This window comes from Tasmannia lanceolata, unplaced genomic scaffold, assembly GCF_043159265.1.
Source record: "Tasmannia lanceolata isolate RefF3 unplaced genomic scaffold, GAP_Taslan_0.1 ptg000013l, whole genome shotgun sequence".
In the NCBI taxonomy this organism is placed as follows: domain Eukaryota; kingdom Viridiplantae; phylum Streptophyta; class Magnoliopsida; order Canellales; family Winteraceae; genus Tasmannia; species Tasmannia lanceolata.
Genome location: NW_027518690.1, coordinates 10,817,341 through 10,888,854, shown reverse-complemented (window position 1 = coordinate 10,888,854; position 71,514 = coordinate 10,817,341). Strand labels below are relative to the sequence as shown.

At 38.4% G+C, this 71,514-nt stretch overlaps 5 protein-coding genes across 7 annotated transcripts in view; 3 read left to right on the top strand and 2 right to left on the bottom strand.

Annotated features, from left to right (window-relative positions):
- LOC143889768 (thioredoxin F-type, chloroplastic-like) overlaps nucleotides 1-5,738 on the top strand; it is a 6,876-nt gene extending 1,138 nt beyond the window's left edge. The window contains exons 2-3 of the mRNA XM_077394106.1: nucleotides 5,092-5,191; nucleotides 5,275-5,738. Of these exons, the coding sequence (XP_077250221.1) occupies nucleotides 5,092-5,191; nucleotides 5,275-5,409 (235 nt within the window). The 3' untranslated portion in view covers nucleotides 5,410-5,738. The remainder of the gene's footprint in view (nucleotides 1-5,091; nucleotides 5,192-5,274) is intronic.
- Nucleotides 5,739-12,013: 6,275 nt separating this feature from the next.
- On the top strand, nucleotides 12,014-20,720 carry LOC143889766 (putative aldo-keto reductase 2). The gene is made up of 5 exons (XM_077394105.1): nucleotides 12,014-12,382; nucleotides 12,826-13,023; nucleotides 17,654-17,826; nucleotides 17,920-18,022; nucleotides 20,190-20,720. The coding sequence occupies exons 1-5, from the start codon at nucleotides 12,161-12,163 to the stop codon at nucleotides 20,529-20,531; spliced, it is 1,038 nt and encodes a 345-aa protein (XP_077250220.1). The 5' UTR covers nucleotides 12,014-12,160; the 3' UTR covers nucleotides 20,532-20,720.
- A 1,228-nt stretch (nucleotides 20,721-21,948) lies between these two features.
- On the bottom strand, nucleotides 21,949-31,778 carry LOC143889765 (Phototropic-responsive NPH3 family protein). 3 transcript variants are annotated; one of them, XM_077394103.1, is made up of 5 exons: nucleotides 31,200-31,778; nucleotides 26,016-26,082; nucleotides 23,172-24,347; nucleotides 22,107-22,627; nucleotides 21,949-21,989 (listed from the first exon to the last, which is right to left on the bottom strand). In XM_077394103.1, exons 1-4 carry the CDS (start codon nucleotides 31,259-31,261, stop codon nucleotides 22,112-22,114), a joined length of 1,821 nt encoding a protein of 606 aa, XP_077250218.1. In that variant the 5' UTR covers nucleotides 31,262-31,778; the 3' UTR covers nucleotides 21,949-21,989; nucleotides 22,107-22,111. The 3 variants fall into 3 exon arrangements, with proteins under 3 accessions (XP_077250218.1, XP_077250219.1, XP_077250217.1); XM_077394104.1 differs by having other exon boundaries at nucleotides 21,949-22,443; nucleotides 22,549-22,627; XM_077394102.1 differs by having other exon boundaries at nucleotides 21,949-22,627.
- A 4,925-nt stretch (nucleotides 31,779-36,703) lies between these two features.
- LOC143889764 (putative protein phosphatase 2C 33) lies at nucleotides 36,704-46,314 on the bottom strand. The gene is made up of 5 exons (XM_077394101.1): nucleotides 44,743-46,314; nucleotides 41,968-42,357; nucleotides 41,678-41,795; nucleotides 38,281-38,504; nucleotides 36,704-37,476 (listed from the first exon to the last, which is right to left on the bottom strand). The coding sequence occupies exons 1-5, from the start codon at nucleotides 44,974-44,976 to the stop codon at nucleotides 37,000-37,002; spliced, it is 1,443 nt and encodes a 480-aa protein (XP_077250216.1). The 5' UTR covers nucleotides 44,977-46,314; the 3' UTR covers nucleotides 36,704-36,999.
- A 7,618-nt stretch (nucleotides 46,315-53,932) lies between these two features.
- On the top strand, nucleotides 53,933-56,178 carry LOC143890799 (EPIDERMAL PATTERNING FACTOR-like protein 9). The gene is made up of 3 exons (XM_077395480.1): nucleotides 53,933-54,284; nucleotides 55,246-55,298; nucleotides 55,409-56,178. The coding sequence occupies exons 1-3, from the start codon at nucleotides 54,218-54,220 to the stop codon at nucleotides 55,589-55,591; spliced, it is 303 nt and encodes a 100-aa protein (XP_077251595.1). The 5' UTR covers nucleotides 53,933-54,217; the 3' UTR covers nucleotides 55,592-56,178.
- Nucleotides 56,179-71,514: the final 15,336 nt, after the last annotated feature.

The window sequence follows — 71,514 nt, the reverse complement described above, 5'->3', positions numbered from 1 at the left end:
CCGGAGAGAATAACGTCATTAACATACACAACCGGTAGCAATACTTCAGATGCCTGTGTGCAAATAAAAACCGAGTGATCTGCAATTCTGCATGATTCCTACAGAAGCCAAATGCCATGATCACCTGATTCACCTGAATAAACTTATCAAAACATGCACGTGGATTTCATTTGTGTTTATAAATCGCTTTCTTCAATTTGCAGACTTTACCAATCTCCCCATGAGCAACAAACTCTAGTGGTTGCTCTATAAACACATTCTCACCAAGATCCCCATACAAAAATGCATTTTTAATGTCGAGCTGATATGACGGCCAATGGTTATTGACTGCAACTTATAGAAGCACTCAGATTGAGTTTAAGGGAGCAACTATGGGTAAGGTCTCTAAGTAATCCACACCCTAGATTTCGGTTTACTCCTTCGCAACCAAATGACCAATTGTGCCTTTGGCCGCTCTATAGTGCCACCAGGTTGATAGTTGATTGCAAACACACACTGACAATCAGCAACCTTTGACCCCTTAGGTGGCGTAATAAACTCCCAAGTATGAGAAGAGCACAATTCATCAATCTCTTCTTCCATTTCCTTCTTACATGTTTGATGCGACGAAGCTTATTGATAGGTGACAAAAGAGACAAGGCAAACTGGCGATACGATGAGCAAAGATGGTCAAACGAAACAAACTGAGCGATTGGGTGCTGCATACAAGAACGCTTACCTTTCCGAACAACAATAGACAAATCTAATACCGGACGAATAGAATGGGAAGTCGAATCTCCTTTAGAATTTGAAAATTGGATAGAGGGATGAACTGCTAGATTTTGTACCTCACTGGCTGTATTTATACGCATATACACTTTAAGAGGCTTTTCAGAACTAGGAGTAACAAAAGAGTTGCCATGAAAAAAAGGAGTAACAAAAGAGTCATCAATGGAAACTGGGAGTGGAATAGGATAAGAGATTATAGATGAGGAAGAAAATGACTCAGCATTGAGGACATCATCTTCATCAACACGGATATGCAGTTTGCGAAAATTGGATCAAAGCATTCTTATTCCTCTTTTGTAAGTGAATACCCAAGGAAAACACATTTTATAGCAGGAGACAATTTATCCAAATATGGACTCAAAAACTTTTGTTTCTTTCAACAAGTATGCCATGTCATTCCAGAATAATCATCCACAAAAGTAATAAAATACTTAAAGCCAACAATAAAGAAGGCTAACTGGAAATTTAGCAACACAAAGACAGATGATTGGCATATAAACGATGTGGCAGGAACAATGCCATCTCCCATAAAGGTAGAAGTTGAACCATCATAAAGCACAATAGAAGAATGACTTACAAACTTAGGTAAGGAAGAGAAAAATCGTAGAATTGCCTGTAATATGAGGAGATGCACTTGGATTTATAATCCAAGAGGAGGAGGATTGTGAGGCAACTAAGGCAGTTGTACATGAAGAATGTGCAAGAGTAGCAGGAGAAGTGGAAGACTGTTGGGTAGACAAATTGTTTAACTTGCCTCAATAACTTGTTGTACACTTCACGGGAGACTTCAAACTGTATCACCACTATGTGCAAGTCTCGTAGGCTGCTGGCCATCCACAACAACCTGATCATTATCCTCAGACACGGCTGAGGCCTGTTAGCCTATGCAACTTTCTCAAACTTGTTCCCATACTTATTAGCACTATGGTTGGTACGACCAACATGTGTGCACTATCTCCTCTACCACGTGCTTCACCTGAATCGCGACCACAACCATGGGTGGGAGTACCACAACCTTGACCTCACCAAGATAGGAAGGCATGCAATCTTATCGTTGAAGATGGAAACAGTATGAACATGGTTTCCCATCCATTGTTGACTCTGTGCAAGTTGAGGCCGAGCCTCTTGCACAACCTTATAAAATCGTGTGGGCCGACAACACCACACCCCTGGTAATGCACCATGCCCTTTTTAATATATATCTTTTAGTGCTTACCGTGTCTCGATTTGGTGTGACACAGTACCCATGAACATCACGCATATACTATTGGGACGTCCATGGATCTACGACCTAGATGTGTCCCATAGCAGGCGAACCAACATGTACCAAGAAAAGTGGATTATTATGAAGCCCATGTCCATTGAAAATATTAAGTCATTTCAAAGTGAAACCAACAATTCCGGCAATTAATACACTGAATCTGATCATTGCGCCAAATGAGGATTCACATACCAACAACTCCATGCTAGAGCCATCCGTGCAGATCCATCCATGGAGAATATGAAACTAGAACAGCAAAACAAAGCCTTTATTGCCATACAACGCTTGTTATGACGATACTTAGCCTGTGCACTATCTACGAAGATAAAGATGATGACAATATTTATTCAACACGCTTGAAAAAAGAGCTCGACAAAGTCTGTGAAAGCTTTTGTTAGTACCAAAAGCTGCAGACAATGTTGCAGGAACACCCATGGAGCCATTATCCTATCATTGGTATAAATTCTGAAGCCTACATTGAGATTGTATTCAACATCCAGATTGTACTCTACAGTGGATACAAGCACCCGGCGTACTTACTGTGATTGGAGTACTAGTACGATGGAAATATCATCCTTTATCCAGATATATATGGACTGCCGACGAGGAAGGTCCGCATCTCCATCCTAACCTCTATGCACATTCAGACTGTTTTAACTCGCCAGAGTCGGTTTTTCCTCGGCGGGGAGAGATGATAGGGATCGAGTCTGCTGAACACGTACCGAAGAAGGCATGGGGAATGGGGGAGAATATATTAAATGGGAGACGCCTTGAAGGGTGTCAATATCATTTTGGGGACATATTATTGTCAGGATGCCAATATCACGAAAGAGTGTCATTACCATTTGATGTCGTCATTATTGACGGAGTGTCATTATCATTATCAACCCCAACCCTTTTGACACTTATGACTACTTAAGTTATAAAGGTCCCACATCTTTGTTAAGAAGAATCCTATTGATTAGAAGGATTTTATTTTAATTGTTATTTATCAACGTTATTAGGTTATTAGGTTTTAACTTTTAACCACGTCTAGTTTAGGTTCCCCTTAACTATCAACCATCTCAACCTTCACCAAGCACTGATCACCTTCCCTTATCTATTCCTTTTACTCACAGCCTTAAACTGCAACATCTACAACCTAATAACCCTACGGTTACCCAAAAACCCACAAGGCTACTCCTTTTCCATAACCTACGACCAACATGGTTTAAAATTTTCACTGAAAACTGTCACTGAACAAAATGCTTCCCTTTCCATCCCCACCGAAATGCATACTGAAACCAAAATCGTAAGTAAATTAGTGGTATATTATACTAATATGTGTTATATAATTATATTTATATGTATCACATGTGAAATGTGGTGTATGTTTTATGCATAAATATTTGTATGAATTACTTGTGAAGTGTGATATGTACTGAATTATGAGACATACATGACAACACATGTTACTAGGTTTTCAAGGTTGTTAAACCATTTTGGGTGGTTTTTTGCTCATGTTATTGTTCTTTTGGTTGTATTTTTACTTACTTCAGTACTTCATGAATTTTCATTTATACGTCCTTTTGCTTGTGTTTCCATACTTTTCTATTATTTTACAGGTCTTCACCATAATTTTCATTTGAAATCTATATGTTTCCATGTCCATCACGACCAAAACACATACCGAAACCGAAACATGAAACCTTGCAATCAGCTGTCCCTTTCCTAGACCAGTTCTCCCATCTCCCATCCCTTTATTCTATAACCATTTGCCATGACTTCCAACTTTGCGGTTTCATTGAACCTAATCCTAAACCCTATTGAGTACCCTTTTCCTTCGTGGATTACTTTTCTGGTACAAAATTTCTTCAACAATCTATAAACCTCTAAACCCCATTTCCATATCCTTATCCAGCCAATTACCCTATCCACCTAAAAATGCCCAGAAATTTAACCCAGATCCTAGAGTAGTTTTTACTTATTCCAGACTTTGCTGCAAATTTTTATTACCTACTTTTCGTCAGTTTCTAAACCTTTACCAACCTGCTACAAAACCTTTATAAAATTTCTGGATACCCGTTCCTAATCAGACCTGCCACAAACCATTGCAGATCTGGACCAGTCCTATAACCCACATGAAACCTCATTACTGTCAACCTAGTTAAACCCATAACCTTTTAAATTGTCTACAGTTTTACAGTGCAGTTACAGTTCACCTTCTTGGACTGTTCAACTTGAAAACGCCAGACCAGATCCATATTCTCTTTCTCAACCCTTTAACCATAACCTTGCCCATCAACTGTCATACGGTTCCATCGCCCAAAGACCTATCACAGTCTCGTTTAGAGCCTGCAACAGTTCCTTTAATCTTTCGTATTAACTGCCTGTAATCTGCATTGAGTCCTATTTCCCACTATCCTAGAAATTTACTTCAGATCTACCATCCAGTACTGAAGTTCCCTCAACCCTTACTGTTCCTTATTGAGATCGATCTTTCTCCCAAAGATACTCTAGTGTGTTTGTACCTGTGGGTTCAGGTCATATGTCTAATCTCTTTAAAATGGGAAATCTTGCTCTAGTACTTGCTCGTACAGCTAGCAATTAGAAACCAGATTTCTTGGACCCGTGCAGGGTTTTTGAGCTATAATTTAGCCCTACATTTAGTAGTTGTGTTTCATGGCACAAATCAAGAATGGCTACTGATATTGGCACTACCATGTTTTGATAATGGGCCGAGCTCACCTTTCGTTTCTTATTTAACCAGCTGTCAAAGGCTATTACAATTCCCCAAAAGCTCTCAGTAGTCTCCCTGATGCAGCCATCATTAGCTCAAAGGAGCTCTTCTTTTTATAGAAATGCTTGGCCTTGCATCCGGCATATTGTTATTCCATTGTTATTTTTATTTATGCTTCCACTTATTTTTATCTCAATACCTCATTGTTCAAAAAGTTCTGTAGTTATTTCATCCCACTGGTTTGAATAAAAAAGCAATGCATTGCATATTATATCATACTATGGACCTGTTTTTGCATCTGCCTACATTTCCTGATCTCAGTGTTCTCAACTTCCTCTTGAAGGTGTGGCCCTTGTAAGATCATAGCACCAAAATTTCAACAATTGTCTGAGCAGCATCTTGATGTCGTCTTTCTAAAGCTTGACTGCAATCAAGAAAACAAGGTGTGTGGTGATCTTGGTTTATAAACCATCAAATCTTCTCTCTTGTTCTAGTCTTTGTTCATTGAACCATTTTTTGTTTGCAGCCATTGGCAAAAGAATTGGGGATAAGGGTGGTTCCCACCTTCAAGATTCTCAAGGATAGCAAGGTCGTAAAAGAAGTAACAGGGGCCAAATGGGATGACCTGGTTCTTGCAATTGAGACTGTTAAATCCAGTTGACTACCTTCACTCTTTGCCATTTTCAAATAATCTGGTGAAGTGTTCATAACAATTATGTAAATGTTAAATCCAGTACCTCCTTGAGCTTGATCCTTGTGGTTTGTTGGGGCTGCCAAGAAATTGGTATTACATACCATAATACCCCAAATAAAGAAGGTAGAATCTCTGCTGTATTTTTCAACTCTTCTTTCATGTTGGTCTGTCTATTTGTTCTGTACTTTGTATGCAGAGGGAACCATTTCTGTTTCTGATACATATAAGTAGTAAAAAAGCCATAAAAAGAAAAGGGTAGTTCCTTAAGTTAATAAAAATTGGACTTAATTAAAGAATACCTCATGAGATATGTGGTCTTTTCCTTATTAAAATCATTGGTTGGGATGAAATAAAGATTAAAAAAGTGAGCCACCAAATGGCCTTCCACCAAATCCCAATATTATAGTTTTCCTTATTAAAATCATTGGTTGGGATGAAATAAAGATTAAAAAAGTGAGCCACCAAATGGCCTTCCACCAAATCCCAATATTATAGTTTATGATGAGAGTGACTTGACTACTTCATATTTTGTAATGCAATATTATATATTCAAAGATAAAAAAAAAAAATGTTAGGTGTTTACCATCATGTATTTCCTCTCACCCTACTTGTTTGTTTTTTCTTATAAAGCTTTTTCCACCTCTTTTTTGTTTTTAACTACCAAAGCCTTGACAAATATGGAGAAAAAAGTGGAAATGCTGAGAAAAGAGGGTGTAAATGCTGAGTTTTTTTTTTTTTTTTTTTTTTTTTTTTTTTTTTTTTATACGGTGGAAGCCCGTATCTCCAGTATTTTTCAAAATGTACTGTGCGGCTTACAACATAAGATGATCCAAACTGTCCATTTGATGGGCCAAAATGTAAATAGGTTGTGCCCAAAAAATAATTTCCATAGGATACTCCTAGCCCTCTGATCTATAGAGGAACTGCATATTATGGAAACATTTGTAGATCGGAAGGTTGCGATCATCCTATGGAAATGATTTTTGGGGCACAACCTATTTACGTTGTGGCCCATCAAATGGACGGTTTGGATCATCCTAGGTGTAAGCTGTATAGTGATTTTACCGGCTCACACATAAAATCTCATTTGTTTTCTAGGGCGGTGATAAATTCACCCCCTATTTTTTAAAATGGATAGTACAGCCCACACCAAAGGATGATCCAAACCGTCCATTTGATGGGCCATAATGTAAATAGGTTGTGCCCCAAAAATCATTTCCATAGGATCCCAATCGCGATCTATATGAGTTGTCATAAAGGGTTAGAATCATCCTATGGTAATGATATTTGGGGCATTACCAATTTACCGTGGCGCCCATCAAATGGGGGTTTGGATCATCCTATATGGTGTGGGCTGTACGGTCCATTTTGAAAATTAGGGGATGAATTCATCATAGAAGGGGGTGAATTTATCACTGCCCTTTTTCTGAAAAAGTAAAAATAGGGAGAAGGGAATGGAAATATTGAGAAAAGGGGGTGAAAATATCATTTCTCGCCACCTAATTATCATCCCCCCCGCCCCTCGCCCCGGCGCCCCTCTCCCCACGTCCTTAACGGCTGGCTAACGTTAAACGATAGGATTTAACGTATATGTCACATTCCCACCATTTGACCGGTCTCTCTCTCTCTCTCCACACACACACACACACACACACAACAGGAACAGTTGGTGGGCCCAACAGAAACCGTTGGTGGAATGGTGGGCCCATCTTTGAACAACGTAGGCCCCGCCCATACCACACCATAGGATAATCCAAACCGTCCATTTGATGGACCATAAACGTAAATAGGTTGCGTCCCAAAATATCATTTCCATAGGTTGATCCTAGCCCTCCGATCTAAATAGAAACTACATCTTATGCAACCTCTATAGATTGTAGGGCTGTGATCATTAGACCTGGCAAAAGCAACCCGTGCCCGTGGGTCGACCCGACCCACCTGCAAATTTGCGGGCACGGGTCTGAGTTTTAGTGACCTGTCAAAACTAACCCGCGGGTGACCCAACCCGCAAAAACACGGGTTGGGTCGGGTCAACCCGCGGGCACACGCTCGTAGTGGGATTTGCTAGCGTCCTTCGCAGAAGACATTTTGAGGAGGAAAAAAGGACGCTAGCAAATCTTTAGATCCCCTTTTTCACACCACGTTCTTCTACTTATCTTATCTCCGGTGGCTCCACCGCTTCTTAATCCGCCTTTGGACTTCTTCTCCGCCTTTAGCTTCTTCTCCGGATGGGTTTCTTCTCGGCGCCCATGGAGGAAAAGATGATTATGGATCGCGTATTTTAGACCAAAGTAAAAGACAAAAGGTGTTTCATACTTTCATGTCTAGAATTTGAAAACTTGCACGTGTAGGTGGCGGAGAAGGGCACGTCACCGTTCTTATCCATTAGATGATGTGGTAGGGTTAATATTTAATTAAATATTGAAAAAGAAGAGAAGATTCATTGCCTCTTCCCATATCCTTAAAAAAGTATAGGGAAAATGACCAAATGAAAGGACTTTCTACTGACTATGACATTTGAAGAGGGGAGACTTGGAAATAACCAATATACAGTGATGGTGACTGGTTTGCATAGGTTTAGGACAAAAATACCCTAATTTTTAAAATACCGTCTCCTCTCTCTCTCTCTCTCTCTCTCTCTCTCTCATGGGATGATCTCAACCATCAATTAGAGGGCCACAATTTCTCTCTCTTTCTCTCTCATGGGATGATCCCAACAGTCCATTAGAGGGCCACAATGCCTCTCTCTCTCTCTCTCTCTCTCTCTCTCTCGTGGGATGATCTCAACCGTCCATTAGAGGGCCCCAATGCCCCCCTCTCTCTCTCATGGGATGATCCCAACCGTCCATTAAAGGGCCACAATGCCCCCTCTCTCTCATGGGATGATCCCAACCATCAATTAGAGGGCCACAATTCCTCTCTTTCTCTCTCATGGGATGATCCCAACAGTCCATTAGAGGGCCACAATGCCCCCTCTCTCTCTCTCTCGTGGGATGATCCCAACCGTCCATTAGAGGGCCCCAATGCCCCCCTCTCTCTCTCTCTCATGGGATGATCCCAACCGTCCATTAAAGGGCCACAATGCCCCCTCTCTCATGGGATGATCCCAACCGTCTATTAGAGGGCCACAATGCCCCTCTCTCTCTCATGGGATGATCCCAACCGTCCATTAGAGAGCCACAATGCCCTCTTTCTCTCATGGGATGATCCCAACCGTCCATTAGAGGGTCACAATGCCCCGCAGGTTCGTGCACCTCTCTCCGATATCCTCTAAACCACTGCTTACACTGTATAAACAACTTATAAACACTCTAAACAATTGTTTACCCTATATAAACCACTTGTAAATACTCTAAACCACTGCTTACCCCTATATAAATCAGTGTTTACACTGTATAAACAACTTATAAACACTCTAAACCACTGTTTACCCTATATGAACCACTTGTAAAAACTTTAAACCACTGCTTACCTCTATATAAACCACTTTCAAACACTATAAACCATTGCTTACACTGTATAAACAACTTATAAACACTCTAAACCACTGTTAAGCCTATATAAACCACTTATAAATACTATAAACCATTGTTAGGCTTATATAAACAACTTATAAACACTCTAAACCGTTGCTAGGCTTACATGAACCACTTATAAACACTCTAACCCAGTGCTTACACTGTATAAACAACTTATAAACACTCTAAACAAATGTTTACCCTATATAAACCACTTGTAAATACTCTAAACTACTGCTTACCCCTATATAAACCACTGCTTATACTGTATAAACAACTTATAAACACTCTAAACCACTGTTAAGCCTATATAAACCAGTTATAAACAATCTAAACCACTGTTAGGCTTATATAAACAACTTATAAACACTCTAAACCATTGTTTACCATATATTATACACTTATAAATCCTCTAAATCACTGCTACGATTATATAAAATACTTATGAACGCTGTAAACCGCTGTTTACCATGTATAAACACTCTAAACCACTGATAAGCCTATATAAACCACTTATAAACACTCTAAACCACTGATAGGCTTAGATAAACCATTGTTTACCCTATATAAACGAGTTGTAAATACTCTAAACCACTGATAAGCCTATATAAACCACTTATAAACTACTTCTTACCCTGTATAAACCATGTATAAACACTCTAAACCACTGATAAACCTATATAAACCACTTATAAACACTCTAAATCACTGATACGCTTATATAAACCACTGTTTACCCTATATAAACCAGTTGTAAACACTCTAAACCACTGATAAGCCTATATAAACCACTTCTAAACACTATAAACTACTTCTTACCTTGTATAAAATATGTATAAACACTCTAAACCACTAATAAGCCAATATAAACCACTTATAAACACTCTAAACCACTGATAGTCTTAGATAAACCACTGTTTACCCTATATAAACGAGTTGTAAACACTCTAAACCACTGATAAACCTATATAAACCACTTATAAACACTATAAACTACTTCTTACCCTGTATAAACCATGTATAAACACTCTAAACCACTGATAAGCCTATATAAACTACTTATAAACACTCTAAATCACTGATATGCTCATATAAATCACTGTTTACCCTATATAAACGAGTTATAAACACTATAAACCACTGATAAGCCTATATAAACCACTTATAAACACTATAAACTACTGCTCACCCTGTATAAATCACTTATAAACACTTTAAACCATTGTTAATCCTTATAAACCAATTATTAACACTCTAAACCACTGGTAAGCCCTAATAAACCACTACTTAGGATTATAAACCACTACTTAGGATTATAAACCATTACTGAGGATTCTTAACCAAGAAGCTATATAAACCACTTATAAACACCCACTTCAGTAATGGTTTATCATAGTGAAATAATAGTTTAACTTAAGAAATTAGTAGTTTACAGTAAAATAACAATGATTATAAAGTGGAAAACAGTAGTTTAACATGGAAAACTTTCATTCAAGTTTATAAACATGCCTTATAATTGAAAGAGAAGGGAGAGGGCTAGAAATACACACATTTCCATTGAATGGAGGCTTTGTGCAATGGAATGGTGGTTTCTAGTGAAGATTTTTGCGATTTCGGAATCTAATAATGTTTTTTTGCAATAGTTGTTGTAAATGGAGGCGTTTTCCAATGCAATGAAGGGTTAGGGAGGCTTTGACATCTAAAAATGAGGTTTTCAGCAATAGAATTGAGCTTTTGGCATCTAACAATGGAGGCTTTTGGATTTCAAAAATGGAGGTTTTTGGGTTTTTCATACGTACGTAGGTGGGAGGAAGAAGAAGACGAGAGAAAAAGGTGGGTTTTTGAAATTTGTATTCTAAATGTAATCATTTCAAAAAGGTGATTTGATAGGGATGATTTGATAGGAAGAGAGAGAGAGAGAGAAAATCAAGGGCATTTTAGTCATATGCACTCTTGATTGGTGATTTACAAAACACTCCTCTTCAAATGTCATAGTCAGTAGAAACCCCTTCTATTTGGTCATTTTCCCAAAAGTATATCTATACATTAATTGATGCAACGGGTTAAATTTTTATACATTGAGAGATGATTTCTCGTCAGACGTTGTCATTGTCAATGTACAACAACCAGTGATAACATTTTCCAAAATAAGCAGCGGTTTGAATTTGCGGGTGACCCACGGGTTGACCCGGCCCACCCGCGGGCCCCGTGGGTCACCAAAATTCTGACCCGCAAAAATGCGGGTCATCTCTTGACCCGACCCGTGTGACCCGCACCCGCATCACCCGCGGGTTGACCCGGCCCGACCCACCCGTTTGCCAGGTCTAGTGATCATCATATGGAAATGATTTTTGGGGCACAACCCATCAAATGAATGGTTTGGATCATTCTATGGAGTTGATTGTAAAGTAACATTAAGGCCCGTCCACAACATAGGACGATCCAAGCCGTCCATGGTTTGGATAATCCTATGGAGTTGGTCGTACAGTAACATTAAGGCCCAATCGTAGGCCCTACCGATATTTTTTTCAAATTGAAGCGTACCGTCCACAACACAGGATGATCCAAGCCGTCCATGGTTTGGATCATCCTATGGCGTGGTTCGTACAGTAACATTAAAGCCCAATTTAGGCCCCACCCATATTTTTGAAAATGAAGTGTACCATCCAGACCATAGGATGATCCGAGCCGTCCATTTGATGGGCCGTAATGTAAATAGGTTGTGCCCCCAGAAGGGTTGGCCCATCAAATGAATGGTTTGGATCATCCTGTGGTCGTACAGTAACATTAAGGCCCGTCCACAACATAGGATGATCCAAGCCGTCCATGGTTTGGATAATCATATGGAGTTGGTCGTACACTAACATTAAGGCCCAATCGTAGGCCCCACCGATATTTTTCAAATGGACGGTTTGGATTATCCTATGGTGTGGTATGGGCGGGGCCTATGTTGTTCAAAGATGGGCCACCATCCCACGAATGTTTCTGTTATGTGTGTGTGGAGAGAGTGAGAGAGGGAGTGACCGGTCAAATGGTGGGAAAACATTGGCAAGCCGGCGGGGGGAGGGTGGATATCAGCGCCCAAAAAAAAAAAGGGCCCTACACCAAAACCCTTCTGATAGTGGATAAACACATGACAGGGGTAAAGAACAGAGTACATATTTTCTTTCCAAAATTAGGAAGAGGAAGAGGAGAGGAGAATGGCCAAACCATGTGGTGTGAGGAGGATTAAACTTGGGTCTGAGGGTCTAGAAGTTTCAGCCCAAGGGCTAGGGTGTATGGGCATGTCTTCATTCTATGGCCCTCCAAAACCAGACTCAGACATGATCTCTCTCATCCACCACTCTGTCCAAAGTGGCATCACCTTTCTTGACACATCCGATATTTATGGCCCCTTCACCAACGAAATCCTCCTCGGAAAGGTATAAAATCCCATCTCTTTTCTCTCATTATTTAAAAAAAAAAAAACTCTGTTCTAATCCTCTATAAGAACCCATCTCTTTTCTTTTTACTCTGTTCTAATCCTTCTCTGAAAGGCATAAAACCCCCCTCTTTTCTGTGATTATTTTCATTACTTAATCCTTTTCGGAAAGGCATAAAAACCCCTCTTATTTTTCACTTAATCCTTCTTGGAAAGGCATAAAAACCCCTATTTTCTGTGATTATTTTTTTACTCTGTTCTAATCCTCCTCGGAAAGGTATAAAAACCCCTCCTCTAATTTTTTTTAGTATGTTATAATCCTCCTTGGGAAGCTGTAAAACCCCCTCTCTTCTCTGATTATCTTTTCTACTCTGTTCTAATCCTCCTTGGAAAGTTCTCCGATTAATTTTTTTACTCTGTTCTTCATTTGGTTTTCATTTTTAGGCTCTCAAGGGGATAAGAGGGAAAGTTGAATTGGCAACCAAGTTCGCAATTAGTGTTGTTGATGGGAAGAGGGAGATTCGCGGAGATCCAGCGTTCGTCCGAGCTTCTTGTGAAGCAAGCTTGAAGAGACTCGATATTGATTGCATCGATCTCTATTACCAACATCGCATTGATACCAGAGTCCCCATCGAGGTTACTGTAAGTGGGATCGTTTTCTTTTCCCTTTTTATTTTCTTGTTTGGCGCAATTTTCATTGATTCTCTCATTTTTAAATGATTTAGATTTTATTAAGGAAAACAGGGAAAAAAAAAAAAAAAAAAACAGCAACCTCGAGGTTGATTCAAGGGAAAAAACAGGTTCAAATTTTGAATTTCTTATTGACCCATTATTTTTAACTCATCCTAAAGTCAATTTAGAAATGGATCTTGAGTTTTTAGCTCATATAAGTCCAAGTATCAGATTTCTTGGCTCCTAGATGATCCTGGCACTCTAGGAAATGTCTTAACTTAGAGGTAGTAATTGTCATTTTTGTTGAATCCATCCATGTTCATTGAGTCTTTTTTTTGACCCATTATTTTTTCACCTCTAAGTCAATTTAGAAGTGGATCATGATTTTAGCTCTTCCAAGCTCAAGTCCCATGTTGCTTGGATGATCCTGATGTTCTAACAAAGGCTTTGACCTAGAGCGAGAGCTGTTTTTTAGGTGACTCCATCCATGTTCATTGAATCACTTTTTATCCCATTATTTTGTGTCTTATACTCTTATCTAAAAGTCAATTTAGAAGTGGATCGTAATTTTTTGGTTCATCCAATCCAAGCCCAATTCTCATATTTCTTGGCTCATCCAAGCCCAAATCTCAGATTTCTTTACTCTTATAAAGCGCCAGATGATCTTGGGGCTCTAGCAAAGGCCTTCACTCGGATTTAATCATGGTTATTTTAGATGAATTCATCCATGTTTGTTGAATATCTTTTTGACTCATTATTCTTTCAACTTCTCTTAACTCATCCAAAAGTCAATTTAGAAATGGATCAAGCCTCTTTGGCTCAACCGAGTCCAAGTGTCACTTTTTGTCCCATTATTGTGAGTCCCTTTTTAAAAGTGGTCCAGGCACTTGAGCGAAGGCATTCACTGAGAGCTAGTAATGGTTATTTTTGGTGAATCAATCCATGTTTGTTGAATATCTTTTTGGCCGATTATTTTTTTAACTCTTCTGAAAGTCAATTTAGAAATGGATCATGATTTTTGTGGTTCATCCGAGCCCAACTCTCAGATTGCTTGGTTCAAATAAAGAACCAAATGATCCCGACTCTTTAGCTAAGGCTTTGAATTGGAGAAGTTGAATCCATACATGTTCGCTGAATCTATTTTGACTTATTATTTTTTAACTCATCCAAAAGTCTATTTCGAAATTGATCGTGATTTTGGCTCATCCAAGCTCAGGTCTTAGATTGCCTAGAAAAACCAGATTATCCTGGAGCTCTAGCAAAGGCCTCCTCTCAGAGCTAGTAATGGTTATTTTAGGTGAATCCATCCATGTTCATTGGGTTTCTTTTTGACTTGTTATTTTTTTCAACTTGTATGGAAGTCAACTTAGAAATGGGTCATGATTTTGGCTCATCAAAGCCTAGTCTTAGCTCTTATAAGGCACCAGGTGATCATGGGGCTCTAGCAAAGGTCTTTGCTCAGAGCTAGTAATGCTTATTTCGGTGAATCCATATCTGCTCATTGAATCTTTTTTTGACCCAAATTTTTTTAACTCGTCTTAAAGACAAATTAGAAGTGGATCGTTACTTTGACTCACCCATGCCCAAGTCTCAGAGTGCTTGGCCCTTATAATGGACAAGTTGATACTGACGCTCTAGCAAATGCCTTCACTTAGAGCTATTAATGGTTATTTTAGGTGAATTCATTCACTTGCATTGAACCTCTTTTTGACCCATTATTTTATGAATTCATTCGAAAGTCAATTTAGAAATGGACTGTGAAAAATCCTTCCATGCTTGTTGAATCCCTTTTTGCCTGATTACTTTCCTGCTTATTTAATCCTTTTTGACCCATTATTTTCTGAATTCATTCTAAAGTCAATTTAGAAATGGAACAAGTCTCAGATTGCTTGGCTCTTATGAAGCACCGTATGATCCTAGGCACCTAGCGCTCTAGCGAAGTCATTCTTAGAGCTAGTAATGGTTATTTTGGCTGAATCCATCCATGTTCATTGAATCTCTTTGTGGCCTGTTATCATTTTTTTTTAACTCAACCTAAAGTCAATTTAGAAGTGGATTGTGATTTTGTCACCGTATGATCCTATCGCTCTAGCAAAGTCGTTCTTAGAGCTAGTAATGGTTATTTTGGCTGAATCCATCCATGGTCATTGAATCTCTTTTTGACCGTTTTTTTTTTTTTAACTCAACCTAAAGTCAATTTAGAAGTGGATTGTGATTTTGGCTCATTCAACCCCAAGTCTCAGATTTCTTGGCTCTTATGAAGTACCATATATTCCCGATGTTCTAGCGAAGACCTTCACTCAAAGCCAGTCATGATATTTTTTGGTGAACCCATGCATATTCTACAAATTTCTGGTAATCTTTCATATTCAAGGAAATCATTTGGTGGTTATAGATCCAAAATTTCAGTGATGTCATCATTTTATTTCTTTATAACTCCACACATGCCGTACTTTTAGCTCTCCAATATTTACTAAGATCTGCCATTCAAAAAAAAGTTTTTTTTTTACTAAGATCTGCCCTAGTGATGGTCAGTGATGCATTTACACCTACAACTCATGGAGGTATGCTTTTTTACATCTTATCATGTCTACTCATTCCAACCATCTGGTTGGAACAGCAATGGCAATAAAAAATTCACTTCACTTTGGTGTTACCTACTCACATAATGCTTCCATTATTTGCTGCCTCCATTGTTTTGGTTCGAGAGTAAACATGGTCCCTGGGTTTATCCAATCCGGATTGCTATCAGATTGTGTTCTGTTTTCTAGTTTCCTTTGCTTCTTTGATGATCAATATCAGTATTTATTATGCCCTCTTGCTATAGCACTGTGCAGGCAAATTGGTTAAACCTTCAAAACAAAAAACAATAAAAGGTAAGATTAAAAATATGGTTTAATATGTATGCTATTTCTGTTTTGAATAGAATAAAATTGATTGAAGTTTTTTTCCCTTTTGAGAGAGATTCTCAAGCTAAAGGGCCAAGCAATCAAGTTCATTGGCCCCCTTTTCTATTATCTGGGGATGTGGTCTTAATTCCCTGTCGTCTTTGCTCTTTTTGATTGTTTGTAAGGGCTGTGCTGGCCTTGTCCTTTGGTCTCTCCTTTGTTGTTTATTAATGAATTTTCTGTTCGACAAAAAGGACAAAAAGGAATACGTGAGCAACCATCAGGTTTTGAAACAGCAGATTAAACTATCATGTATGTTGTTTAAAGAAGCTCATCTATGGCTTGAAGCAAGTATCCTGCCTGTTTGACATGTTCAATAAAGCCTCGGAGGAGAAAAGTTATAAAAACTTGCTTTAATTTACCCTCTATTTATTCGAAAACACGAATTGCATGGTGGATAGGGGATGGCGTGTGCCTAGTTACCCCCCAACGCACACATGCACGAGCTTTTCCGCTGCTCAAAGGAATCTGGGGCCGAGTATTAAGCAAACACTGATATTATTGGGCAAGAGATCAAGATGCGGGATGGTCGGTGCCTAGTTATTGCGTCGTGGATGATTGCTTGGTTCCCGCGGTAGAAAGAAGCAATGGACAGTGGGACCTTCTAGTGTAGAAGTGGAGTGCCAAGCTATGGCCACCACAGCAGCTGAGATGATTCTGTTTTGACATTTGATGCAAGAGTTGAGCCATGAACATATAAAGCCTTCATTGTCCAAGCTCTATTGTGACAATCAAACTGCAATTAAATCTTTTCAAAACCCAGTTTTTTAATGCAAGAAATGCATATTGGAATTGACTGTCATCATGACATATCATTGTCATGTTAGAACTCAGAAGTGGGCCCTAGAGATCACTGGCTGCGCTGGGATGTTGTAATTACAATTTATTGGAATTTGATTTCAATTTTGGGGAACTTATCACATTAAAATGTGAATAAAGTTTGGGGCTTATTTGTTTCTAATTTTGACTTCAATTGCTATTAGGAGTTTATAAAGCTATCTGGTAGTCCAAATTAAGCTCTGAAATAGAAAGAACTTTTGGAAATGTCGGATTAAGTTTCTTTGTTGGACTCGGCTTCAAATTTGAGGGATAAGTTTTAGGAGTTTGCTCTCAAACTTGATTTATGACTTTAATTAGGAGAAGATTCTTTTGATCAACATGCACAGATATTATGATGTAATGTGGCTACATGCTTGTGATTTTCTTTTATAACTCCGGTACCATAGAATTACCATTCAAAAAAACAAAAAAACACTTTGGTACCATAGAAATGTTAGCCGTAAGGATCTTGAATGCTCAATTTTCCAATGTGCGGTTTCTTGACTAGCAGCTCTCTTCTATGTGTCCTAATGGCCATCATCTCTCCCTCTCTCTCTCTCTCTCTCTCTCTCTCCCTCTCTCTCTCTCTCTCTCTCTCTCTCTCTCTCTCTCTCTCTCTCTCGATATTTACCACTCATGGATTCTACGATAGTTGACCCAAGTTTCTGATGTGCTGACATTATGGATGCTAACTGTTATCATGCATGTGCTTTTCGATTGCTGTCTTTTTTGTTTATGGAACATATCTGGGTTTTTTTTATATCTATTTGAATCCTATATTCATGTGGTTGTTACATGCTTTATTTCCTAACCCTTTTTCTCTTCTGCACAAGATGGGAGAACTCAAGAAACTAGTTGAAGAGGGAAAGATAAAATATATAGGGCTATCTGAGGCTTCTGCTTCGACAATCCGGAGAGCACATGCTGTCCATCCAATAACAGCGATACAGTTGGAGTGGTCTTTGTGGTCAAGAGATGTAGAAGAAGATATAGTTCCTACTTGCAGGTGAGGTTGATCCACTACGACTTTGTGAAGCTTATAGTGAGATTAGTATTTGGAACTTTGTTCTAACCATTACTTCATTATATTGTTATTCAGAGAACTTGGTATAGGGATTGTTGCATACAGTCCCCTGGGTAGGGGCTTCTTTTCGTCAGGGGCCAAAGTGGTTGAGAACTTGGCAAATGATGACTTCCGAAAGGTATGTCTTTATATGCATGCATGCATATGCATTACATTACTCATTGATACATTGACAATTCATGTAACACCAAGTGACTTAAGATACTAAGTATGACAAATATAACAATGATTTAAGTAGGCTACCGAATGGGGAATTCACGGCCAATTCCTTTTTTGCGTCACTAAATACAGGTCAGAAGTCAGATAAAAGGCACATATGGAAATCCATTGCTCCTTCAAGAGTGGTGGCTTTTGGATGGACGTTGGTGCATAGAAAAATTAATACCTGCGATAGATTAAAAAGGAGGCATTTCAGCCTTGCAATTATATGTTACCTAACTATTTGTTTAGATTTTTTGGGGATTGGGTATGGAGGTAGATTTTAGTTAATACGATTTGTATAAGTTGTTTCTATCACTTGGGATTTTTTAGGAAAGTTTGCTAAAGTTTAGGGGTTAGTGTTGCACGTAGGAAGTTAGTATCTATAAATAATTGTAGCAGATTTAATGAATAAAAGAGAAGAATTTATCCCATAAATTGTGTTTGCGCACAAAGGAGGACGACCCTTTCCTCGAAGTGGGTCAAGAGGCCAATCTTCCCTCTAAGAAGATCAATCCGTTGGGAACCGATCTAGGTGCGTAACAGTATATGTGTCCTTTGTCATTAGAATGAAGAGACATTGGATCATCTGATGTTGCATTGTCCCTTCTCTTATAAATTATGGTTGAGGGCAATTGGAGCTTTTGGAATGATTTGGGTTTGCCCGAGCTCTATTAATTCACTTATGATTAATTGGCCAAACGGGCTTTTTGGGGAAACTGGTAAGTTACTATGGTCCACTTTCCCTTAGGTTATTGTCTGGAATATATGGAAGGAACGGAACAGACGTACCTTTGAAGATTAAAGCCGGACACCTGGACGGTTGGCGACAGACATCAAGGTTGAACTTATTCCATGGGCCAAGATAAAGAAGAAAATCCCCTAAGGGGTGGAGGATTTGGTAAGCAATTGGTGGTCAATCATTTGGGATAGAATGATCCGAACCAAACCCAAGCCGAGATGGATGGCCACACCAACTGGGTGGTTCAAGCTCAAATTTGATTGAAGCTCTATTGGTAACCCGGGGAAGGCAGGCATTGGGGGTCTGATTAGAGATGACAAACAAACTACTATAATGTCATTCTCAGGCCCAGTTGGGATATGTGATGCGAATGAGGATGAAATCAGGGCTCTTCTTTGGACTGCGATGGGCATATGAGAAGAATCAGCGACCATTAATAGTTGAGGGAGACTCGACAAATGCGGTGGCTTGGCATTGGGTACTTCAAAGGGCCCCTGGCGACTACAAGATCTAATAGCGAAAACGCTCGATCTTATAAGGTCGTTGAACCGTAGGATTGACCATCGAAGGAGAAAGGCAAATGAGGAGATTGGCAAATGAGGAGGCCGATGGATTAGCTAAATCAGGAGTTCTGAGGGAGGAAATGTTAGTTATTAGTTCTTTGTAAACACTTCAGGGAATGTTTCTGGATCAATGATCCCTATTTTGTAATAAGGAGCCAACCTGTCCCAACCAATATTCAATAAATTGTTAATTTAAAAAAAAAAGAAAAAAAAAGTAGACTACTGATATTAGCATTACCATGTTTTGATAATTGCACAAAATCAGCTTCTCTTTTCTTCTTTAATTGGCTTCTCATAGCGTTTTGGAAACTTTAATAACCTTTGACAGCTGTTTAAATAATAACTGACGAGATGCATTAGTGCAATTATCAAAACATGGTAGTGCCAATATCTAGAAGGTGGGTGATGGAAATAAAGAGTTGTTGCAGCAGAATATTAAAATAGAAAAATCTTGGAAATCTAAGGTAATCTTGAGTAAAATAATCAGTTTTGGACTCACAATCGGTCTCAAAATCCAAACCAAAAACAGGACCTAATTTGGCTCAAAACTTTGCTATAAGATATTAAGATTATCAACCATATAAATATAGTAACTAACAGAAATTAAAATACGAAAAATAGCTAGTGGAGTATGTACTGTAATTTGTCGTTTTAATGGCATCATTGAGTGTATTGTACATATATTTGTACATACATGGTGCACCCCTTTCTGCCCTCCTGTCTGTATCTATGACTTCTTTGCTTCATGACATGTTACTAAAACCTATTTATTGTATCTGTAGCTTTTACCGCGGTTTCAACCTGAGAATCTTGAGCATAATGAACGTATATTTGAGCATGTAAATGAAATGGCTATGAGGAAGGGATGCACCCCATCACAGCTTGCATTGGCGTGGGTCCACCACCAGGGGAATGACGTGTGTCCGATACCCGGAACAACCAAGATTGAAAACTTCAACCAGAACCTTGGAGCTCTGTCTGTGAAGCTAACACCTGATGAAATGGCGGAACTTGAATCCTATGCTTTGGCAGATGCTGTTAAAGGTGATAGATATGGAGGGGCGACATTATCGACTTGGAAGAACTCTGAAACTCCTCGCCTTGATTCATGGAAGGGTGAATGATCAGCAGCTCTTTTGACTTCGTTACGCCTTGATGGCAGTTTGGTATTATCTTTTTGCTTCATTTGTTGTTTTTTTACTGGACAGGCCAAATTTTCTTTTCAGCTACTCCACTCTGTCGAGGTGTGTAGGTACACAACTACTGATGAGTAATGTCAGTATTATCTAAATAAGAGGAAAAATATCTGGATATATACTTGCCTTTTGGTTCCACATAATGAAAATAGACCAATCAAACACCTTGGCTCGAAACATTTTGAAATGGGGATTTAGAAAAGAAAACACCCCAAGTATAATAAGCTGACTGGCATCATCAATAAGGCCGTGTTTGGCAGCCATGAAAAATTATTCCATGGAATATTCATGGACTCCACTGTTTTAGGACAGAGAAGGAACGAGAGGGAGAGATTTGTGTTGGTGAGCATTTCATGCCCCCCTCACTCCCACTCTATCAAATCTCTCCATCTCTAGCCCATCTGTCTCACAACTGTCCTGACTGTGATCAGCATTGTAAGTGTGGTCGTTGTAGTAGAGCTCAATTTTCATTTTAATGTTATGGGGTTAAAATATTTTCTTTCTAATCTGAGTGATGCTATCGATTGGTGTAACAAAGAAACAGCCAAACGATGGTATTCAGCCGACTTGAGCGAAAAGTTTGGAAAACATCTGTGAAAAACTCGAGAAAAGGGAAATGTGGTTCATCAATAGTTTTGAATTTCTCACAAAATATACAAACAATACATAAGAAATTGATGGAATTATTAGTTGGAAAAAAAATTTTGTTGGGTTTAATTAAAAAGAAAATAAGAAAATTTTGAATTATTTGGGATTTTTTAAAGTTTAATAAGTGGTATAAAATTTTAGATTTTTTCCAAGAATGTTTCAATAATTTGGAGAATTTTGTAACAAAGGTAACGACCCCATTTGTTCATCATCAATGCATGCTTTTGTTACATACTTTCGGCCAAAAAAGCTATTCTATAGACAGAGTAAGTTTTCTTCTTTTTGGTGAACTTTAGTATGTTTTTATTTGCTAATTAATTGGATGTTGAAAGAGAGGCTTACCTTTTGAAATTAACAAAACTTTAGTATCTTCTTATTTGTTAATTAATTGGATGTTGAAAGAGAGGCTTACCTTTTGAAATTCACAAAAATTTTAGTATCTTCTTATTTATTAATTAATTGGATGTTGAAAGAGAGGGTTGCCTTTTGAAATTAACAATGCAACACTGCTTAATTAAAGCCATCATAACCTGTTGCTTAGATATACACAATACCGGTTTTCCTTCTCTTAAATTGATCTCTAATAAACAGGATCCAATGATCTGTAATAAACTACTGAACCTGTATTTCATGGCTTCAGTAGATTGCTCAAACTTCTGAATTTGTAGTTTGCTCGTTCCCGTGGGTGGAAAAGATGGCAACCAAACCAATCACTGAACTTTCTCCCCATTCAAAAATCTGACCATGATAGATACAGATGTAACATCTCTAATTGAATTTAACAAACCTGCTAGTATTGCAGGCACAAGACAATCATACACACAATAAAAAACAAACCCAACAGCATTTTATTACCTGATTTACATTACCACCTTGGGAAACTCTGTTCTTTGCGAATTTTTCGACGGCGAACTCCCACCCCTTGAAGTGTTGTGGCCAAACAAGCTCATCTTTCCAATCTTTCTTGTAAGTGAATTCACCAACTTGTGAGAAGATGACTTTTCCAAGTCTTGTTTCATACAAACATGGTCCTTTTCAAGGTCGTTGAGTCTCATCCGCATCCTGGCAAGTTCAAGTTTGAGCTCTCGGTTCTCTCGCCTTAGGGATGCGTAATTATCACGTGGAGATGTTGGTGCACCTAGTGCGTCGTTGCTTATCCTTCGTGATTGGTGCATTGTTTTTTGTTCTTCATCTGGATAAGAGGAGCAAAGAGTGTTGCGTAATCTTAACTGTTCAAAATAGAGGACTTGGACTATTGCCTGAAGAGGAAGCCGCTCGTTCTGGGCAGCATGCGCACCTGCTTCCTGTGACAGCTTTTGGAAATCAATCAGCTTGCACAGCTTTTTCCTCTCCATATCTGATAATCCCGGGTGAGCCTGTAAAAATGAAAAGAAAAATCAGTTGAAACAATGTTGATTTGTGAGTAGTGTCTAGTTAGACATAGCGTAAAATTAAATGCAATTGATTAAAAATGAACATTGTCCATAGCTACAGGATTTCAACCATAATTCCTCACTCCAAACCTAGAGGTGCAATTTGGGTCGGGTCAGGTTGACATATACTAATAAAATGAACAGAAAAAATCAAGGGAAATGATATCAGCAGTCAGCACAACCATGCTTTGATATTTTCACTAACTCATCTTGCCTTTTAGTATTTAAAGAGCTGTCACAAGCCAATTAAAAAAGAAAAGACAAGCTGGGTTTGTGTAATTATTAAAACATGGTTGTGCTGATATCATTTCCCAAAATCAAATGTCATTTTACGTTCTTCTTTTCCTTCTATTATCCAGGTAAGTCAGCCAATTCAAAGACTCTCTTTCCTTACATTCGGATTGGAAAACCATCTTTTAAAAATAAACACAAAAATATTGATATTATTGACATGTTACTATAAGAAGGGAAGGAAAAAGAGGCATACTTTGAGGTAGACATCGATGGCTCGGTAGAGTCCATCATCCACGTTACGTGCATGCCCAGGTAAAATCTCAGCAATGGCCATAAACTTTCCAAGTTTGAGGTTTGCATCAGGGGCGATTTCGGCAAGATAATTGTCTACCAATTTAGTGACTTTAATCAAAGCAGTCTGGGAGGGTGAATGGGTCCCATCAGATTCATAAGCAGAAACATCATCCATATCATCGTCACTGTCATCTTGCTGAGAAAAGTTGATCAGTATCCTGTGAACTGTGTCGACATCAAATAAAGTGTCTCCCGCATGTCGGAAAGATGGGATTAATAGATCGTCAAGGGTTGCCATTTCCAATTGCGACCCAATTCTCCTTTCAAGATCTAGTCGGCAAGCAATCGTGCACTCAAGTGTAACCGCCATTCGTAAAAGCCCAAAAAGGAAACTAATGGTGACCACAAGTTTCTCTACAGGCAACAGACTAGTAATAGTCTCCACAACAGCTCTTTGCTCATGCCCAATAGAATCAACAACCAAGTCACTTTTTGGCTGGCTAGTTGAGTTCCATAAGGTCGGCTTTTTCGTTAAAACCTTCTGGGCATAATTTACAAGTGATGCACCAATACTTTCGGGTCGAACTCCTCGACACTTCATGGCTGAAATGACACTATGGTACAAGTCAATGCGAAGGGCGGAGAGGTCTTCAATCCACCAGTCCCCACCACATTTCACTTGTTTGTTCATGTGAAGCCTTCCAGAACTACTGTACTCCAAGCGTGAGAAGCTCGAGGCTATCTGCTCTGTGCATGCCTTAGTAGCTATTGCCTCCGTGCATCTACTGACTATATTTAGCTCATCTGCAAGGGGAAGGAGGCCCTCACATTGTTGTAGGACTTCGACACACATTTCAAGGCTTTTACAGACAACACCAACAAGGTATTCCTCTGCTCGAGAAGCAAGGTTTTCTTTTGCATATTCCTCGGTCATTTCAAGGTACTCGGAGACACAGCATAGTTGGGCAACATTTGAGGATGTGATCTCAAAGTTAAAACCATAACAGAATTTTGCAGCCAATTCAAATGACTCGGCACCCCCAGGTAAATTGAGCAACTCTATCTTGGAAATGTCAGTTTCTCTAAGTTCCGCAACTAATTTCCGGATACGCCCACACCGAGCAACAAGAGGAAACTGCAGTCACCAAATTAGTATCATCAGAATCATTGTAAGTTATAATGAGCCAAAAAATGGCTGCTTATCACGCCGATAAAGGCACTGGATATGGTCATAATGTTCCAGTGCCCAAACAAATATGCATGGTATTTAACAGAAATATGCTGATAATTAGAAGTGTTTGGCAACAAATACAGGATCATGGTATTTAACCCTTGTGTTTGTTGTTGTCATGCTCAACATTATCCAACAAATACCAATACGCCTACTCCTTAAGTTATTGAATGTGTGCTTCTTGGTTAATTACCACACTAATATTACTGCAATGATCCGTATGCATTAATTAAATATCTAATCTATTCTCAAGAAAATGATAGAAAAGACAAAGAAGAATTTTCCAGTCTCTCCTCAAGGAAGGTTAAATTTATTGATAGGAATGCACCGTTTTGGGTTGTTAGAATTACAAGCATTAGATCCGTTGAGACTGACTCAAGAAGGAAAACCCCTGACCATAGTTGCCGGAAACTCCTTGGGCGGGTGGGAAACCCGTTTCCCCTAAAACGCGTTTCTCGAGGGTGGGAAAATCCTTTTCCCTAAAACGCATTTCCCGTGTTTCAGAAACGTTTCCGAAACATGATGAAAAAATTTGGAGAAATGTTTCTGAAACGCAAGGGAAACATATGAGAAACTTGTGTAAATCATGTGTGAAACGCGTGATAAACGTATGCAACACTCGTAGAAAACACATGTGAAACATGTAAGAAATATGTGTGGAACTTGCGAAAATCATTTTGGAAAAAAAACATCAAAAATTGTGGAATAGATATTAAAAAAGAAAACAATAGCATATATTGTAACAAAAAAAAAAAAAAATTCAAATAGAAATTTGAAATTAACAAAATTTAAATCTACAAAATCACATATTTCGTGTTTTCCTTGTGTTTCATGTGTGTTTTTTCTATCATTTCTGAAACGCTTCTAGTGCATTTCCTAAGACGTTTCTCATACGATTTTCTATCGTTTTCTCGTTTCTCGTCTTCCCTATATTTTTTTTCATGTGTTTCCCTTTTCAGTTTCACGTTTCGCTTCCCAAATTCGTTTCCCACCCTGGTAACTATGTCCCTGACTATATACTGTACTGACTATCATAAACTCGAAGGACAAATGATGGAAATTTAAGTAATTTTTGTGCTCCAATGAGGATGGCTTCATGGATTTTAAATGAGCTGAGACTGAGGTAAGATAAAAAGAACTGCCATTTGCCACTGTTTCCTAAATCTGAAGACTGAAAACAAGCAATCTTGCAACATGAACCCACTAAATATGACCGAGACAGCCACAAGGACAACAACAATCAAGCGGCAAATACAAGCCCTCGAGCACAAGAACTCAATCATGGCTATGTTCAACTACTGGCAGCAGTAGATGAACGGTCAAGTTCACGTACATGTGCCAAGTGCTAAGGGTTAGAGACACCAACATTGACAAGGAAAAAAAAAGTAGTGTCTACTATGGGATTGCTTTCCACAATCCACTTATCTAATAATAGAACATATAGCATTGTTCGTAATAAATTGAATCAAAGAAGCATCTACGACGAAGGGTACCTTGTTTCATCATGTTAAAGAATGTTACAAATGGAAATGGACAGAAACAAATACACAAGATGACAATGTAGAAATTTACCTTATGTAATGCAAAGCTCCCACCACTCACATCTATGGTAATATCACTAGGAACATCGGAAAAAATCCTACAGCAGATTAACAGCTAGTTATTAAAACAAAAAAGATAAATCAAACAGCTAGTTACTAAAACATAAAGGATATACCGGGTTGAAATTCAACATAAGAATATCATTTAGAAAAAAGAAAGAACTATGGTGTAAATTTGGCAAAAGAACAAGAGTGGCCCCTCATAAGGACAGAATCCATCTGAAAATAGAAACATAAATGAAAATGAGGTTTCCCATAGCATCATATCAATATATCATATATGGTCAGTTATACAAGATTTGGATTGTGTTACGTATCTACTTTTGAAGAGATTTTTTAGGAATTGAGTATGGATGTGGGTTATTGGGTAGATTTTAGTTAAAAATGATTTATTTTTTTTTGGGAAAAAAATGATTTGTGTAGGTTGTGGTTATCACTTTAGCATAATATGCCTTGATCACTTATTGGTATAGATATGTTATATCAAGGTCATTGAATGACATAGTTTTTTTGTGTTTGTAATGACATGATTATTTTTTTAGAGGGCTATTATGTTTCTTTTGGTATATATGTGTTATCTCTTGTACCTCGTTATGTTGTTTTATTATGCTTCAGTTTCTTTAGCTTGTTTTATTCATTCATTGCAGGGGCAATGAAAGAGTCATCTAGAGCCCTCATTCGGAGACAAGCTTTGTCTCTTTAGAAGAGTTTTCCCCTTTAGTAGACCACCTTGGTCTTTATAGCAAGTGGTATCCCTTTTCTAAGTTAGAGACTAACTTAGTCTTTTAGTTGCCCTACCCTATTTATCATTGCAAGGGCAATGCTAGGGATACTTAGAGCCCACCTTTGTCTCTAGGAGACTTGCTCAGTCCCACTAGCACCCTTGTTTATGTCCCCTGTGTTTAGAGTTGTTAGATACGTTTTAACTTATTTGCACCCCCTTAGAGTGTTAGTTATACTTTGACTTATTTACACCCATTTATAGTGCTAGTCATACTTTGACTTATTTGCACCCCTTTATAGAGTGTCAGACATTCTTTGACTTACTTGCACCCCCTTTAGAGTGGTTAGTTTAGAAGTTTATCTCATAGAGTAGTAGTCTATCCTCTAGTTAGGAGTTTATCCTTTAGATATTGTTAGAGATTACCTTAGTCTTGTTACAGCTTTTCCTACCTGAGATCTTACCATGTTATTCATTTTCTGGGACGCTAGCTTGCTTGTTTAGGGTTTCCCCTTTAGCCCTAAGGATTTTGCCCTAGTGTCCTGTCTTTTATGTTCCCTTTGGCTAAAAGGGTGAAATTTCTATTCTGAAAATTCCAAAAAACAATGAAACATCTTGAAAATTCAAAAAACATTTAAAAATAAAAAACATTAAAACATCTGAAATGCCAAAAGATTTTAGGAGCGTGTTAGGAAAGTTTGTTTCCGAACTACGTTGGCTTGATCCCCTCCCGCGGAGTACATAGGCAGCTTGAGATCTTTATCCTAAGTCCAGTCAAACCTTAAAAAATAAACCATTTAAATCTCTTGAAACAAGAACCTTTGAAACAAAAACTTTACACGTTTTCGAAAATATCTTCCTTTAGACTAGGAATATGTCCTAGATATTTAGAGTATTTTAGAGTTAGGAGTTTGTCCTAGAGTTATAAGTTTGTCCTACAGTTAGGAAAGTCCTAGAGTTAGGAGTCTCTGTACGGTCAATTTGACTATATAGCTTGGCGCATAGTCTGCTGATGGCTAGAATAGGATGCACTTAGTTAGCCCATCTTTTTCTTAGGATACAGCCTAGTCTCACATAGGATGAAGGGCCCACCTGCATTAGTTTAAGAAAAACTTATATTTAGTTAGGGCATATAGAGAGTTCTAAAATCTTCAATCCTCTTCAACTTAAATAATCGCATTAAAGAAGCTTTTAAAACTAGTCCAGGCCAGTCTTTTAGGTCGAGTCTAGTTTAGTGATCTAGTTACAATAGGCATCGTAGCTTAGAATAGGTCATCGAACTACGATGATCTTGATTCCAAAAAGAGGCTCGGATATGTAGGCAACTTGGACGGCTAGTCGTCCAGGCCCAAATCGCTGTGGTGCATATTTTTTTTATGTTTTTAGAGTTTTAGGGGTTTTAGGGCTTGTGGTTTGTTACTTGCTATTCCTAGTGTGTTTTCTTCTTCTTTCTTGATTGTTTATTCTCTTTAGCTATATCTCCTGTGTGGTTTTGGTTTATGAGGTTTATTGCTCGTTATTATCTTCTGTATAGGGACATGTTAGTGTGTTTATTTACTTGTTTTGCTTGTTTATATCGCAGTCATCTCTCTTACATAGCTTGACATGTTTACATATTTAGTTGTAGTACTATTTACTACATTGCTTTGATCACATGCTTAGTTGTAGTTCTTTACTGCTTTATTTGTTTATCTTATCTCATCATATTTGCTCATTATATCTGTCATTACCTGCTTAGCTGTAGTTGTGCATGCGTTTATTTAGAGCTTTCTTAGATGTGATGAGTTAGGATTAAATGTGATGAGTTAGGACTTGTTTGTTTTCTTTGCTCATCTCCGGGTCATGCATGCTTAGGTAGACGTTTTCTCGAGGATGTTTGTCCCCATTTTACATGATTTTCGCCCAAAATTCTTCACAAATAATAAAAATGGCATAAGAAACCAAGTGCGCTCGGGCGAGTGGAGTGCCTAACACCTTCCCTACTCGTAACTAGGCACGGACCTTGTATATCTTTGGATTTATCCATTGCACAGAGTATGATTTTGGTTCCATGGCCTTATTAGTACGCACGTAGGATGTTGTTGCTAAAGTTTAGGGTTAGTGTTGCACTTGGATTCATATATATAACTGTAACTAATTTAAGGAAAAGGAGAAGAGATTTATTCTAGTAAGTTGTGTCTTGCGCACAAAGGAGGACGACCCTTCCCTCGAAGCGGGTCAAGAGGCCGATCTTCCCTCTGAGAAGATCAATCCGTTGCGAACCGATCTAGGTTCGTAACAGATTGGAATAAGCCCTTTATAAGGACTGAAGTCGTTCAACTATTCAATTATTAATAAAAACAAATAACGTGGAAAAGTTAACACATTGTGAGAGTTCTACGAAATGCAAGGCATCTCTCTGTTTCAAAGAAATTAAAGTATTGAACACTGAAGGATTCCCAAAATACTTAATGTCTTATAAAGAGGGGTGGGTTGGGGAGAGGGGGGGTGCCAATTTAATTTTTCATTTGAAAGTTAATAAAGAACTTTCTACTCTGACTACAAATTCCTTTCCTTTTAAAACTTGCATCCCTAGGGGTGTTTCCCTTGGGTTTATGTCCTCCGGTTCTCCATGTGTCCCTCCTCTTTGTCCTTGAATAGCTTGTATACAGCCTCATAGAGCGTAGAGATTCTCACCAGCTCAAGTATTCCTCCTCTTTGTCCCAAGTTTGTATTCACCATGTTATTGTGTGACTGATTATCCCTTACAGTCTTTAGTGACTTTCTCCGATTGGTGGCGAGGTATGGGGTCCTCCCCCCACCCAGCCACGCACCCACCCCTGTCAGGAATCCAGAGGTTTCGGTTCCATTAGCTGAGTGATGGATTAAGCTAAATTTCGATGTCAGTAGCAAATCCTTCATGGAACAAACTCTACCCTCTGATACCCTTAAATTCTTCACAAATAACCGACCATGAGCTAATTCTACTGCTCATTCTTGCACACTTTCTTCTGATGTTCTCCACCGTATCTCTATAATCCAGTTATTTCTTTTTTCCATATGGACCACAGAATAATCAGTGACAATAAGCATAACTTCATAAACTACGGGCCTTAAACAAGAGTTGTTCCCTAGACCAAGAATCAATATAATCTGCAACTGACGTTAGGACCACCCATGCAAGCTAGAACAAATGAAACGGGATAGCCCATATCCTCCAAGCAAATGGATAGTACATAAGGAAATGGTTACGAACTTCTCTGAGCCAGATACCATGAATGTCGATTGGGGTCTGGTTACGAACTTCTCTGATGCATCAAACGATCAACCATTAGTATCTTTACCTGACCTGCAATCCAGTAACTCACAAGAACTTTTAGCGGATACAGAATTGACCCAAGTGTACATGGACGGTCAAGGTGTTGAAAATGCAGACACATAATGTCACAAATTGATTGAACTGAAGCGTCCATTTCCTTTATGTCAGAAGCATTAAACACTCAAATAAGAACAGCAGAGACTACTGGTGGGAATTGTCTATATAATGTAAAGCCTTAAGAAATTGATGAATGGAATGAATGAATGAATGGATGGATGGATTTTTAGGGTTCAATGGTTGAGCCCATTGATTTGGGTATTTCCTCCTTGAGTGGATTCCCAGGGACCAAAGTGGATTCTTTGATAACAATCTATCTATTGTTATAAAAAAAATTAAAAAATCTATCTATTGTCTATCTTAGTTTCTTTATTTAGGGTTTTGATCTTGTGTTTTCAAACCATAGCTTATTCTTTCATTATCAGTTTTGCTTAATTGGGGCTTAGTATCTTCTTTAGGACTGAAGTTTTTACCTTCACACAGTTTCTTTTTTATTTCTACAATGCTTGAAACCTAAGGTTCCTTCCCATCTTGCTAAATCTACAAGCCCACAATTTTTTATTATTTTTTTAAATCTGAGTTTTCTATCTTGTTCGAAAACCCCACGTTTTTCCATTCTTGCTATCTTGAGAGTATAGTGTGCAACTGTGCATCATCAGAATACCTTAGTTCCAGATCTGCAATTTTTAGAACTTTTATCACATCTTTTAGGTTCAGTTCTACAACATCCAGAAAATTCCTCCAACTTCAGTAAATTCCCACAAATTCAAGCACATCCCTACAATACCAAAGCCTATCCTACATCAAGTATACAAGTTGTTGAGTAACTTAAACTTACAATGTAAAAGTACCAAGCAGCAGATAGGCTTCCTTTCATAACTACTCCACTAAGTATAAACATCACCCATAAAAGAATAAAAGAGAAAAGAGGTATTCCCAATTCTCAAACCTTCAACCCATAAATGTTACTAAATTACAGTAAGAAAAGCCCAAGTTCATTATAGTGAGAAGAAACAAAAATTCAAACTGTGAAGAAAAAAAAAAAAAAAAAAACAGAGAGGATGAAAATGAGCACAAACCATTCGTGGCAACGTTGGCCAGGGCATTTGGGCAAGGCTAACGGTCTCTCGTTTCTATCCATTGGCAATGACAAAATAAGGATGGGTAAGGGGATTGTTAAGTGAATGAGGGTCCGGATATAGATTGAAATTATTCTCAGAAGAGAATGAAAAGGAGTAAGGCGTAGAGACTTTCGTCAAACAGTTGGCGTGCAAGCTGTGGTGGGTCATGTTTGTAATCCAGAATGGAGGCAGAGAGTCAGTGCAAAGTGCAAGTCTCTGACCTTAGCTAAACAAATGAGAATTATGAGAGAGAGAGAGTTAAAACTAAAAAGGGAGCCGGTGGAGAGATTTCAGGCGTAAAAAGGGTTCGAGCGGCAGAATTTATGATTGCCCACTCCTCACTTGGTCCCACCACTCATTAGAGAGTTTTTTGTATGTTGTCCGCCCTATATTCACGTACAGATGAAAAAAAAATTGCAGTGGGTCCCATACTTTTGGATGATGGAAACGTTTCTTTTATGGGGGCTCCACACACCAACAATCATCTCCATGGGATGATCCTAACCCTCCCATCTATAGAAATTTGTGTCATTTACTTCAAACTAGACCTGGCAAAACCGACCCATGCCCGCGGGTTGACCCGGCCCACCCGCAAATTTGCGGGCACGGGTCTGGGTTTTAGTGACCCGCCAAAATTTGACCCGCGGGCAATCCAACCCGCAAAAACATGGGTTGGGCCGGGTCAACCCGCGGGCACCCGCATTTTAAAGTAATTTTTAAGAATCTATTGGAGAATGTTATCAGCTCTCGGAAAATCATCAGATGTAAATGATTTTTGGAGTTAACCTATTTTGCCTATGGCCCATCTAATGGACGGTTTGGATCATCCGATGGTGTGGGCCATACCATACCTTTAAAAAAGTGAGAGTGCCCTCAGCAGTGTTGGTAACATTTCGTTTTTTTTTTTTAACGCTGTGCAAAGATGCGCCACAGAGGGCGAAGGTTTCTAGCAAAAGAAAAAGTAAAAAAAACGTAATCATTACACAAAAAGAAAAGTAAATAACTGAGTTATAAAGTTTTCGATGAAAAATTACGGATAAATGGTTATGTAATTATAAAATAACGAGAAAAATACGACAAACATGTGTAGAGTTATTACAATTACGGGAAAAACTTGGGTGCGGTCAAATCACGTCAAATCAGGAGAATTTAAATCCCATATTATATTTGCTTATAATTGCGGGTGACCCGCGGGTTAACCCGGCCCACCCGCGGGCCGCGCGGTCACCAAAATTCTGACCCGTGTGACCCGCACCCGCACCACCCGCGGGTTGACCCGGCCCGACCCACCCGTTTGCCTGGTCTACTTCAAACCACAGATCTAAAAGAGAATATTTTTCCCAATAAATGAACTGGTTTAGATCGGATTTTTGTACGGTGAAGTGATATATTCGACCCCTTTTCTTCCTGGGCCACCCTAGTGTATTTGTGAGTTATGACTTATGACCAAGGTTTTAAATCTCGGCCGAAATCCGAAATTTCAGATTTCGGTGAAATAACCAGTAATTTCGGCCTAAATTTTGGCCCAAGAAAATGACATTTCGAGCACTTCTACCGAATTTCGGCTAAAATTTCGGTTTCGGTGATGACTGAAATTACCTCCGAAACCGAAATTTCGGGTTTACCAAATTCCGGCCCAAAAATTTGAGAAATTGATTTTTAAAAAAAATAGAAATATTCTGAAATTTTGGCTCAAATTTGGTAAATAATTAAATAATATTTATTTATTATTACCGGATTTCGGCCAATAACCATATTTAAAACCATGGTTAGGACTACTCCTTCTACACTACAAGAGGGTGTCCTGGGAAGAAAAGGGGGTGAATATATCGCTTCCTTGCTGTATGTTATCTGCCCCACTACATGTGGGTCCCATATTATTGGATGATCCCAAGCAGCAATTTATTGGGCCCCATGCACTGAAAATCATCTCCAGAGGATGATCCTAGCCCTCCAATCTGTAGAGATTATTTTCGAAACAGCCTATTTTAAATCAGGGTCCAGCCTATATAATACTCTGGACCCACTGCATTTTGTGTGTGTGTGTGTGTTGCGTAACACCGTATAAGAACTTTTATAATATGAAAACGCTTACAAGAAAGTCACTTTTACGATAAAGATCAACGGTCCTGATCTCGCATACATGCCTCCTTATGTTCCCTTGTGGGATCCCAAAATTGCATTTTACCTTTGATCATAAAAGTGACTCTGTGCCTAGGAATGATAGTTCCACCCCCTTTTCAGCATTTCCACCGTTCGTCTTTTAAAAAAAATACTGCATTTTGACCATTCATTTGTCTATTTCTTCAATTTGAAGGAAAAAGCCAAAAAGACAAAGAAGACATGATGAGAGAAAGAGTGGAAATATCATTTTGTTCTTTGTGATGATTATATGCCTTTTAACTAGCATGTTTATATTCCTCATCATGATAAATTATTATCTATCAAGTGGGGTTACAACTTTATTTAAAGAGAAATGAGTAGGTAAAAAATCACTTTAGATCAACAGTGAAAGGCGATTTTTAGGTCATAAAATGAGGAATGTATGTGAAATCTAGACCGTTGATCTTATAAAAGATTATCATGCGTTCGAAATGATCTAGGTTCCATCCCGAACGGACATCTCATGTGTTAGATAGAGGAATACAAAAATCAACAGCTTAGATGGGATCAAGGGCTCAGATTATCAGATCAATGTGTTGGCAATGGCATTTGGCGGGCCCAAAATGTGAAGAAGCATAAAAGAGACTTTCTTTGAGAATATTTCTAGGGGAGTGATAAATCGACTCCCAAATATTAGGGCTGCAACTCGAGCCGGGTTTTAACCGACCCGCATCGACCCGACCCGAAAATAGCCTGGGTTGGGTTCAGGTTTCATGGGTTTCGGGTCGAGCCAGGTTGAGCATTCAAAAGCCTGCATGAATCTCAGGTTGAGACGGGTTTGAAGGGACCCGACCCAACCCGAGTTACATAAGTTATAGTATGTACATTTTTTTCTATTGTTAGTTAAAAGTTAAAAGTTAAAACCCACACACCCACTGTTATTGTATGTGAGTTAATTTCTGCTTCTATGAATTGAGTTGATTCAAGTGTTTGATTCAGCATTGTTTGATTATAATTACAAAATTGTTTGATTCAAGTGTAATGTGAGTGTAATTACATCATTGTTTGATTCAAGTGCAATGTGAGTGCAATTTCTGCTTTTATGAGTTGAGTTGTCTTGCCAAACAAGAATTTTCCTTAAAAAATTGCGTCAAGTGAAAAAACGCGACCCGAGATATTTCTCGGGTAGGGTTGGGTTCTCCAAAACCCGACCCACCGACCCGAGTTGCAGCCCTACCAAATATGATAAATCGACTCCTCATGTGTCTTTCTCTCTCCTCTGGGTTAGAGAGAGAAAGAGGAGAGAGATAAACACATGGGGGGTCGATTTATCATTTTGGGGGTCCATTTATCACTGCCCTGCCTATTTCTAATGTGAAAAACCAATATTTTGTGGGCCACCTCATGATACTCTACAAGATCAACGGTCTTGATTTAACATATATACGGCCTATAAGGTATGTAATACTCAAAATTTTCCTTTCTTCCGAGTCGTTCTCCTTTATTGCTTTTTAACCGCCCTCATTTCTCATCATGATAAATTATATGTCACGTCGACAGGGGTGCGAATTATCCAACAGGGGGTGCGAATTTATCATCACCCATAATTATTTTCCTTTCCAAGAATAAGTTTTATTGGAAAAAAATTTCTACAATAACTTCGATTTTACATCTCATGTATTTTATGTGTGGCCCCACCATTTTATACCCGAGCATAGTATTGGTTGGGGGTAGGGGTGTAAACGAGCCGAGCCGAGCCGAGCTGTCCAGGGAAAGTGCGAGCCACTAGAGAGCCTGGCCGAGCCTGACCGAGCCGAGCCTGGCCTAACTCGGGCTCGGCTCGTTAAGGATTTGAGCCGAGCTCGAGCAAGCTTCCGAGCCCGAGCCAAAATTGACACCCTTAGTTGGGGGCACCATTTTACGCTTGATTTGGTGGGCCCACCATCTCCACCCAAACCCATCATATGGTGGGGTGGGGCCCTCCATTTTATTACCATGCCCAGCATGCGTAGGCCTCCATTTTACACTTAAAAGTTTTGGTGAGGTGGGCACACCAAATCTGCCCAAACCCATGCATAGGAACTACCATTTTTACACCTCATGTTTGATGGGCATGGGCCCGAATACTAGTGTGCACCTACGTTCGGAGAACACATAAAAACTCTGCAAAAGCTATTCTTCTCTTTTTCTACAAAACCACCCTCTCCTCTCCTCTCCTCTCCTCACCCCTGTCTAAGTAAGGAAAGAAACAAAGAAAAAGGAGTCGTCTTTCTTATTTTCTTCTCAGTGTGTCACCCAAAAAGCAGCCTTTCACTTTCTATGTGAAGGGCTGAGAATAAAAGTGAGGCTGATTTCCCAGCAACGCACATAGTATGTTAGATCATGCCCCAAAAGTCTTGTATCTTAACCTTACAAAACTCAACAAATTGGAAGTTCTTTTGACTTTTATTCCATCTAGAGAGGGGAGGAAAAGTGCGAAGTGGGAAAAATTGCAAGGATAGGTTAAAAAGAACTGCTATTCGAATAGAAAATGGCAACCAAATGATGGTAGGAACGTTTGCTAGGAAATAGAAAACGTGTACTTCTTACATTCATTTTCCCTCTTTCTGGTGTATCCAAACGTAGGGGAGTGGGTTTCAGAACAAAAGGCTCATTCCTGGGGTAAAAAAAAAAAGACTTCGGATATTGGCACTTCCAGATTTTAATAATTGCACAAACTCAACTTGTTTATTTTTTAGTATTTAACCAGCTATCTGAGGTTATCATAATTCCCAAGCTAATTACAAATGAAAAGATAAAGTTAGTGCAATTATCAAAACATGGTAGTGCCAATACCAGTTGACTAAAAAACCAGAAAAAAAATACAGTTTTTCTGAACTGGGATGATATCCGCCCGATCATGTTTGGTTAATGGGACGAATCATCTTGTTTTACAGTTCAACAATCTGTCAACATGTATTATAAATCCCCAAAAACTCTTACCAGCCCATTTGAGACCGCAAAAGGTTATTAGTCTTGAAGAGTTAATCAAATCAGTCCCCAAATGAGGCCTCGATATCCCATTATCAATTAAGATTAAATTAAAATAATAATCTTATTGGCTAACAAGGACCAATTTTAAAGGCATAAGAAAGATTACACTATGATAAAATTTAGCATAAATAAAGGAAATGATATCCGCACTCCCTTGTTTCTATAATGGCCCTTCCAACTTACTTTTCTACACTTCTAATCTCTGTTAAAAGAGAGTGGGGATTCTGAAAATGATAAAGCGAGGACTGCCATTATCAGAACAAGGGGTCACTTCCTTAATATCCCGAATAAAGACGGCAATGCAAGAAATTCCAAGCCACCATCAATTATCAACAACATAAATCTTCTTCTAAACATAGTAAAAAAAATCACACTGAACAAAAAGGAGAGTTGGATTTTACAGAAACTTCAATAACATTCCCCTTCGCCACTCACCCCTGAAAATAAGAGTGCAAGCTAAAAAGAGAGAGAGAATGCACAGACACACTAATAAAGCCAGGCCAATCTCCCCCATTAGAAACAACAAATACCCCTCTTAGAAAACTTTGAGTAGAAAGGGAAATAATAGAAAAAACAGAATATAGATCAAAAGAATTAATTTAAGGAGGAAAATGGGGCAGAGCTAACCATTTCTTCCGGCCACTTTTGAATTTTCAGACCCCTGCTTCTTGTCTTCTCCGGCCACAAACCTTGGGAGAGTCAAAAGGGTATTAACACGGGTGACGCCTTCCAAGGCTGACCATTCCAGTCCTGTTGCCTGTTTTGAGGCTTCCTCGCCCTCTGCGTGGATTTCTGGGCAGGATTTCATGGTCCCTGAGCGTTCCAAGGCAATTTGGACGTTAGGTTCTTGGTTTTCACTGCCTGTATCTGATGCTTCCAATGTTGGATGTTCTTTGGTTTTGGTATTGGTGGGATTGGGATTGTTTGAACCAGAATCAAGAAAAAGGCAGACCACGGCACAGTCATCAATTTTGGAGGTCGGGTATTTGTACCTCCAGGCTTGAATTGCTGACTCAACTAGGGCTCGTGCTGCGAAGGATCGAGTCGGGGCTGAGGACACTATGTCTATGACTTCTTTGTTCGAGAGCACGTCCCAAATCTGCAAAAGATAAGGTTCCAGGTTGAGGCAATGTGGCTTAGACATATATTTCAAATATGGGGAATGCCAAATCATAAGACCTCCATAATGTCAGCAAACTGAAGCCCCCCACATTACAGAACAAATAATGGGGCATGGATAGAGTTTTACTATAGTACTATTCCCCTTAAAAATTAATCCAAGAATACCAGAACATGAACATAAAGACTAAAATTGGCATCCTTCATTGCCATGTTGACAGATCTACACTTGGACAAGATAAATTTTTAGAAAACACAATGTTGTTTATGTAAGCTCTGGTAGAATAATTTGCTCAATAGATAGTATTAGAGATGAGATTTAAGTTATTCATCAAAAAAAAAAAAAAAAGATGAGATTTAAGAACCAAATTTCAGCCCCTTGGTCATAATGTCAAAGAAAAATCCAAAAGGATTTTGTTTTTCTTCACAAATGTGTACCTTTTCAATTAAGAAGATCCCAGATTACTGAAAAAAATAAAACACCTAAAATAGAACCTTATTCAGTAGTAATAAAATTAGAATTTACTAAAACTTGACAATATGTCGATAATCGATATAGCAGCTTTAAGCACTTATATACTGTGATACATAGTTGATATGATAAATAAGCCTATAACCTTTTTATAGGATTAGAGTCATATCGCGATATATCCGCCAAGTATTGCCAACCTTATGACTATGGCTCAAGGGGGGCTGAAACTCTCTTTCAATGTGATTATTCCATTTTCCTCGAAGATTAAGTAAAAGTTTAAAGGATCAAAAGATGGTTTTTAGTTTTCCTTACCCCATCGGTGGCCATAACAATGAACTCATCCTTTTCCGTGAGGCGTCGATAGGAAATTTCAGGAACAGAAATCAAACCAAAATCCTTGAGGCAGAAGTCACCAAAAGCCCTTGCCATCGCCAGGCCTGGGGAATCATTGTTAGGCAACCAAACTCGCGCAACTTCTGGCTCATCCTGAAGAGCAAACACCCGTCCTCTGCATTGCCTTATCCTCTCTGCTTCTCCTGTGTGAAAAAAAATAGAAGAAAAAATTAATATACTAAAGTATGAGGCTTTACCTTTTTCTCTTAAGGTTACTGAACTGCTAAAATGATTTATCAACACACAAAGTTATTTAGACAAATCATTTAAAAAAAAGTTATTGAGACAAATATAAAAGGAGAAATACATCAAGTTTTGCGATTTGGCAGACGATAACACAAAGGGCAGTGATAAATCGACTCCCTATGGCTCTGTTCACTTGTTTTCCCGGGAAAGGAAAAGAAAAGATTTCCCGGGATTCTGACATGGCATTAGGAAAAGAAATCCAGGGAAACTGTGTAGGAAATGGTTTCCCGCGCCTGTTCACGTGCGTAGGATCTATGCAGGAAAATGTTTCCCGAGAAACTGCTTGCCCACCTTTTATCACTAGTTTTCCCGGGAAAGCAAATCCGACCAAAATAATGGGATTTGGTTTCCCACACTAGTGAGAAAAGAGACATTTCCACGTCATTTTTTGCAATTCCATGTCATTATTTGACATATTCCACCCAGGCTTGTTAATTTCTCAGGAAAGCAAGTGAACACCAGAATTATGTCTTGTCAAGGTCTTGTCAAGCAAAAAGGAGTCTGTTTCCAGGGATTTGCTTTCCCGGGAACGCAAGTGAACAGAGCCTATGTGTCTTTCTCTCTCCTCTGGGTTAGAGAGAGAAAGAGGAGAGAGATAGACACATGGGGGGTCGATTTAAGATATATGGGAGTCGATTTATCACTCCCCTAACACAAATACACAGGTCATAGAGAAGTCTACTCACTTTATTTCTGAAGAACAGTTGAGAACTTTTAGACAGGTTTAAGAGGACATTTTGGCAGTATCATTAAATCTTGGACGTTTAGTATCTAAGTGGATAAAGGAATTAAACGAGAGAGGGGAAAAACCACCAAACCCAATAATCTACAAATGTTCTGCTTCCTTTGGTAAAATATTTGTTCATACATTCCATTTTCATGTAGACTCTGCTCCGGCCAATGTTCAAAAGTTTGGAATCAACTTGGAATTCTGTATTTTGAATTCCATGTTAGCCCAAGTCCATGAAAGTCTCCGATTTAGAAGCAGAAAGTAACAATCAAAACATTAGCTATGTCAATGACAGACTGAGTCTACTTTTATTATTGTCCAAGTATGTAATGTTCTCGAAATCTCCCAAAAATAAAGCAAGATTTTGAATAATCCACAAAAGAAGAAAAAAACTCCAAAACTCAGAATTTCGCAAGATATGTGTTTTTTTTTTCCACTTCTTTCACAATTATTTTTAAAATGAATCTGAAACCATATTTGTAAACTACAGAAAAGAGTAACTGATATTGAACTAAACAATGTAGTTTTTTTAATATTTTTATCTTCAGTTTTTTAACTTCATATATATTTTCACAGATTATTCATTTTATTTTTCTGAAAATTTCCCAAAATAAATTGGAAAAAAAAAACAAGAATTTAATATCACAGGAGAAATTCTTGCAGAGAAACTTTGGAGAACAAGCTTTGTGAATTCATTGTCAACCAAGATCTTTTTTTAATATTGGTTCATAAGTCATTAAGTTGAAAAGTAGGGGTGCAACTCTGGCCGGGTTCAACCTGAACCCGATGGGTTCAACCTGAAAAAAAGTCAGGTCGAGTCGGGTTGAGTTCGGATCGGGTTTTCCCAACCTGGGTTGAGGTCGGGTTGAGGGTTTGGGCAATCCGACCCGAGTGAAACCGGACATTTTTATGACTTTTTTATTTTATAAGCTTAAAAACTTGGGTCGGATCGGGTTCGGGTTGAAAAAATGGGTTCCTCGGGTCGGGTCGGGTTGAACCTCATCGCATGGGAAATCGGGTTCCGGTTGGGAAAATGGGTTCCTCGGGTCGGGTGGGGTTGGCCTCAACCCGACCCAACCCGACCCAAGTTGCACCCCTATTGAAAAGTGCCCTATCTAACAAACCAAAATTGCGTTTGGACATAAGAGAGCAAAAAATAAAATAATTCTTTACACACACATGAGCATGTGTGCGCGAGTGTGTGTGGGTGGATACCCTTAAAAACTAGGCATGACAACCATGTCATTTTGTCCAATGTGTGAAAAGCTAAAGGGAAATCAACAAAAGAAAAACTGAATGGAAAAAATGAATAAATTTATGGGTATCATTGTTGATACCAATTCGCCAGACATGTATATGAACATACATGTACCTAAGCACAGAGACACATGACACATCCACAAGCGCTCGCGCGCGCACACACATCTACACTCCCTTGTTTTGGCAATGGCACTTCTTACTTTATTGAATACTTTTCTGATTGGCTGTCAATATCTTCTTTTTTTTGACTGGTGGCTGTCAATGTCTTTTTTCTGATTAGCTGTCAATATCTTTATTGAACACTTTTTGTTGTAAGAGCCTATAACAGCTAATAAGTGCAAGATAAAGACAAGAGTCATTATCAAAACATGGGAGTGCAGATGTCATTTTCCTATATATAATGTCTCCGTATATACAGATTTTAAAATATCATTAAAAAAAAACTTTAAAATTAGAAATTTAGAATACTGATCTTCACACTACCATGTTTTAATAATTAGACAAACTCAGCTTGTCTCTTTCTTTTTAATTGGCATCTGAGTGTTTTTGGGAACTGTAATAACACTTGACAGCTGTTTAAATAATAAAATAAAAGACGAGTTAGTGCAATTATCAAAACATGGTTAAATAATAAAATACAAGAAGAGTTAGTGCAATTATCAAAACATGGTAGTGCCAATATCAGTAGCCTAAAATTAAGGAAATGATAAATTCATCCCTTTTCTTAACATGGGACAGCCAGCTGCAGTGTACGTGGCAATCAGGTCCGTTGAATCCTTCTCACGTGAAGCATATCAGCCCCTCTGCAGTCATAGATACACTGCAGCTGGCTGTCCCAAGTAAAAAAAATGGGGCGGATATATAACTTTCCCAAAATCAAAGCCAATTTTTTCCACATATAGCCAAATCATGACTTGTGGACATCCATTATGGGCACTTTAAGCAAATTTGTCAGCATCACATGACTGCAAACAGGAATAAGAGATGCCCTAGCAGTAATATTTATTTTCTTTGTTAAGCAATAATATTTTAGATAACAGAAACATTTAACTGCTTTAAGAGTTGGAAGGAGAGACCAACTTGGAAGATTTGGCTTGAGGTCAACAGTCAACTGAACTGCAATCAGAGTGTCATCTTGATCTCTTGTACCCAATATGGCTCTTGAATCCCCAACATTTCCAATTATAAGATCCTGACCCTACAGATTACAGAACAACAGACAACTAAATTTGGATCGCGAAAAACAACCAAATGCATAAAACACAATTGCATTTGTTCCTTCATCTCGTCATTGATCAAATGCAATTTTTTTTCATCTAATTTACAGTATCGTTAATCAACCAGATTCAAGTTTGTGGAGCAGATTATACCTGCTTGACCAAGGTGACTGCCGTTGTACCACTGCAAAAACAATCAATGTTTGGGTGGACCCTCAATTCCTTGTCCATAACTTTGAAAGCCTTCAGAAAAGACTCTTTTAGTGTTAGAAAGATCTCTGGATGCTTCTCCTTCTCTTCAGGATCCGTGAATATCCTCGGATCCCCATCCACGCTTACAGAGGCAGTTTCATCGGAGTTCATGCTTCCTGCCAAACTGCCACTGTTCACTCTCAACCCCTCATCATTCCCTATGTTTACTTCCCAATGAGCACTCAGTTTCAGAGGAAGAGAATCCCTCACTCTCCTTGCAACCATATGGCCGAAAGGACCATGACCGTCAAAAACCCCACAGAAAACTGTATCCGTTCTCGATCCAAAATTCTGGAAACATGAAATATGCATCTCCCATGGTTAATGAAAATTTCCATCAACTTGCAGTTTCATACACATGAAATTAGTAAAAATATTTGGTTTTTCTAAGGTCAAGTGAGTCTGGCTGGCACCAAGCAAACAAGGTAATCAAGATGTACAGAAAATGAAATGGAAGTAAACAGTAATTACAGGAGAGTTTTAAGGTAAAATATTTCCAGGACTGACATGAACTGGATTATAGAAGACCCACATAATTAATGTAATAAAAACTGAAGGAAAAGGAGACTGAAGAAAATACCACTTGAATTTGGTTCATTTCATCAGATAGTCATAAACCAACATTTATAAGCCCGTGTGCAGACATAAAAATCAGCCCAACTTAGGTTTTTAATTGGCTTTCACAAAAATAAATTTGACATTTCATTTTCTCCTCCAATAGGAGATTTTCTTTTGGTAGGTAAGTATGAATTTTGATGCAGGAAGGTACGGAAAGATCATTTCCTCATGCAGCTCTGATACCAAATTGATGCAGGATGGATAAGGGAAGAGATTATATATGCTGATTTTATCAAAATTCAGAGCTAAGGAATTTAGGATAATAGGTTAAGGGATTTTGGTCTACTTAAATGGAAATTAGGGTCGGCAAATAAGGTAAAAGTTCAGTGGGGAAGTATGAACAAATTGGATGTAAGTAGGGGATTGTTGTGACTGACTGGAATGTCAAAACAGATTTGGACTGTTTGGACAGTTCAGGCCTGTTTGGAAAGATCCAGACAGATCTGGAAATTGTGGATGATTGGGACTGGATAGGGATTAAGCACAGGTCTAGGACAGATGTGAGATTTGCAGGTATTGGAGCCATGTTCTTCCATTACAGAGACTCTTTTATTCATTCTTTCAGTGGCGTCAACTCTTCACTTCATCGGCTCAACAGAATAGCAACCATCTTAACATAATCCCAAGTCAAAGTCTGAAATGTCAAGACCTATTCCTAGGGTATCATGTTTTCAAATATAGTCAAGAAGTTTATCCTATCTCTAGCAATATAGGTACAAGTACAATTTTTTTTTTATATTAGTACGATTCAAATCAGGAAAGTATTCATACCAACTAGTATATAGACATAAAGTCCAGCAAAGAAGCAACGATACAGGAAAGCAAAACTAAGTACTCAGATAATGAGGATCTGACTGGATACAAGTTAGTAGTGACAATTTCCAAGGAACGAAAGAAAGATATCACAACAAAACCTAACCTGGCACGAGAACAGGATATTATTATCTGATCTAGATGAAACCAACAAACCCAAGACTGGAAGTCTTTACACGTCAATAGCAGTGGCAAAAATATAAAGCATCAAGGCTTGGGAAACGAAAACCATTCTTGGAAAAATTGGCCCCAATAAGACAAAAAAAGGATCCATTCTCTTCCCCTACATGTAAAGAAAATGGCGAAGAAATAAAAGGAGATTATAGTTACTCAAACAATAATCTACAAACGGTGACAATATAGAAAGCTAAGACAGAATCCTCGAAGAAACGACAGCAAAAGAAGCAAATGTTAGTTCCTGAACCATAAACTAATATGTCCTAATGAATCCAGAAGGAAATCACAATATATTCAACCACAGTAGAATAGAGAAGGAATACTCAAATTTCATGCCAGCAATAAGAAACCATCAAAGCAAAATCTACAAATGATACATGAAATCTAGTAACAGACAAAAAGAATAGTAAAAAATACAAAATAGCGCAATTGTCCAAATAAATAACGTAATCTGAAATGACTAATCAAACTCAGATGAGCAGGATTGCCAAACAAACCAAAGAAATTGAGGATACTCTTCTTCTTCTTCTTCTTCTTTTTGGTGAATTGAGGATATCCTTCTTAAAAATCCCAAAAGTTTGCCATTATTTAGAAGAATAAAGAAATTTTTTCCCCAAATACTTGACCCTGGGTAATCGAGGGATCTACAGAAATGGACATGAATGTATGGGAACTCATACTGATAATAAGGCACTACTGACTTTTACCTTCCAAATTATATCTGGTCTTGAGAAGGCTTGGAAACTTCCAAAGCAACATAAAGATTAACAAAACCACCAATTCATATGGATAAAATGCTAAAGATGTCCCAAAACAGTCTATAAATCAAAAGTTTGACAGATGTCCCAAACCCAATAAGACCATTATTACATCTGTACGGAACCGATGAATCCTGCAGTAGCTAGAAATAAGAATATAAAATATTTCTCTTATAACTTGAGAATAAAGAGATTCAATCAGGATGCCATAGCCAACATATAGAAGAAACCAAATTTGACCAAGTATAAAGTAAAAACAACCACATGAGAAGGTAAAGATAGTAAGTACAGTGGGATAGAAAGAACAAACCTCCCAAACAATCATGGCATCCTGGTTGGTCCCTTTCTTGCCTTGTTGGGTAAACATCGAAGCAACACTGCTAGCACCATTGAGGAACATTCTACCCGGGACCTTGCGCAGCTGATCTTCGAATGAAGAGTTCCGCATCCGATGCTTTTTTCGTGAGGTCTTTCTCTGTCTCTGTCCCCCTGAGGGGGACGATGGGGAATGTGGGTTCCCGTCCGCCGATAAGCAGGACCCCATCCTGAGGGCCCTAATGATGTTTAGTATGCACTCCAGACCAACCTCACAGTTTACCCCCCTATTTCCAATAATCGTCTCCGTCTGAAACCAGGCAAAATCCCCCCTTTTCCCTTTCCTTTCACTGCTTAGCTCACAGTTAAAACCCCTATTTCCAATTATCGGCTCCGTCTGAAAGCCAACGAAATCCCCCCTTTTCCTTTCCTTTCACTGCTTAATTATCAAAGGCCGTAACAGATGCACAGAGAGGAACCAGAACCAATTGATAAATCCTTAAAGCAATGCAATTTTCAATCTCATGAAACAGAGAAACTCCGCATCAAAAAGAAAATTCGAATAGAATCTGATCCAACTTCCTTAGGTTTTTAATCTTTCTGATGATTATCAAAAGAAAAGTAGGCAGAACAGTACTTTAACAAGAGTAAAGAGCAGATCCACGGCGAATAACCCCTCAAAAGAAGCTTAACAAATAGATCAAAGAACTTTATCTTGCTTTTAGAAAATCTGCCTTTTTCCTCCTGTTATTCTCTACCTTCAATCCAGTCCACAAAAACAAAGGAGAAGCCTAAAAGCTTCAACTTGAAATAATGCACTGAACATAGAATAAAACAATCAAATCTTTGACGAGATCTCGAAAAGACGAGAAATCCCCAAAATTGAATTGAATTAACAACAGATAGATGCTAAATTGAACAGATCACGACAAATCTAATCCAAAATTTCAAACCTTTGCCCCCAATATTCAAAACCTGGGAAATGCAAATTGACAAATTCAAAGGATCAAATAGTAAAAAAAACTCACAATCATGACTGATCTTAATCTCAGGCCTTCTTCTTCAGTAAACGGGGAGAAAATTCAACACAGAAAGAAGGAAACAAAACCTAATCGATCTTTTAGCATGAAATTCAACACAGAAATCAAACAATCCAAGCAAAAATCCCTAAAAATAAGGTAATATACAAACCGGATCGATGATGATCAACTAAAAAATCTTTCAGATTGTCCACAACAACCAGATCTGAAAAAAGAATCTGAAGAACTTATTGATTGATCCTTCTTCAACGTAACTCGAATCGGTCCAAGTCGTGATTTAAACTCTCTCTCTCTATCTATCTCTCTCTCTCTCTCTAAAAAGAGAACATGAAAACAAAAAGGAAACCCTAGAAATGAAAAGAAGGAAAGAAAATCCTTCGCTTTTGAAATTCTGGATCAAATTCCGCCTCCAAATCTGATTCATTTTCCATGGTCTCTCTCTCTCTCTCTCTCTCTCTCTCTTTTGTTTGTTTTTCTCTGTTTCTTCTTATCTTTTTCTTATTTTTCTCTCTTTTTCTTAATTACTCAGTCTTATCCGAAAACAACGATCCCATACACATCTGCCACTCTTCTTAATCTTTTATCTGAGTGATAAATTCGCACCCATTTATTACCTCGGCCAGCCCCCATATCTAGTTTACTTATGACTACCCCAAGAGGTGGCCCAAGGAAGAAAAAGGGGGGAATATATCATTTTCCTTTATCAACTGCCTAAATTTATTATCTAGTCTATTGACAACCCCCATAAATGTAGGCATTAATGCATTATCCACCGCGCCTATTTGTCTCGTAATCATGTCATTTCCCTCTAAATCGTGGAAAGAAAGAAAAAAAATCCATCTGGAATGTTTTTATTTCAATCCAAACAGGGAATTTAAGGTGGAGGAATTACATTTCCTTTTAGGGCATTTTCTAGGCAAAAAAGCACATTTGTGGGTCCACGCTGTAGGACATGCCACAAAAATCATCTCCATTGGATTATTCTAACCATAGGATATATCTGGAGGAAAATGGGCTGTTCAAAACCTTCAAAAAGCAATCATAAATACACTGGAGGGAGTGGCCGGGGAAGGAAAGGGGGTGAATGTATCACTTCGGTAAAGAAATCTTCACAGATCGAGGAGTAAAAATGGAGATTTTTTTTCAAGGGAAGTGATATATCCGCCCCCTTTTTATCACCAGGAAAGGAACACCCCCTGTCAGCAATGACTAGGGGGTTGGGGGCAGCTGTACTTATGTCAGGAAAATTCAATGCCTCAGATTGCCACAAACATTGACATGGTGTGTTCCTTGTGATCAAAAGGGGCGGATATATCACTTCCCTATTTTAGGGAAATGATAAATGAACCTTTGAAAATTTTCTAAAGGATTCATTAGCCGATCCCAATTGGTTTGGGACAGACGCTTAGTTGAGTTGAGTTGATAAATGAGCCCCTTTTCATCGCTTGGGACACCCAGCTGCATTGTACGTGGCAATGAACACCTCCTGTCAGCAATGACTAGGAGGTTGGGGGCAGCTGTACTTATGTCAGGAAAATTCAATGCCTCAGATTGCCACAAACATTGACATGGTGTGTTCCTTGTGATCAAAAGGGGCGGATATATCACTTCCCTATTTTAGGGAAATGATAAATGAACCTTTGAAAATTTTCTAAAGGATTCATTAGCCGATCCCAATTGGTTTGGGACAGACGCTTAGTTGAGTTGAGTTGATAAATGAGCCCCTTTTCATCGCTTGGGACACCCAGCTGCATTGTACATGGCAATGAACACCCCCTGTCAGCAATGACTAGGGGGTTGGGGGCAGCTGTACTTATGTCAGGAAAATTCAATGCCCCAAATTGCCACAAACATTGACATGGGGTGTTCCTTGTGATCAAAAGGGGTGGTATATCACTTCCCTATTTTAGGGAAATGATAAATGAGCCTTTGAAAATTTTCTAAAGGATTCATTAGCCGACCCCAATTGTTTGGTACAGACGCTTAGTTGAGTTGAGTTGATAAATGCACCCCTTTTCATCGCTTGGGACACCCAGCTGCATTGTACGTGGCAATCAGGTCACTTCAATCCTTCAAATGTACTTGAAGTACATCAGCCCCTTTGCAGTCATAGATACACTGTAGCTGGGTGTCCTAAGTAATGAAAAGGGGCGTATTCATGATTTCCCTTTCTATTTTTTTATCTAGAGACCATCTTCCATACTAACCAACAAATGAATGCTTTATGGAAGTGATATATTTGCCCCTTGTTTTTCCTAGTCACCCCTCCAGTGTAATAGTGAGTCGTGACTACTCTTTTATGCTATAGGTGTGACAAGGGGAAGAAAAGGGGGTGAATAAATCAGTTTAGTGGTGAGGTAAGTGAGATCCCACGTGAGTTTGATTCGCCATTCCAATCAAGAGAGAGTTCTTTAAAGTAGTTACACAACTAACACGTTGTTTCATTTAATAGAAAAGTGATTACTTTCTTCGAAAAAGTAAACAAAAGCGAAACACTTTTTTCGAAAAGCAAATTCTCTTCTTCTTCTTCTTCTGTATTATTATAATATGAATTCATTCAAAGGTGGTGGGCGATTTTTCTTGCTTTTTAATGTTTATTAATTGTGCAAGTGGAAGCAGCATAAATAGACTTGTAATCACAGGTTAAGTAAGCATAAATAGACTTGTAATCACAGGTTAAGTAAGCATAAATAGACTTGTAACGACAGGTTAAGTATGAGTAAACCTTAACCCGGGTATAACAATTAGAGAATTTATATGATGGGTGGCCGTGAAAACACGTGAAGTCTGAAAAAAGTAGGTACGGCCCACTTTTTTCGATGATCCAAACCGTTCATCTGTTTGGGCACAACGTAAGTAGGTTGTGCCCCAAAAATCATTTCCATAGGATGAATCTAACCCTCCGATCCGTAGAAGATTCTATAAATGATTCTTGGAAATCTGAATTTTCAGATCAGTTCAGATTGGAGGGTTAGGATCATCCTATGGAAATGATTTTTCGGACACGCCCTAGTTACGTTGTGCCCCAACAGATGAACGGTTTGGATCATAAAAAAAAGTGGGCGGTACCTACTTTTTTAGACTTCACGTGTTTTCACGGCCACCCATCATATAAATTCTCTAACAATTGAGCCTCTAGAATGATATCCTAGGGAGATGATTTTTTTCACCCCCTGCAGTATGCATTCACCCCGCTGTTAACGCGAACAGTGGGCAACTTTAATGCTTTTTGATGTCTACACTCCCATATTTGATAATGGTACTCCTCCCTCCTTTAACTTTCACTTTTCGACTCTTTCTTAAATTACACTTGTTCAGTCCATTTTTTTTTTTTTTTTCGTGACCAAGATGGTCAGGTCTCAAGAGAAATAACAAGAATCAGCTACAACAAAATAACATCGTTCAGCCTCGAGGAGGAAGAAAATCAAACAACTCCAAAATAAGCCTAATCACCCCTCATGAAAAAGAGCATCGGCATCAGTGCATCACTATTTGCAGTCCTTATAACATGAAGATACAAGATAGAACGAGACCCCACTATGTCCTCAATCTCCTCCATCATCTGTGAAAACCACAAAGGATGGGGATAGCTTTTCTTTGTTAAACCCTAAACGAAGCTTTATGGATTAACGGGCCAGAATTGAGGTTTCTCTTCAAGTCAACAGATCCAATCAGGTAAACGAGGCAAAAGTAGGGCCCAATAAGCGTCTTTTAGGAAGAAACGTAAAAGTGACTCTTTTTTTAGCATTTTCCCTTTCCTTTATGATGATTAGTTTATGTGATAAAGGTTTAATTAATCCTAAACAAGGCATGTTTCATCTGAAATTAATGGTAGAGAAGAATGTCCGACTCTGACCACCCACTTTGTGGGCTAACCTTAGTTTTGTCTTCTTACCCTTTTGGGTTCTGGACACGCGTTACTCTTTGAGTCAACAATAAACACTTCCCTTGTTGGGCCCCACTCCAAGCAAGGACAACATTAGATGGAACCCACCTTTTATTGGGTATGTTCTAATATAAACCCAATAGATAATGGACCAAGTGTAGTGGGCCTTATGGGCTAGAGCCCATTAACTTATCACCGACTTCCTTTAATATTTATTCACGTAAATAGGGGCATGGGGCAGCCATCCTGGCATTCCAAACTAGATGCCTTGAGAGCAATGCTTCAAGGCAGATTGTTGGTTATGTTCTAATGTAAGCCCATAGATAATGGACCAAGTGTAGTGGGCCTTATGGGTTAGAGCCCATTAACTTATCACCGACTTCCTTTAATATTTATTCACGTAAATACAGGCTGGGGGCAGCTATCGTGGTATTCCAAACAAGACGCCTTGAGAGCAATGCTTCAAGCACCGACTCAAGACTCTCTTCTCCCCCTTCCCACCGATTCTAACACCTTTGTGGCTCCCAATTTCTACCTGCTGAAATGCATTTTATTATCAATTCACGTGGTTTTTGTCCTTCAAGATCAAATTGAAAATCACAGATGGACCCAACCTTGGTTAATTTATGAATTGTGATATCTGAATGGGGCCAAAACCAAGGACTTAGATAAATATAAACAGACCAAGCCCTTTTTTTTTTTTAATGGTACATAAAAGAACAAGCTCAGAATGTGTTAAACCTTTATTATATTATGCTGACATTTTTAGCAGGGTGGTAGTATTTTTGCCCTCATTTCTTACTAGGGACAGCCTCATCTAGTGTATTTATGACCGAGGTTTTAAATTTCGGTTTCGGGGGACATTTCGGTCCTCACCAAAACCGAAATTTCAGCCGAAATCCTGAAATTTTAGCTGAAATTCGGTAGAAGGGCTCAAAATGTTGATGTTTTGGGCCAAAATTTCGGTATGAAATTGCGGCCGAAATTACAGAAATTTCGGTAATTTCGGCTGAAATTCTGTAAAGAATTAAATAATTAATATTTTAACCAAAATTTGGCTGAAATTTTAAAAAATTCGAAATTTCGACATAACGTAATCTAGTAAATTTCGGCAATTTCGATTTCAGAACGTTTCAGTTTCCACCTTGACCGAAATATGAAATTTCATATTTCTGCCGAAATTTAAAACCTTGTTTATGACTACTCTTTTACGCTGGGGGGTTGTCCTAAACAAGGTTTCAAATTTCAGTTTCGGAGGTCATTTCGGTCCTCACCGAAACCGAAATTTCAGCCGAAAGCCCGAAATTCAGTAGAAGGGCTCGAAAATGCCAGTGTTTTGGGCTGAAATTTTGGTAATTTTGGCTGAAATTCCATAAATAATTAAATAATTAAAATTTTATCCAAAATTTTGACCGCCGCAATTTCGGTTTCGGTCCTGATCGGATTTCGGCCGAAATTTAAAACCTTGGTCCTACGTAAGAAAAATGGGTGAATATATAATTTCCCTTTTAGAATCAAGACATTAAGGTGATCTGGCAGCTTAAGTGAACTAAAAGCAAGTGAAATAAATCATAAAATATACAGATTTTATCATACGATTTAAAATTAAATTTTAAAAAAGGAAATAATTAGGTGATCTGGCACATTCCTATTGGTCATACCAAGAATTATACGGAATGCACTTTGGCGATATGGCCCATTACAGGTGTCCTTGTTGCTGATTTTTTCATAGGTGCCCTTCAGTTTAGCATTCCTCAAATCAGAATTATAAGGAATGCACTTTGGCGATATGGCCCATTACAGGTGTCTTTGTTGCTGATTTTTTCATAGGCGCCCTTCAGTTTAGCATTCCTCAAATCAGATAATGCATTTAACATGTTATAACTTCATGGAATGATTTTATGAGAATTTATATAATCGGTGGCTGTGAAAACACGTGAAGTCTAAAAAAAGTAGGTACGGCCCACCTTATCGATGATCCAAACCGTTCATCTGTTTGGGCACAACGTAAATAGGTTGTGCCCCAAAAATCATTTCCGTAGGATGAACCTAACCCTCCGATCTGTAGAAGATTCCATAAATGATTTTTGGAAATCTGAATTTTCAGATCAATTCAGATTGGAAGGGTTAGGATCATCCTATGGAAATGATTTTTGGGACACACCCTATTTACGTTGTGCCCCAACAGATGAACGGTTTGGATCATAAAAAAAAGTGGGCCGTACCTACTTTTTTAGACTTCACGTGTTTTCCCGGCCACCCATCATATAAATTCTCTAACTATTACAGTTTGTTGTTGGTACCGGCAATTAGTTTGGCTTTTCAAACTCAGCTTTTTTCGTTAAAGAGCATTCAGTATAATTTCTTATATAAATGGGTTGCACGTGCGTGTTTACAAGTAACCATTAAAAAAAAAGAAAAAAAAGGGAGAAATCAAAACGTATCTACATGGCAAAAGAGCCTACCCAATTAAAGAAAGGGTTTTTTTCAAAAGAATCATTCTACTTTGCTTTATTTGGGAAAAGAGTATCCTAGTTTGACAATTTACAAATAGAGGCATAACATTTGAGTGAATTTTGCAAATCAGGTGATGCCCTCAATTTGGGACCAAAATACCCATGGTAACATTTCGATGGCCGGTTACATGTGAGAGCGTCAACATTATGAATGAAGACAAAATCAGTTGAAAAGTGAGCCCGTGTGCTGCTCTCACATGCAGCAGGCCATCCGCGAAATGCCTTATGCGATGGTTGCTAGCAAATCCTAGGGGTGGCAATAGGGCAGGGCTGGGCTGGATGTTGCACCCCCGTCCCCGCTTCGGGGATGGCAGGGAATTCCCGTCTCCGTCCCCGTCCCACACACTGCGGGAAATGAGTTTAATGGATTTTTTTTATTCAAAAGATCTACTAAAAATGCATTTGAGAAAGATATTAGGAAAAATTTAGGATTGCCAAACGAAATTTATTCTATTGTTAAGTGTGGCTACCCAAATTAAAAATGACAAATCCAAATTTAATGGTGGAAAATTCAATTCTCTACAAGGATTATGGGATGGCGCGGTGCAAGAGCAATCTCCATCCCCGTCCCAGCTTAAATCCTGTTCGGGGTGGGGCCAGGGCGGATCTCCTTTTTGCAGGTTTATTTGACAGCCTCAGCAAACCACAAGATAAAAGTATCCTCATTGTCAAATGACAAAACTTATCTTGTAAAAAGACCAAACTATCCATGACAATCAATGATATGTTTTAAATCAAGGGTGTGGGAATATCATTTGTAGATATACAAGCATTATTGGCCCATGCTATGCAATGGGTGTAATAAAAGGGCCCGCACCATCAATGAGGTGTAAAATGGTGGGCCCCACCCGATACAGGGTCTTGGGTGGAGATCGTGGGACCTACACCATCAAAACATGTGGCAAAATGGCGGGCCCCACCTAATGCATGGGTTTGAGTTGAGTTAATGTGACTCACCTTGTCAAAACATATCACTTAGTATCATATGTATTTTGGGCTTTTTACTAAGGCTCTGTTCACTTGTGTTCCCTGAAAACAACCTCTTTTTTCCTTGACAAGGCAAAATTCTAGTATTCACTTGCTTTCCAGGGAAAATAGAATTACACATGTGGAATTTCTGCAATAAGTCAAAAAATGACATGGAAAAGCCCATCCCCCCCTTTAGGGATTTCATTTCCGACCAAAAACACACAGATTTCGTTTCCCTGGAAAACTAGTGCAAAAAGAAGGGCAAGCAGTTTCCTTGGAAACCTTTTCCTTCGCAAGTGAACAGTCCAGAAACAGTTCAGGGAAACCTTTTTCTGCACAGATTCCCTGAATTTCTTTTCCTAATGCCACGTCAGATTCCCGGGAACATTTTCTTTTCCTTTCCCAGAAAAACAAGTGAACAGATCCTAAGGTAAATTTCATCTTTTGAGACATTTTGATCTGTTGACGAGTCAAAAATATCTACCATGGATATTTTGGTTTCTAGTTGATTTCATGACCTAGTTTGCAAAATTCACTCCTACTATTGCAAGTAAAGCAAACTAGAAGCTGTCTATGTTCCTTTGTACCCATATTGTAACACTAGAAAGTACTGAAAGCGACGTACACCTCATGACAGATCCAGAGACCTCCATACATTATTCTATTCATTAAAGGAAGCTTCAAGAAAGAAGTCCCGAGAGGGTAAAGGAAGCTTCAAGAAAGAAGTCTCGAGAGGGATTAAGCAAATCAAATGAATATAGAGTGCTTAGTAGGGTCATTTTGAGAATTTGAGAGGCCTCCTTGGCTCCTTCTTCTGATGCCACTGAATTGGTGGCCTAATGGTGTCAGCTGGGGTCCCTTTTGCTGTGAGCAGGAATCAGCAATATTTGGCAGTCTATCCCAAGAGACATTATTCAACCATGCCGTCCTTTTTTGCCTTGATCTTATCACAAAACACAGTCCATAATTCAACTCAAACATCCCACCATTATTTCTATCTCTTATCTTCTTTTCTTCTCCCCAAAACACAATCACCACCCTTTCCGAATCCACTGCAATATGGCCATTACAAAACCCACAACCTTCTACTTCTTCACTATTCTCATTGCAGCTTTTCTAATAGCAGGTCCATACCCAAGAACCCAACTGATTTTTTTCATCTCTTTTTTTAACTTTCTTTTCTTCATGGTTTAATGAGACTTTCCTAAGGCATGTTTGGCACTTTTTTTTAATGATATCGCCTAAGCTAAAATTACTTATTTAGTGTATTTTATCTTTTAGCTAGTAGGTTTTTTATTATAAGTTTGGCTATATATCATGATTCTCATTGCAGCATCAACTGATTTATTTTTTAATTTTGTATTTTTTCACTCTTCGTTCCTGGTTTGGTGAATTTCCGCCCTAAAGATGGTGCATGTCGGGCCAGTCTTAATACTATTTCATTCACAAAAATACTTATGCTGAAGCTTGGGATCTTTCTTGTGTGTGTGTGTACAGGTTCTTTATATGCTTGCTCTTCCTTTTTTTATGTATTCTTTAATAGTTGAATCTTTTTAGTCTCATGATTTGTACAAGAAGCTTTTTGATGTCTTATCCAAGAGATTGCAGAATGTAATATTTGAAACAACTAATTACTCTTGCTGTGGATTTTTAATATCAAGGAGTTGTTGGGTTTTGAACGGACCTAATAATAGCTCTGAATATATGTGAAACAACCTACTACTCCATTAATTTGTAACTTGAGAATTTGGATTTTGACTGCATTTGTAATTTGGGGAATTCCATATGTTGATTTTCAAACCACATACATTTGAGGGGACATGTTAAAATATGTGAGATCTCACCATTGTATCACGTTGAGATCTCACCGTCGGATCGTCTTCGTAGTAAATTATAGTAGTAAAAGTTGGTTAGATCGATCAGCTAATGATCTAGCTAGATAAGAAAACTAAATTAGATTAGAACTATCTCTTTCCATATATACTTATCTAGACTCAATTCCATGTTTATAAGCATGTGTTTTTAATGAAAATAAACCAAAATCAATAAAAATCTTTTTATTTATCATAATCTTTGAAATGGTGCAGGTTTCTTGGCTGATGAAGGACACCCTAATTTACACACAGAATGGAACCTGCAGGTGAGAAGTGTTTATAAATATTCTGACCATCAAATGCTCAAGTCTGTGTTTTTAACTTCCGGGATCTATTTATTTATTTGAGTGCCCATTTTTTATATGCGCTTTTGTAGGGTGTTAGTAAAAGAGTGCAAAATGGGAATTCCTGGAGATTGATGATTGGATCAACAGTTCCAACTTGCACTTACAATGAATGCAGAGGGTGTAAGTTCAAGTGCATAGCTGAGCAAATTCCAGTGGACGGAAATGACCCTATCAACAGTGCCTATAGATACAGATGCGTTTGCCACAGATGATTGGAGATCTCTAAACCCAATTCCACCATAAGAAATTAAGGCTATATATTGTAATATGAGAGAGAGAGAGAGAGGGTGTGATTTCAGTCTAAGGAATTGCAACCTTTACAGAAATCTTTGTAGGCTTAAAAACTTGGGTTTTTCTAAGGAGTGTGTTGAGGGCACTCATCAAGGAGCATTTAAATGCTATTTGATACATCATTTTGCACAAGTTTTTGAGGTTTTTACATACATTCTGAGACTATTTTTAATCAAAAGATAGGTAAAACGATGTTTCCAAGAGCATTTATATGCTACTTAACGAGCCCTAAAAACTTTTCTCTTGATCTTTCTTTTCTTCTTGCTTTCTTCTCTCTTCTTCCTTTTTGAGGCTTTTTTAAAAAAAAATTCTCGAGGACCATGGAAATCGGTGTTAAAAAGACGTAATTTGGGATCTTCTCAATGGCAATTGTATGCTCGTTGGTGTTTTTGCTGTACTTAATATAGTAGTATTCTTAATGTTGATGTTTTTGTTGAACCTAGTATAGTTTTCCTAGTCTAATAGATGTGATACGCTATAGGCAGAATATGACATGCACGAACTTGTGCACTCAGATATCAGAAAGCTAATATGAGGGGGGATATTTCTAAATTATTTTACAAAAGTTTGGAAAGGAAAAATATTTCTAAAATTTCCTTCTTTTTTTTTTTTTTTTTTTTTAAACGCAGGAACGCCATGTTTGGCAACCATGATTTTTTTTGGGCGATGATATTTTCACCTCCCCCAAGTACGCATTCGCCCCCCCCTTTTAACGTGATTTGACGTCAAAAAGCATTGAAGTTGTCCACTGTTCATGTTATAAGGGGGGCGAATGTGTACTTCAAGGGGGCGAAAATATCATCTCCCTTTTTTTTTCATGAATTATCTGCTTACCAAGTATTGAGAGAGGGAAAGGGAGAGAATTGAGAGGGAAAGAGTGGGGAGATGAGTGACGGAAAAATAAGGAAAACAAAAACTCTAATTCAGCCACTTTGGACCTTCTCCTCACACTTATGTCCTCTCAAATTCTCTTCATTTCCCTCTTCCCCGACCCCACTCTCAAAACTTAAGGGGATGTTTTATGGAAAAATAAAATAAAAAATCATGGACCTAGCCGAAACCGAAATTTCGGTCATTTCGGCTGAAATTTGGGAAAGGATTAAAAAATTATTAATTTTTTCCAAATTTTGCCGAAATTGAAGAAATGTTGAAAATATTTTCCGAAATTTCGCCAATTTCTGTTTCGGAACGTTTCGGTTTCGGTCTTGACCGAAATCCGAAATCCAAAATCTGGACGAAATTTACAACCCTGGTGGTCATGTTCATTACAGTGAGGGAAAATTACATTTACACCCCCTCTAGTTTCTGACACATCCACTTCCACCCCTATAGTTTAAAATGTGACAAATACACCCCTGTGGTTTCAATTTGTTTAAGGTAGGCCCCCTCAGTTGAAGGTTCGTCCCCTTTGAATTCACGTTGACACTTTTACCGGTGTTCTGACCGCCTGTATACACCTAACGTAAATGCAAATGATCGATGGGTGTATCAGCTTTATAGTGGCGGGGTCTAGACCGTCTCTGTATACACAGGCGTCAGGCTGTCATGGAAAACCGCCGATAATACCTTCATCGAGGCGTCAGGCTGTCATGGAAAACCGCCGATAATACCTTCATCGAGGCCTCATTTAGAGGCGGTCCTGTGACCCCCCTGTAAAAACATTTTTTCTTATAGTGAACTAAGATGGGTTAGTTATCAAGTTACGAGCAAGGCATTAAATTTTGGACCGAAATTTTAGGTTTCAGTCTAGACCAGGGATGGAGCCAGGAATTTGCAAAGTGGAAAGGTTTTAATAATTAAGAGGAAAGTGTTTATGTGCACGTACTCCCTGCGCACAAGTGGCTTAAAAAGCCACCGATTGGTTCTTATGGCGGGTCCACCTCTGCGGGGTCCACAAAAAGCGACCAATCGGTGGCTTTTTAAGCCACTTGTGCGTAGGGAGCTCCCTGCGCACATGCGCAAGAGCACTTTTCTCAATAATTAATAAATCCTCATAAAAGCCTCAAAGGCACCATGATATTGGAAAAAAAACCAAGAAAAATGAGTTAACCAAATACTTGAAAATAAATTTTCCATGGCAAAAAAATTCTCTTCTTCCAAACAACCCCTAAGAGACAACCATTATTTCAAAGAGAAAAATGCTTACAAGAAAGTCACTTCTACAATAAAGTATGATACAATTTAACTTTTGTAGAGTAATAGTTTTGCGCAAAAAGGGATTGCCCACCTTTTTCACTTAGGACAGCCCCTCAAGTGAATTCTTGACTACTCTTTTACACTATAGTGGGCTGTCCTTTGTAAAAAAAGTGGGCAAGTATATCATGGCAAAAAAGGGGGAGATATTTTAGTAAACATAAAGATACGATATATATGCAAAAGTTGGTAAGGGCAATTGCACCATTTGTAAAAACCAAGAAATAAAAGGAGGCAAAGGCTATTTTTGGAATTTAAATGTATATGAAATTTTTTTTGAGATTTTTTAGGGGGGCAACTACCCCCCCCTAAATCCGTCCATGGTCTAGACCGATACTGAAATCGATTATATTTCGAAATTTCGTTTATCCCGAAATGTTCTCCGAAATTTCGTTTATCCCGAAATGTTCTCCGAAATTTAACGGATTTCCCCTTAAAATCTCGATTTTAGATAATTATTTTATGTTTCCCGAAATTTTGCTGAAATGTCGGTAATTTCGGTCAAAACTCTTTACGAGATAAATTAGGCATTATTTTGATTTCATCGGCCGAAACTTCGGACCGAAATGCATTATGAAACCGGAATTTGAAACCATGGTTGCGAGGACAAAAGGTGCTACACACCATCCCCGCCCGATAAAAACCAGTCTCTAAAATAAGTTTTAACCTTTAGAAAGCAATTATTTTAAGGGCCGAGTGTGCCTCTGCTAATTATGGTGCTAATTATTTTAATAAAACCCTAAGCCTCATGCCTTTCTCCAATCGTGCCATTGTTGGCCCTAAAAAGTGAAGAATTACATCAGGAAAGTAAGAAAGGAAGAGACTACTTACCTAACCGACAATGTTGATGTCAATCATCGCACTCTGAATGCCAGGAAGGTCGCTTGACTCCTTAGGCTCTTCTGGGCTCATTTCGAGGTGTGGGTGCAACTCAATTCGAGTTCAACCCGAATCCGTCGGGTTCAACCGGAAAAGAAGTCGGGTTGGGTTTGGTATCTTTCGGGTCAAGTTCGAGTTTGGATTGAGTTCGGATTGAGGGCTCGAGCAACCCCACCGGAGTGAAAACCGATTTTTTTTGTTTTGTTTTTAGTTTGTACATTTAAAGCTTAAAAACTCGGGTTGGTTTCAGGTTGAAAAAATGGTTCCTTGGGCGGATCGGGTTGGAACTCGGGTTTGGGTTGAGTAAATGGTTTCTCGGGTTGGCCTCAACCCGACCCAAGTTGCACCCCTATTTCGAGGTGAAAACCCAAATGGCCCTCGCCAAGAGCCACTTTTCCACATCATTTCTTCAATTTCTATAGCCAATTACACTTTTCTATCTCATAATGAATCGGTCATCAATAGTTGTTATGACGAATCATGCCGATAAGTGAAGCGCTAAACCCTTATCATTTATTATAGAATTTGTTAGGGCCAATGTTACGTACATAGGATTAGATATTTGGGTTAGTTTTTACATTTAGTAGGACTCTTCGGATAAGGGCTAGTGGTTATACTTTTAAGTGTTTTATAGGATTAGGTCTCTTGTTTGTTAATGGTATAAATAAATTGTAATAGGCTATTGTCAAATTAATGAATAAATTTGTTCCAAGACGTGTCTTTATACACAGAGGAGGATTGATCCTTCCCTCGAAGTGGATCAAGAGGCTGATCTTCCCTCTATCAAATCCATTACGAACCAATATGGGTTTGGAACAATTAGTATCAGAGCAGCACGATCCGGTGCCATGGAGAAGAAAATCGAAGGAGCAATGGATCCGTGGGATGAGATGATCAGAGAGATCAAAAGGCATCTAGCTTCCATGAATGCCAAGTTCAACAAGATGATACTCTCGCTTGGTGTGAGGATAGAAGAACCCCCATGTTTGAAGAAGTTAAATGAAGAGTTCAATGAGAGGATCGTCGAGAAGACTTGTGTGATGAAAAAGAAAAGAAGAAATAGAAAAAATGAGTCAAAAAAGAGAGAGAATGAAAGCAGATAGAAGAAGGCACAAAAGAAAGGTCACCGCCGAAGAGTCTACCGTTCCTCTTCCTCTCAATACATCCAACGCAATCGAAAAGATCCTCATTCACGGCCATATGTGCGTCAACATCCCCATCATTCCAAAAAAACTCAAAGAAGGAATTTCGATGAACGGCGCGATGAGATCAATTTGAAAAGAGGGATGCCTCAACCCATGATGGCGTCATACAAAATGTTGAATAATCGCAAGACGAAGAGAAGAAGGAAAAAGACTTTCGGAAGGTACGCAAGATCTGATTTCTCACCGATTAACCAGCGATTAATCTCCAACCTTGAGGACAAGGTTGGTTTCAAGAGGGGAGGAATGTTACGTGCTTTCTAGGTCCCACATGGATTGGAATAAATTAGTTTTGATTTTATTGTTTTAGAGATAGCTTTCTTAGTTGTTTGGTTTTGGTAGGACTATTTTGAAATAAGGGTTATCTAGATTAGGGGTTTTCTATAAATAATATGTACGTTTCATTTCTTGAATCAATGAAGAAACTTATCTGAGAAAGTGTGTCTTGTGCACAAAGGAGGACTGATCCTTCCCTCGAAGTGGATCAAGAGGCTGATCTTACCTCCAAGAATATCAAACGTATGTGTTACGAACCGATCCGGGTTCGTAACAATTGGTATCAGAGCACAACCAAGGAGAAAAGATTCTCACCCACAACCATCCGTCCATCAAAATATAAATTACTTCAAAAGAGCACAACTAAGGAGCTTCGATGAACGGCACGAGGAGATTATGATGACTAATCGCAAGACGAGGAGAAGAATAAATGAGCATAAAGAAAAAGGGAAAAGTAGAGAGAAAAGAATTTTGGAATGGCCTACACTGGAAGATTTTATTTTTCACATATTGGCTTAATCTTCAACATTGAGGACAAGGTTGATTTCAAGGGAGGTGAAATGTTACGTACATAGGATTAGATATTTTGGTTAGTTTTTATATTTAGTATGACTCTTTGGATAAGGGCTAGTAGTTATATTTTTAAGTGTTTTATAGGATTAGGTCTCTTGTTTGTTAATGGTATAAATAAATTGTAATAGGCTATTTTCAAATTAATGAAGAAACTTGTTGCAAGACGTGTCTTTGTACACAGAGGATGACTGATCCTTCCCTCGAAGTGGATCAACAGGCCGATCTTCTCTCTGAGAAGATCAAATCTGTTACGAACCGATCCGGGTTCATAATAGCCAATCGAAGAAAGGCATTTCACGGCTTGATATTGCATGTGATGGGAGAGCACCCACCTCAGATGAACAAATGAATAAGACAAAATCTGCTAAGAAGTGAGCTTGTGTGGTTGCTCTCTCACATGCAACAACCAGCCGCAAAATGTCTTTATGGGATGGCCCCTAGCAAATTCCTTTATTTATATTTTCTTTGATAATTTTTTGCGGGGAGTGATAAATTGACTCCCATATATCTTAAATCGACCCCCCATGTGTCTTTCTTTCTCTAACCTAGAGGAGAGAGAAAGACACAAGTCTATTTAAGATATCTGGGAGTCAATTTATCACTGCCCTTTTTTGCACTTTTACCAGTATGTACACACATTTTAAAAAAAAATTTATATAGCAGAAGAGAAAAGGTTTGAATTTTTTGAATTATCTGAAAAAGCTGTGGAATTAACACGTCGATGGTAATTTCGAATCATTCTTTCCTTTCTTGTTGTTTTTGTTTTGATAGGTATTTGCTAGCACCTTCTCCAAAGGCTACGTCTCGCCTATCCTTCTTAATTGTATGTGTTCAGGGATTGTGGACCCGATCCCGCGGGAGGGGTGGGGCGCGAGCCGCCACGCCCTCCCTTGGTCTCTCGTACCTACGCAATTGGCGTGTGCCTTTTATTATTGATTTTAATTCGTCTTTTATGTGAACTTGGGATCACTAAGGCAATCCGAATTCCACACAAAAGAGACTGACAGAGTCGCCACATAGATGTGGGATCTATGACCCATAATTAACCAGAAATCTAGACTCGCTACCTGGTTACAAGAATGGAAGGTATGGGGAGTTATCCACCACATGCACCATTCCTGCCTGATAATCGGTCTTCAATTTCAAAAGTTAACTCTTTTAAATTTATTTTAAATGGCTCATTCAACTCCTTGTTAATGTGCTATCTATGTGACATGCACCCTATGATCTAATTTCAATGTGAATCCTAAATGTGTATCTTGATTTCTTGATTGGTTTGGATTCAATCTAAGTGAAAGTTCTCCTAAAATTCTAATTTCATGGAAAATCCTAAGTGATTTATTTAAGAATTTACAATAAAATTAATATACAAAACCCCACAATTTGTTGTGGAGCCGACTCGCGGTTGGTATGCCATCAGACATCCAAGCTGCCTACGTACCCAAGCCTCACTGGGATCAGAGTCGACGTAGTTCGGTGCACCTAAGCTAAGCTACTTATGCCTAACTCAACTAGGACACCGACCTAGACGGATTTGACTGTTTCAACAGTTTTAAAAGTAATTATTTAATTCAAGTTGAGGATTTTATTATCTTAGGATTTCATCAAAGATGCTATATGATTCTTATCTAAATGCAAGTTGTTCCTTAGACTAATGCAGGTTAGCCTACATCCTAGTTTACTAGGCTTGTCCTAGCGAAAGAGTGGGTGATTAGTGTAACTAAACCTATGGTACGGTTGCTATCCATAGCAAACGTCCGTGATGAGGCTGGACTCCTAACTCTAGGACTCCCTAGAACCTAAGACACGACTTGACACCAATGTTCCTAAATTGGGCTCTAATGGTTCTGAGAGACACAAGATGAATTGATTTCAGTTCTCGAAGTTAATCAGATTTCAAGGATTTTCAATTTCTGGACATTCAAAGATTACCAATGGTTCTAGGGTTCACCAATTCCGGCCTAGAATGGCATCAAAGGGAGGGAATCGTGCGCTCTTTCCTTGTGCAATTTAATACGTAGTTTATAGCATCTTATTGCCTGGCAGATCTCAGGATTTCCGTGGACAGTAACCTCGGAGCCAACAACATGCTATAGCTTAAATATTCAAATTGTCAAGATCGGTTGCAATTGGGATACGATTATGGATGCACTGGCAATTTTTTCCAGGAAAATCTAAAGATCCTAAAATTTCTGTTTCAATGGGTTAAGGAATTAATATGTGACAGAATTTAAGGTCCTTTGGAGATTTTAAGATGATTTTCAATTAATTTCAATTTTTTAATGGATTTTACCAATTTTTAACCATATGAGTGATTTTACAAGTGAAACTGTTACAAACGAAATCGAAATGATTTGAAATTTCTGTAGAAACAAGATGTGATAGAATGTAGCTTACTGGAAGATTTTTACAAATTTTTATATTAAAATGATATTTAATTTCGATTTAACAATTAATTGACCAGATTGCAAAATAACACAGAAACTACTAGAAATAGAAATCTAAATTCATGGAAATTTCTACAGAAATAAGATATGAATAAAAATAGCATGCTTTGAGAATTTCATAAAATTTAAAGACTAATTACTACCAATTTCGGATTTTTCAATTTTCAGACCAGATTATGAATTAACACTACATCCCATATGTAAACAGATCCAAATCACTTGAAAATGTTACAGTAATAAGCAATATGGAATATAAGACTACTGTAAAAATTTTAAGAATTTTAATGGTGATCTAGTGTCAGTAAAAATTCTCACAAAAGCTGATAATTTTCAAAGAAAACATAAAATAATATACCAAACCAAATCCAACAATTCTCAAAAATTCATGGTAGAATGTGTCAGTATCATATTATTTTTTCACGAAATTTCATTAAGTTTGGAATCTGTTTAGTATATAATTTATTTTTCTTCGTCAAAAAATGTTTTTGAAGAGTTTTCTATTTTTAAAACACGATTTTCGGAAAAATTCGGAAAAATTTCGAGAACAGTGTACCTACCTGTGGTGAAGATTTCCGCCCAATCCAAGAGTAAAAAAAATCTGAAAAATCCTGCCGCCGCCGATCCGCTCCGCCGTCTTTCGCTTTCTCTGGAGTGATTGGAAGAGATAATGGAAGAAGAATATCTTTTAGCGTGATATGGATGGGAAGGAGAGGGAGTGATTGGAAGGGGTAATGGAAGAATAATATATTAGAGGGAGGGATTGAGGGAGTGATTGGAAGGGATAATGGATGAATAATCTTAGAGGGAGGGATTGAGGGAGTGATTGGAAGAGATAATGGAAGAAGAATATATTTCTTTTCTTCTTTTTTTTTATGGATGGGAAGGAAGATATATATAGGGAGAGATAGTGGAAGAGAGAGATGTTAGTGGAGAGCCCATCATGTTGTCTTTCTTAGTGGAGAGCTACCATCATTGCTCTTAGTGGAGAGCCCATCATGTTGTCTTTCTTAGTGGAGAGCTACCATCATTGCTCTTAGTGGAGAGCTACCATCATTGCTCTTAGTGGAGAGCCCATCATGTTGTCTTTCTTAGTGGAGAGCTACCATCATTGCTCTTAGTGGAGAGCCCATCATGTTGTCTTTCTTAGTGGAGAGCTACCATCATTGCTCTTAGTGGAGAGCCCATCATGTTGTCTTTCTTAGTGGAGAGCTACCATCATTGCTCTGCATAAGAGGCCCCACAAGAGGCCCCACTGAGGCCCCACTATACAAAGAACATATTATGACATCGACATAGGCTCGAAACTCATTTTTTATCAAAACAATGTGGGCCCCCCGGTTGATTCGAATTTAAACAAATGTTCAATGCGGGCCCACCAAACGGGTCCAAATTCTCCCTTGCTCGGATTCTTATGAATAATCTCTCTCAACACTTAACGGAAAAATGCGAAACATGGCGGAAATGATTGGATGGGGTTTCGCCCAAGCATAGCGAACTTGGGTCCGGTCAAAATGGGGTGTCTACAGATGCCCCTCTTTGGCAGAGCGTGTGTAACACGCGAATGGCAAAGCTGAACAGACGACACATTTTGACTGACCCAAAAGCAAAACAAATTTTTGGTTTTTTTCAGCTTTAAAATGATATTCATAAAGATAAAACTCTACCAACAATAGAGAGATAGCCTCTCACTAACTCTTAACTCGGCAACTAAGACATCTCAAAGAGATAGTCTCTCCCTAATACTCATGACTCAACTATCTAAACTAGTTAATAAGAAAACGAACGAACGATTACAACAACACAAACACTTTTTTTTTTATCAGGCTAAGCCAAAGTAAACATAACAATTGCTCAAAGAGCACCAACCAAACAAACAAACAAATCATTCCAATCACTCAAAGAGTTTTCACCATTTTTTTTTTTTAGAAACCACGTTGCGATTTGTCTAAGACAAGTATAATTCGAAACACTCAAAGAGTTTTTTTTTTTTCTTTTTTAGAAACCTGCAAAAATAGGCCAAAGACCAATGTATCAAAACTCGTCCAAAACAAGTTCTAAAGACCAATGTATCAAAACTCGTCCAAAACAAGTTCAAAACCAAACACTCAAAGAGTTAAATTTTTCTTTGGTTTAAAACATGCCGATCAGTCAAAAACTCGACCAATTATTAGGGTATTCGAGTATTTGAGCTAAACTCAAACTTCTAATACCCGAGGCGAGACTAAGTCTCAAGCCTAGCGATAGTTATACAGATCATTGCTGAAAATAAATCTGTTTAACAATCCGAGTAATTCTGACTCCTCTCATTCAAGGCAGCGAATCACTCCGGATCATGCAGTTCTGCTAAACAGTTCCACGTAAACCCAAATTTGTATGTCCTGCTAAACAGTCCCATACAAACCTCTTCGCAGACACACATGACACATGACTCCTAACTGTAGACACCCCATTTTGCCCCGCTTTAATCAACAACGAAGTTAGTGTTTTGCTATCGGTTTTCTACCGTTTTCTATTTCCGTGTCCGTTTCTCGCGTTTTCTAGATTTATTTATTTTTTATCATTTCTGTCGCATTTCGCATTTTTCCGCTAAGGGTTATTCACGAGAATCCGAGCAAGAGAGAATTTGGACCCGTTTGGTGGGCCCGCATTGAACATTTGTTTAAATTCGAATCAACCGGGGGGCCCACATTGTTTTGATAAAAAATGAGTTTCGAGCCTATGTCGATCCAGTGCATAAAAATGCCCATCAAGGGAACAATCAGGATTTCAGAGAGGTTACCTTAACAACCGAATTCTGTTGCGATCATCAAGTTGAATTATTCGAATAATTCTCGAAAATGATTTTGAGGCACAACTTAATGGATGGTTTGGATCAATCTGTGGAAATTGTATTTTGGTCACACAACCAATTTACATTGTGGCTATTATTTGGACGGTTGGATTGACTTATGGAAATAAATTAGAGGGACAATCAATTGTCATTGTGGCTAATTACGTGAACGGTTTGGATCATTTTTATGAAAACTAATTTGGATGTCATAATATGTTCTTTGTATAGTGGGGCCTCAGTGGGGCCTCTTGTGGGGCCTCTTATGCAGAGCAATGATGGTAGCTCTCCACTAAGAAAGACAACATGATGGGCTCTCCACTAAGAGCAATGATGGTAGCTCTCCACTAAGAAAGACAACATGATGGGCTCTCCACTAAGAGCAATGATGGTAGCTCTCCACTAAGAAAGACAACATGATGGGCTCTCCACTAACATCTCTCTCTTCCACTATCTCTCCCTATATATATCTTCCTTCCCATCCATATCAAAGGATATATTCTTCTTCCATTATCTCTTCCAATCACTCCCTCAATCCCTCCCTCTAAGATTATTCATCCATTATCTCTTCCAATCACTCCCTCAATCCCTCCCTCATATATTCTTCTTCCATTATCTCTTCCAATCACTCCCTCAATCCCTCCCTCTAATATTCTTCTTCCATTATCTCTTCCAATCACTCCCTCAATCCCTCCCTCTAATATTATTCATCCATTATCTCTTCCAATCACTCCCTCAATCCCTCCCTCTAAGATTATTCTTCCATTATCTCTTCCAATCACTCCCTCTCCTTCCCATCCATATCACTCTAAAAGATATTCTTCTTCCATTATCTCTTCCAATCACTCCAGAGAAAGCGAAAGACGGCGGAGCGGATCGGCGGCGGCAGGATTTTTCAGATTTTTTTGACTCTTGGATTGGGCGGAAATCTTCACCACAGGTAGGTATACTGTTCTCGAAATTTTTCCGAATTTTTCCGAAAATCGTGTTTTAAAAATAGAAAACTCTTCAAAAACATTTTTTGACAAAGAAAAATAAATTATATACTAAACAGATTCCAAACTTAATGAAATTTCGTGGAAAAATAATATGATACTGACACATTCTACCATGAATTTTTGAGAATTGTTGGATTTGGTTTGGTATATTATTTTATGTTTTCTTTGAAAATTATCAGATTTTGTGAGAATTTTCACTGACACCAGATCACCATTAAAATTCTTCAAATTTTTACAGTAGTCTTATATTCCATATTCCTTATTACTGTAAACGTTTCAAGTTATTTGGATCTGTTTGCATATGGGATGTAGTGTTAATTCATAATCTGGTCTGAAAATTGAAAAATCCGAAATTGGTAGTAATTAGTCTTTAAATTTTATGAAATTCACACAGCATGCTATTTTTATTCATATCTTATTTCTGTAGAAATTTCCATGAATTTAGATTTCTATTTCTAGTAGTTTCTGTGTTATTTTGCAATCTGGTCAATTAATTGTTAAATCGAAATTAAATATGAGTTTAAAGTAAAAATCGGTAAAAATCTTCCAGTAAGCTACATTCTATCACATCTTATTGCTACAGAAATTTCAAATCATTTCGAATTCGTTTGTAACAGTTTCACTTGTAAAATCACTCATATGGTTAAAAATTGGTAAAATCCATTAAAAAATTGAAATTAATTGAAAATCATCTTAAAATCTCTAAAGGACCTTAAATTCTGTCACATCTTAATTTCTTAACCCATTGAAACAGAAATTTTAGGATCTTTAGATTTCCCTGAAAAAATGGCCAGTGCATCCATAATCGTATCCCAATTGCAACCGATCTTTGACAATTTGAATATTTAAGCTATAGCACGTTGTTGGCTCCGATGTTACTGTCCACGGAAATCCTGAGATATGCCAGGCAATAAGGTGTTATAACCTAAGTATTAAATTGCGCAAGGAAAGAGCGCACGATTCCCTTCCTTGGATGCTATTCTGGGCCGAAATTGGTAAACCCTAGAGCCATTGGTAATCCTTAAGTGTCCATAAACTGAAAATCCTTGAAATCTGAAATTCATTAACCTCGAGAATTTAAATCGATTTGTCTTGTATCTTTCCGAACCGTTGGATCGCGGTTTCCATCGTAAGAACCATTAGAGCCCAATTTAGGAACACTTACGTCATGTCGTGTCCTAGGTTTTATGGAGTCTTGGGTTTTAGGGAGTCCTAGAGTTAGGAGTCCAGCCTCATCACGGACACTTGCTATGGATAGCAACCGTACCATAGGTCTAGTTACACTAGTCACCCGATCTTTCCCTAGGACAAGCCTAGTAAACTAGGATGTAGGCAAACCTGCATTAGTCTAAGGGACAACTTGCATTTAGATAAGAATCATATAGCATCTTAGATGAAATCCTAAGATAATAAAATCCTCAACTTGAATTAAATAATTCCTCTTAAAACTGTTGAAACGGTCAATCCAGTCTAGATCGGTGTCTTAGTTGAGTTAGGCATAAGTAGCTTAGCTTAGGTGCATCGAACTACGTCGACTCTGATCCCAGTGAGGCTTGGGTACGTAGGCAGCTTGGATGTCTGACGGCATACTAACCGCGAGTCGGCACCATAACAAATTGTGGTGTTTTGTATATTAATTTTCTTGTAAACGCTTAATCAAACCACTTAGGATTTTCCATTAAATTAGAATTTTAGGAGAACTTTCACTTAGATTGAATCCAGACAAATTAAGAAATCAAGATACACATTTAGGATTCACATTGAAATTAGATCATAGGATGCATGTCCCGTAGTTAGCACATTAACAGAGAGTTGAATGAGCCATTTAAAATAAATTTAAAAGAGTTAGCTTTTGGAATCGAAGACCGATTATCGGGCAGGAATGGTGCATGTGGTGGATAAATCCCCATACCTTCCATTCTTGTAACCAGGTAGCGAGTCTAGATTTCTGGTTAATCATGGGTCCTAGATCCTACATCTAGGTGGCGACTCTGTCAGTCTCTTTTGTGTGGAATTCGGATTGCCTTAGTGATCCCAAGTTCACAGGAAAGACGAATTCAAATAAAATGCACACGCCAATCGCGTGGGTACGAGAGACCAAGGGAGCGCGTGGCGGCTCGCGCCCCACCCCTCTCGCGGGATCGGGTCCCACAGTCTGGCGACTCTGCTGGGGACCACCTAACTTCATTAAAATTTCAAGAGATAATTCAGTTGAATTTAATTTAACTAGCTCATAAAAACTCTATACTTGTTAGATTAGTTTATCTTGTTTTATTTTCTCATCACATTTTACTTGAACTTAATCTAACAAAACCTGAAGGCATCATAGATTGCGCAAACATATTGCACACACCTACATCACTTGCATCTAAACCCTTGCATCTCACATGCACACATGTCCTATTTTAGGAACCCGGAATGTTATCTAGCATGGTTGACTGGGATTTCATCACCTGGTGCCTCTGTGCTAGAGAAGCATTCCACCCTTAGCCTAGCACCTTATGGTGCGTAAACGGATCCCTTGTTCACGTACTGATACGCCGGACACTGGTACAGTATATCGAACATGGATTCGCGCTAAGGGAACTCTTGGCCTTACCCCTAGATTAACCCACACATCAATGTAGTATACGAACACATGTGCATCACGTGTGTGAGCCTAGTTTAGGATATCCTACCTATTTGTGTCTAGATTAGGCCGTAGACCATCTTCCAATGGCTACGATCGGTCCTAGGTACACAAACAAAATCATGAGTCGAGATCATTTCTCCACTCCGCTAGACTAGGATTAGGGTTGATGCCTTCGGGTAACACTGATAAAATGTGAGAAGATTAAAAACTTTCCCTTTCGGGTTAGGATATAAATCCCATCATTTCCAAAGATCTCATAGGATTAGTCATTCATGATCTATCCGTTGAAAGCAATCTTATGCTATCTCATCTAATCTCTTGATCGTGCGTATTTCATTCTTATGTCATACGATTCGATCGTCTCTTCATGCCATCCCCTAACTGGCAGGAGCAGAATCTCACAATCTTTCGATTATGCAATCTCATGATCTGATCATGCCTGGTCCAGATGATCCAATCTTGTTTGTACCCTTGGTCCTTTCTTACTCTAAGGGCAACCTTTTTCAAGAATATTTTGCTAAGTCCTTCAGAGTTCACTATCATAATCCTTGAACTAGGGGCATTCCCTTATGCGAATCAGTCATCATGGTCAGTACAACTGTTGAGTCCGGTCTTACATTTCAAGGTCAATGCCTAGTCCAGGCAAGTTATCTCTCTTTTTTATTTAGAGTTGTGAATCCTGGGCATGTTCAGGATGGGTCGTCAGATGTAATAGCTTTTTCTTTAAATAAAAATTTCAGTTCCAATAGTTCACTTGTGTCTGTTTCTTAAGTATGCTTCTGATCTTAAAGTAAGACTCCCTCCTCAAATGAGGACAAAATTAACGAAACTCCACTTGAGTCACAGCAATTACTTGAACAAGAGGAGGAGCGCCATCCCAGCTTTTCAAAGATGAAATTGAAGTGGTAAACACTGGCACTGAAACTTTGATTCAATGCCGATTGAAAATACATTACCCTCTGAGGAGTGTGAAGAATTGATAAAATTACTTCAAGAATAAGAAGATTGTCTAGAAAAGCTACAACCGATACCAGGGGCAAGACATAGATAGAAAGCTCAAGAGAATGAAGAAAGTGAGAGACATATGCTATACAAGGGGCATAGAGTGGAAACAACTTTCATATTTCCAATCAATGACCTTGGTTCTCAAATTCATAACATAAAGCCAACATATTCAAGATAAGAAGTTCAAGAGCAAGCATTGAAAAGTGATCATCAGATATCAAGAGTACGAATCCATAGATGGAGGATGTCAAAGAACAAGTTTCGCTCTATGAAAGTCTAAAGCACGCATTAGAATCTTGAAAGAAGAAGATCCATTATCTTACCTGGAAATGCCGTCAAGCTCCGTGAAAAAAAAATAAAAAAAAAATAAATAATCAGTACCAGAGGGACTCTAGTAACCTAGATCGATTCTCAATCTGAACATCGGAAGGCCTCCTTTGGCCGAATAAATCCCAAAATCAGAACCCAATGTCAAAAGAATACCGGTTTGCAAACCCTTCGAGCCTGAATAAAATTTTCTTGAAAACCCATCAAACTAGGGGCATTTCCCCGAACTACGCGAGACCTGATCCCTATACTGGGGTACGTAGGCAACTCGGTTGAACCGAGTTCGGTCGATTCAAAAAAAAAAAAAAATTCAATCATTTCAGAAGAAAAAAAAAGAGATGGACAAGTTCCAAAAGAAGAGAAGTTAATTACTCCAGAAAGAAAAGAAAAAAGGAAAAAATCAATTAACCTTCAAACAATTTATCTTCAAACTAGGGGCATTCGCCCTGAACTACACACGACCTGATTCCTACATGGGGATATGG

Excerpts from the sequence above, each read along its gene's own strand:
- LOC143889766 (XM_077394105.1), top strand. The coding sequence starts at position 12,161 with ATGGCCAAACCATGTGGTGTGAGGAGGATTAAACTTGGGTCTGAGGGT. Across the intron at positions 13,024-17,653 it reads GAGTCCCCATCGAGGTTACT|ATGGGAGAACTCAAGAAACT; the intron begins GTAAGTGGGATC and ends CTTCTGCACAAG. Across the intron at positions 17,827-17,919 it reads GATATAGTTCCTACTTGCAG|AGAACTTGGTATAGGGATTG; the intron begins GTGAGGTTGATC and ends ATTGTTATTCAG.
- LOC143889765 (XM_077394102.1), bottom strand. The coding sequence starts at position 31,261 with ATGGATAGAAACGAGAGACCGTTAGCCTTGCCCAAATGCCCTGGCCAA. Across the intron at positions 26,083-31,199 it reads GGCCAACGTTGCCACGAATG|GATTTTTTCCGATGTTCCTA; the intron begins GTTTGTGCTCAT and ends AATCTGCTGTAG. Across the intron at positions 24,348-26,015 it reads GGAGCTTTGCATTACATAAG|TTTCCTCTTGTTGCTCGGTG; the intron begins GTAAATTTCTAC and ends TGGTGACTGCAG.
- LOC143889764 (XM_077394101.1), bottom strand. The coding sequence starts at position 44,976 with ATGGGGTCCTGCTTATCGGCGGACGGGAACCCACATTCCCCATCGTCC. Across the intron at positions 42,358-44,742 it reads ATGCCATGATTGTTTGGGAG|AATTTTGGATCGAGAACGGA; the intron begins GTTTGTTCTTTC and ends TCATGTTTCCAG. Across the intron at positions 38,505-41,677 it reads CCTCAAGCCAAATCTTCCAA|GAGAAGCAGAGAGGATAAGG; the intron begins GTTGGTCTCTCC and ends TTTTTCACACAG.
- LOC143890799 (XM_077395480.1), top strand. The coding sequence starts at position 54,218 with ATGGCCATTACAAAACCCACAACCTTCTACTTCTTCACTATTCTCATT. Across the intron at positions 54,285-55,245 it reads TGCAGCTTTTCTAATAGCAG|GTTTCTTGGCTGATGAAGGA; the intron begins GTCCATACCCAA and ends GAAATGGTGCAG. Across the intron at positions 55,299-55,408 it reads ACACAGAATGGAACCTGCAG|GGTGTTAGTAAAAGAGTGCA; the intron begins GTGAGAAGTGTT and ends GCGCTTTTGTAG.